The sequence below is a fragment of the Hibiscus syriacus genome, unplaced genomic scaffold (assembly GCF_006381635.1).
Source record: "Hibiscus syriacus cultivar Baekdansim isolate YM2019G1 unplaced genomic scaffold, ASM638163v2 tig00000218_pilon, whole genome shotgun sequence".
NCBI lineage: Eukaryota > Viridiplantae > Streptophyta > Magnoliopsida > Malvales > Malvaceae > Hibiscus > Hibiscus syriacus.
The window spans coordinates 1,300,524-1,372,612 of NW_024061774.1; the positions used below are offsets into that span (position 1 = coordinate 1,300,524).

At 34.7% G+C, this 72,089-nt stretch overlaps 6 protein-coding genes across 7 annotated transcripts in view; 4 read left to right on the forward strand and 2 right to left on the reverse strand.

Moving 5' to 3' along the window:
- The first annotated feature begins 1,889 nt into the window (after window positions 1-1,889).
- LOC120146591 lies at window positions 1,890-3,853 on the forward strand. The gene is made up of 4 exons (XM_039160135.1): window positions 1,890-2,126; window positions 2,298-2,813; window positions 2,898-3,123; window positions 3,432-3,853. Exons 1-4 carry the CDS (start codon window positions 1,890-1,892, stop codon window positions 3,851-3,853), a joined length of 1,401 nt encoding a protein of 466 aa, XP_039016066.1.
- A 3,042-nt stretch (window positions 3,854-6,895) lies between these two features.
- On the forward strand, window positions 6,896-9,887 carry LOC120150195. Its single transcript, XM_039162916.1, has 9 exons — window positions 6,896-7,165; window positions 7,260-7,342; window positions 8,212-8,384; window positions 8,503-8,596; window positions 8,739-8,849; window positions 8,953-9,042; window positions 9,170-9,255; window positions 9,384-9,448; window positions 9,686-9,887. Exons 1-9 carry the CDS (start codon window positions 6,988-6,990, stop codon window positions 9,793-9,795), a joined length of 990 nt encoding a protein of 329 aa, XP_039018847.1. The 5' UTR covers window positions 6,896-6,987; the 3' UTR covers window positions 9,796-9,887.
- A 23,924-nt stretch (window positions 9,888-33,811) lies between these two features.
- On the forward strand, window positions 33,812-35,346 carry LOC120150291 (vicilin-like seed storage protein At2g18540). Its single transcript, XM_039163014.1, has 4 exons — window positions 33,812-34,289; window positions 34,720-34,938; window positions 35,024-35,112; window positions 35,190-35,346. Exons 1-4 carry the CDS (start codon window positions 33,989-33,991, stop codon window positions 35,241-35,243), a joined length of 663 nt encoding a protein of 220 aa, XP_039018945.1. The 5' UTR covers window positions 33,812-33,988; the 3' UTR covers window positions 35,244-35,346.
- A 21,593-nt stretch (window positions 35,347-56,939) lies between these two features.
- LOC120150386 (monothiol glutaredoxin-S4-like) lies at window positions 56,940-57,348 on the forward strand. The gene has a single exon (XM_039163099.1). It carries the CDS (start codon window positions 57,024-57,026, stop codon window positions 57,330-57,332), a length of 309 nt encoding a protein of 102 aa, XP_039019030.1. The 5' UTR covers window positions 56,940-57,023; the 3' UTR covers window positions 57,333-57,348.
- Window positions 57,349-57,943: 595 nt separating this feature from the next.
- Window positions 57,944-59,179, reverse strand: LOC120146779 (bidirectional sugar transporter SWEET5-like). The gene is made up of 4 exons (XM_039160306.1): window positions 59,109-59,179; window positions 58,790-59,019; window positions 58,433-58,677; window positions 57,944-58,090 (listed from the first exon to the last, which is right to left on the reverse strand). The coding sequence occupies exons 1-4, from the start codon at window positions 59,177-59,179 to the stop codon at window positions 57,944-57,946; spliced, it is 693 nt and encodes a 230-aa protein (XP_039016237.1).
- Window positions 59,180-70,763: 11,584 nt separating this feature from the next.
- The window catches only part of LOC120155354 (probable polygalacturonase), a 3,052-nt gene continuing 1,726 nt past the window's right edge, over window positions 70,764-72,089 (reverse strand). The window contains exons 5-7 of one of the 2 annotated variants that reach the window (XM_039167003.1): window positions 72,054-72,089; window positions 71,028-71,735; window positions 70,764-70,993 (exon numbers count right to left, since the gene is read on the reverse strand). The exon at window positions 72,054-72,089 is cut by the window's right edge and continues 35 nt beyond it. In XM_039167003.1, the coding sequence (XP_039022934.1) occupies window positions 71,068-71,735; window positions 72,054-72,089 (704 nt within the window). In that variant the 3' untranslated portion in view covers window positions 70,764-70,993; window positions 71,028-71,067. Of the gene's footprint in view, window positions 71,736-72,053 lie in introns of both variants that reach the window. The other variant, XM_039166953.1, reaches the window with a different exon arrangement.

A 72,089-nucleotide genomic window follows, 5' to 3' on the forward strand; every position in this document is an offset into this window, starting at 1 on the left:
TAAAGTGAATCATGCCGGTATTGCTTTCCCAGGCTCTTTCATGATCATTGAGAAAGCCAGTGGAACTTTCAAGATATCCCCAATTACGAAAGAACTATTACCGAGTCATAAATATGATGAAAACAGGTGATCAAATTATGAAGTTGAATAAACAGCACGCTTAATTTTTCATGGAACTAGATGCAGCTGAACAATTAAGTCCTATACCAAAGGAGGTGATAAAGGCAGCTGGAAAATTAAAAAAGAAAAAGAAAAAGAAAAAGAGGAGGATCAAATATCATGGAGAACTAGGAAAAGACGACGTGAAAAGTACACTTTTTTGCTACTAAACTAAAATCTAGAGCAAAATCAATGTGCTAATTAGTGTATGCCTCTGCAAAGTAAAAAGCTACGATGATGTGCTTTGCAGGGAGGAATAGAATGGCACAAGGAGAATACATGTTCTTAGATTCAAGAAAGATAAGTTACCTCGGTACGACCAGGCATGAACAGCCTTCCAGCTAATAACTCGGCTAGAATGCAACCAGCACTCCAGAGATCCACACCAATGCCATAATCGGTGGCACCAATTCACATTCAGCTCACTTATGCCAAATTAAACCCATAACTCATTAAATCCATCACTACCCGGTTACAATCCCAAACCACATCTAATCCCAACCAAACAGTGACTCATTGCAGACCTATATGTCAACCAATAACTGAAATGCAAGTACAAAGGCCTGATTCACAATACTAAACGGTCCAAGGCCTACGTGAGATGAAGCCAACTTGGAACTAGGTTTTCTGAACTCACATTTGAGCCGTTGGACGTGCTTCGAATCCAACGGTTTGGATCGGAGGAATCCCTAATTTGAAATTATCAATTTCTATGATCATAGATCCCTGATTTGTGTGGATTGGTTTTTATTTCTTTACGCAGGTCTGCTACTAGTGGGTGCTTCTATTTGTCGAGGGGTTTTTCCAAATTGTCGGGCTGTTGATTTGGTTCCTTGTGGCACGGGGAGGGAACCCAATGTGGATTGTTATCGGGAGGTTAGTATTTTATTTATAGGTCTTTCTCCTAGATTGGGGTATAAATTTGTGAGTATTCAATTAAATCCAATATGGCGACCTATGGGGTTTTATAATTATAAGAAACAAAGATGTAAGCTTGGGTTCTACTAAAACTAGATTGAAGCCACAAAAGTTAAAGCTCAGACCAAGCTTAAGAGAAAAAGGGGTCGTCCGAGATTGCTTCCTAAGAAAGAGACACTAAGAATGGAATTGGAATGATATCAACCCTAAATCTATGGAATTTGGGGTGTTTTCTAGTTAAACGATCACCAAATTCACATTCAAAATGGTGAAACGCACTTAGTCAAAAATTTTGAGAGTTATTGACCTCTAGAGATGGTGACCGACTGTGGTTAGAATGACAGTCAATATGATTATCGAAATCTGAATATGTTCAAGTCGAGAATAGAAATAGAAAGAAAATAAGAGGAGGAAGATGAAAAAAGAATGAAAATGGGAGCAATTTTATTTTATTTTATCTTTTTTTAATGATTTAAAGGGTATCTATTTAATTCACATCATAACTGTGTTAGGAAGTTAATGGTAGAATCACTAAAAAAACAACTCAATGTATAAAGTGGAGTGAATTAATTAAAAAAATTAAAAATATAATAAACAAAATAAGAGAAAAAATAAAGTTCAATTACTATGCATATAATTTACTCTATAATGGCGCATGATAAAGTTTTTCTCTGGGTGCACGTTAGCAAGGCTAATGAAATCTAAAAACTCGATCGTGTCTCCGGCGTACAATCTTCCAGTCTTGGCGTTTTCTTTCAGTTTCCCTCAGCTCTGTTCGATTACTTGGTTTTTTCTTTTCTTGGTGTCCTTCGATGGATTGGAGAAAGCTTTTTGGATGCTCTGAAGGTCTCGATTTGGAATTCCATCCGCCTAGGGTTTGTGAAGGAATTACTTCTGTTCATCCGCCTCCTGAAGTTCTTGAAGCTGGGATTGAAGAGTGGAAGCTTTCACTCATTGGCCAATTCCTCGGTGCTGCCCCTAACTTTGCTGCAATGCAACGCATCGTTAATAATCTCTGGAGGAAGGCTCTTGATGGCAGTAAAGTCCAGGTAAGCTTTGCTGGGAATAATCTTTACGTTTTTTCATTTAAGTCAGAATCTATTAGGGATTGGATTCTTGAAAATGGCCCCTGACATATACTAAATAAGCCTCTAATCCTCAGACGATGGGAACCTAACTTGAATAGATTACAGTTTGATTTGTCCCGCATCCCCGTCTAGATTCACTTTTTCAACGTGCCCTTAGAACTCTTCTCTAGATCTAGTCTGAGTTACATAGCTAGTGCCATAGGCTCTCCCTTTACTATGGACTCTGTAACTGCTGCTAAAACTAACCTGGAATTCACGAAAGTCTATGTTGAGATTGGGGTTAAAGATATTATTCCCCAATACGTGGAAGTGGTCCTTAAAGATAGAAAAACTACTTATGTAGTTGTTGAGATACCCTGGCTTCCCTCTAACTGTAAAAATTATTGTGTATTTGGCCATAGTGATAAGAATTGTAATGTTCAGAAACTTAAAGCTCCTACTAAACAACAAGTCTGGAAAAAGAAAGAAACTATTCATCTTTCCCAAATTACTGAACCTGTTGTAGGAGGCATTGAATTATTGCAAGAGTCTGAGCCTTCTATTCCTATCTTAGAAGAAGACTCTTTTAAAGCTTCTACCGTCTTAGTATCTGAGCCTACTGTATCAAATATAGAGGTTTCGGTTGTCAATACGAATAATTCTGATGCTGTTAGTAATGCTTCTAAAAGTGAAAGCAACAAGTCATAATCTAAAATTGTTGCTGCTCCTTCTGTGAGTTTATCTTTATCTCAGCCTAAAAAAGAGATGGGTAGACCAGTCAAAAACAAATCTAAACTATCCCTATCTGTATCAAATAATATATTTGAGGTTCTAAGTGTTGAGGATGATTATTCAATAGTTCACGAAAGTAATCAAAGGAAAACTAGGCATGCTTCTTTAGGAGTTGCTAGAATTGTGAATGAATTGAAGATGAAAAAGAAAGATTCGTTAGTTAAAGCAAAAAATGTTGAGGTAGGAGGTAGTGTGAGTGCCCTTGATCACACCTCTCAATGATTTGTGCCTTCTGGAACATCAGAGGATTGAATTGTCCTAAAAAACAATCTTCTGTCATCAGAAGAGCTAATTTGAATAAAGTTGATATTCTCTATCTGCTTAAAACAAGAGTGAAAAATGCCAAACCTATGACTATTCTCAACAACAAATTTTATAATTGGGATGCATTTACCAATTATGATTTTACTCATAATGGCCGAATCTGGATCCTAAGTAGAAAAGAAATTCACCTCACCTTTTGTCATGCTTCTAAACAATGGTTATCCATTAAAGGTTTTCATTCTGGTTTTCCTTTTGTCATTACTACTGTATATGGTAGTAATTATGGTAGAGAAAGAAGGCTTCTTTGGCAGCAATTAAGGGATTTAGATAGGTACATTGGCCATTTACCTTGGGTCATAGGAGGTGATTTTAATATCATCCTGAACTCTAATGAATCTTCTGACTTTGATCTGTTGGGTCCTTCTTCTTCTTCTGATATGAGTGATTTCCAGGAAACTCTTTCTGACCTTGAACTTTTTAACCATCCATATGTTGGCCCATCTTTTACATGGAGTAATAAACAGAAGAATGCTTTCCTTGCAAGGAAACTTGATAGGGTCCTTGTTAATCAAACTTGGAGCAGTTCTTTCCATTCTTCCCATGTGGAGTTTCTGGCACCTGGCATTTCTGATTACTGCCTTGCTCTTCTTTGAACTCACAAAGAGATGGAAGCCAATAGGCCTAAGCCCTTTAAGTTTTTCAACTTTTGGACTCTTCACCCAAATTTCCTTGCTTTGGTTGAATAATCTTGGCTTTCACCTGTCACGAGCAGTCCAATGCAGATTCTCTTCTCCAAGCTTAAGCGTCTCAAATCTCATCTCAAAGCCCTCAATAATTCTTTCTTTAGTGAACTATCTTCTCGGGTTATTTCTAAAAGAGTTGAACTGGAACAACAACAACTTAAAACTCTTAAAAGAGAAGCTTGTTATGACTTAGAAATCCCTTTACATAAGGATCTTATTTTTTTGGAAGATGCTAAAGCTATGTTCTTGAAACAAAAGGCCAAAATTCAGTGGCTCAAAGAAGGGGATAAATGTTCTAATTTTTTTTTTCACTCAGCAGTTGCCCTAAAAAATAAAAGGGACACCATTAGGCTGTTGATTGATGACCAAGGAAACAAATTAGAATCTTTCGATGATATCTCATCTGAGATTATTAACTTCTTCTCTAATCTGCTTGGTTCTTCTGACCCAATGGTTAAAGGTATTGATCCAATCCTGCTAAGTGACCTGCTCCATACTACTATCCCTATTGATCTTGCTGCGGATCTTACCAAAAAAATTACCATGAATGAAATTAAAGATGGATTTTTCTCTCAAGGTAACGATAAAGCCCCTGGTCCTGATGGCTACACCCCTATCTTTTTTAAACATTCTTGGGCTATCATTGGTGAAGAGACCTCTGCTGCCATTAAACAATTTTTCCAGGAATCATTTATCCTTCCTGCTTTCAATGCTACTACAATAGCTTTGATTCCCAAGATTCCTAATCCAAGTAAGGTCAAAGATTTTAGACCAATATCTTGTTGTACTGTTGTTTATAAAGCAATTTCCAAAATTCTGGTCCATATACTCTCCAAAGTAATTCCAAATCTCATCACCCTCAATCAAACAACTTTTGTTAAGGGGCGATCCATTGTTGATAACACTATGCTGGCCCAGGAAATAGTGAGAGGGTATAACAGAAAACATTTATCTCCTCGTTCTTCTATTAATTGGGGATTTATTTCTACTGTTTTAAAGGCTATTGGTCTTCCTCCTATTTATATCTCTTGGATTGAAACTTGCTTCATGACTACTAGCTTTTCAGTTTCTTTAAATGGAAGTCTGATTGGGTGTAAGGCAAGGGGATCCTCTTTCCCCATACTTATTTCTCCTATCAATGAATGTTCTTTCAAATCTCTTGAACCTGGCAGCTTCAAAAGGTCTGTTTAGTTATCATCCCAAATGTAAGCGCATTGGCCTTACCCATCTCTCATTTGCTGATGATTTACTAATCTTCTGTAAGGGAACTATGGACTGTATCATTGGGGTTAAATCTGTTCTTGATACTTTTTATGAAATTTTTGGACTGAAATTAAATGTTTCGAAATGTGATCTGTTTTCTACTGGTATTCCTATCTCAACTCTTGAGGACATTAGTCTAATTACTGGATTCAAAATTGGCAGGCTGCCAATAAGGTATTTGGGTATTCCTCTGGTTACTAGGAAAATTACTGAAAATTATTGTTCTGCTCTTATTGATGCCATTAAATCTCGGTTACATCTTTGGTCTGGTAAGACTCTAAGTTATGCTGGAATATTAGAGCTTGTCTGAGCTGTTTTATATAGTATTACAAATTATTGGTGCATGCAACTTTTCCTCCCATTCTCTGTCTTGAAAAAAATAGATCAATTATGTTCTAGGTTCTTTTGGAAAGAGGCTGATAAACCAGCTGCTGGTGCAAGAGTGAGCTGGAAACAAATCTGCCGGCATAAAACAGAGGGTGGTCTGGGTCTCAAAGACTTGAAAATTTGGAATAAAGCTTGCATGATGAGCCTAATCAAGAATATCCTTGCTGGTGAAGGATCTCTGTGGGTCGCGTGGTTAAAGAGCTATATGTTCTGCTCCAACGATTTCTGGTCTATTCCTGTTAAATCTAATATGAGCTGGAGCTTAAAGTAAATTTTGAAGCTCAGGTCCGAAACTTCCTCTGCTATGCCTTTGGTTTCCAAGAAAGTTAAAGATTTATGGAATGATATTAGGGAGAAGAATCCTAAAATTCATTGGCATGCCCTGATCTGGTTTCCTCTTCTTATTCCCAAACACAGTCTCATTGCGTGGATGACTCTGCTTGATAGGCTCCCTACCAAAGAGAGGTTGCACCGTATGGGGATCACTAAAGACTGTACATGCTTATTTTGTGATGCTGGTATAGAAACCATGAATCATCTTTTTTTGGAATGTTCGATTGCTAAGACACTATGAACTTCTATCTTCTCCCTCAACGGTCTTCGATTTAGGCACTCTAATTGGGATCACCTAATCGAATGGACAGTAACTACCTGGAAGGGTAAATCACGTCTTACCTCCATCATGAAAATCTCTTCTGTTGCTTTGATTTACGTCATTTGGAAAGAAAGAAACATAAGGCTTTTTCAATCCCAAGCCACTATTGTTGAAGCCATGTTTAGGGAAATCAAAGAAATTGTTGGGTTCCAACTTAGGGGCAGGTTTATACATAGATTAAATAACGTTAACATTACTCTTTGTAACCAATGGGGTATAGTTTAATTTTGTTCTGATTGCCTTTTTAGGTGATCGTTGTAATTCTGAACATTGAATTTTTTTGTAGCAGTTCTTTGCTCTTTGGGTAATAAAAATCGAATTATCCAAAAAACAAACAAACTTATAAACGAGTCAATAAATGAACTTATTCATAAATATAACAAAAAATCATATTCTTTCGCTTATTAAAAATAAATATAAAAAATTTATTCAAATTTATTTATTTAATTTAGCAAACAAATACTATACCAACAATTCACCAACAATTCATTAATTGTTTGTTTATACTCTTATATCTACCAACGTCTCAAGAAATAAAAACCTAGAGAAACACATTATCCAACATACCACGTGTAATAAAATCATTGGTCTCAACGAAGAACAAAAGTCCTCTTTCTGCTACTGTTACTCGACATTTTCACTGTAGTCTTCGTTTCAAAAAGAAAACAAATTGATCAAAAATTGACACAGAGAAACACATAACTCGTTTTAATCTCTTTAATCTTTGTTTTTAAAGCAAATGGGAACCATTTCTTGCCTCATTAATTTCACGAATCTCTCGAGAAAGCCAATCTCATGCTCATCATCGGCCTCATCGCTATCCATTTTCAAAAACCCAATTCCAATCTTCCGAAGCTTCAACATCTCTTCTTCAATGGCCGCTGCTTCTCTTCAAGTCTCAGCTTCCTCCTCAACGGGTCTCTTTGATTTGTTTTTATTTCTTTTAAATAATGCTTTGGGATTTTTTGTAAATAATCTGTGGATTTTCTTTTTTTGTTTGAAATTAAGCAGGGAAAACAAGGGTGGGAGAAAATGATTTGCTAATTGTAGGACCAGGTGTTCTTGGTCGTTTGGTGGCTGAAAAATGGAGGGAGGTAAACCAATTATTTTATTGCTTGCTTTAGATTACTCATTGTTCTTTTCCCTTTCCTCTTTAGAAAATTCCAGCTTCGGTTTCATTCTATGCATTGGGCATAAAACATCATTCAATGTAGTTTTAGGGTTTGAAATTCAAATGGTTTTCTTGGATATTTATAAGAATTAGCTGATTGGTGGGTTTGGAAGTTTAGTATTAGTTGTCGAAGGAAGACAATATACATATGCATTAGGGCTGTAAATAAGCAGATCGCTTGATGGACTGTTGATTAATCATTTGTATAACAATCGCCTATATTCGTTTATTAAGCTAAATAAACGAGTACGAACATAATTTTATACACATTTAACAACAGAACGAATACAAACAAATATATGTCTGGATTATATATTTTCACGAATAAGCTCGTTTATCGGTTTGTTTATGAACTCTTTTATTGGTTTATTTATAAGCTTATCTTATTTACTCGGTTTTCTTTTTCATTTTATTTTATTTTTTTACTTTTAAATATTGTTGAAGATAGAAAATAAATTAAATATAAGGTGAACTTTTGATTTTAAACATAGAAGCCTAAGAAACTTAAGGATTAGTGGTGTAATTTAGTTTTCTTTCGCTTGCAAATTAAAACAGAAAAAACTATTGGTTGGCGAACGTTAAATGAACATGTTTGTGAATTTTAAACGAATAAACATGAACAACATCAAAAATAAATAAACGAACATGAACACGATACTAAAAATTTAAACGAACATGAATATCTTCAAAAACAAACAAATGAACACGAACACAGTTTTATTCTTTCGAATTCTGTTGATTTACACCCCTAGTGATATGCATACGCATATACAACATAATTTGTGGAAGCAGGAACATCCAGGATGTCAAATTCACGGGCAGACTGTGACAGCGGATCACCACGAAGAATTACTCTCACTGGGGATTAATCCACTTTTGAAAGAGACTATAACTGATCAAAAGTTCCCCTATGTGATTTTCTGTGCTCCTCCTTCGAAAACCCCGGATTACCCTGGTGATATCAGGTATCCAAGCATTTTCACGGCGTCTCTGTTGTTTTCTATTTGTGATTCGTCAATCACCCCTAGTAACCAGTCATCGACGTTGTATGATAGTTATCGATTTTGGCTTTGAATCGATCAGATTGGCTGCTTTAAGCTGGAATGGCGAAGGTTCGTTCGTATTCACATCAAGCTCTCTACTGTACGATTGCAATGACAATGGACCATGTGATGAGGTATTTAGAACTAACATAACACGTTTTGCTAGTAACACTTTCTTCTTGTCGATTTGTTTCTTGACATCGGTACGTATTAATATCCATCATCGCCGTCTGTTTTCTCAATTGTACGGTCACTGAGATCGAATAACCTTGTCAGGACACACCAAACGTGCCGATTGGGAGAATCCCTAGGACAGATAACCTTCTCAAGGCTGAAAAAGTGGTGCTGGACTTTGATGGTTGTGTCATTAGGTTGGCTGGACTATATATATCCTGTTTATCGGAATTCGATTATCGGATTAATATGTTTATATGTTTCTTGGACTTGATGTTACCAACGTTACATTCATGATCCCCTTAACCTTTCACACAAGATAGATAGAGGTGCACATTTCTATTGGTTGCGTAAGGGGACCGTTGATGCTCGTCCCGATCACATCTTGAATCTTATACACTATGAGGTTTTTCAACTTCTTTATTATGCTATCACGAAGCATTGCAAGTAGAGATGATTTCTCTTTTGAGATGAAGAATTCATTTAGGCAACTTGAATGGTGTTGATATCGATTTGTATGCTCCGTGTCGTAGGATGCGGCTTCCCTCTCTGTCGCTGTTCTGAAGACGAAACTTCGGGGTCGGATTTTCTTGGGGTGTGACAATCATCCTTTGTCCAGGTAATCTTCTTTTATGTTAAAGGACAGATGACAACTGGTGTTGATAAATTTCTTCCAATACTATTCATTGTCAAAATTGTTTGTTTTTCTGACCTGTTGAGTTCCTAACACTGTTACTTTCTCTGTAGGCAAGAAGTAATGGATTTGGTCGATATAAGCGGCAAATTTGACAAAAAGTTCGAAGGATTTACAGGTGGTTTCTTTGTTTGCACTTTTGGTACAGAAGTATAACATTGATTATGGATGAACCCTAGAATATTATTGGCTAAGGGTATGGGGTTTTGATTATTCAGATACACGAAGAACTCGCGTGAAACAGATTGAACCTACTTAGTCACTCGGACTTGGTCATCTAAATCCAAGTGATTAAGTAGTCTTAGTTATTTGATATGTGAAACCTGCATTAGCTGATGCATGTTGTATGTTGCAGGAACTAGTGATCCACTGGGAAAAATGTTGAACAACTCGAAAACTCGTAAGGAATTAGGATGGGAGCCAAAATATCCCAGCTTTGCCCACTTCGTCGGTGTTTCAGAGTAACTCGTACATTCTCTTCTTTGCCAAGATTAGGATCAGGATTAGGGTTGAGTATTTGATTTACTCGAGTAAAAAAAATTCATATTATTCAAGTTGACGAGTCATATTTTATGAATAAAATTTTATTTGAAATTTTTCGAGTTGAGTTTATAAAATTTAAATCAAGTCAAGTTGTTCGAGTTTCTATGCAAATTTAATTATAATTATTTATAATATTGTAGTACAAATTGATTCTAGTTTGTCGACTTTCTCTAATCACATAAGATATACAAATATATTTCATATTATTTTTCACATTGTAATGTTATTTAAATAACTCAGATACAATCTAAAATTATAAAATATATTTATAATATTATTTTTCGAAGAGTTTATTTTGAGGATAAAGTATTGATTAGAGTATAAAGTAGTTAATGAATTAATGTGAGGAAAGAATTTGTAAATAAAAAATACAATCAAAAGACTAAATTAAATAAAATATTATATCTTAATTCTTTATATCAGATTTAGTAGTACAATTTGTATTTATATATATAAGTTTAAAATTTGAGATAATGATAGAAGCTGAAGAATGTGATTACATGCATAATTATATTATTTCTCATTATCTCTTAAGATTTAAATAATATAATTGAGGGTTTTTAATTATGGTCAATTTAAACTTATAAATTATAATTATTATTCAAATACGTCATAACTATATAATAAAGTAGAGTTGCATTTAAGTCTAATTACCGTATGACTTTTTTGATGCAAATAAAAGTTAGTTTATTTTTAAAAAAAATCAAAACTACAATGAAAGACTTACGATTATAAGTGTTAGCTAAACGCATAATTAGTACTCATTTTCTATAACCATGACATAATAGACTAGTCACTTGAGATCATACAGAGAAAATGTTAAAATCTCATCAAAAAACTCGAACAAAGATCGATACGAACAAACTTGACTAGATTAGCAAATGAACAAAAACATGAGATGAAACTATTTGAAGACTACCGACAATCGCAAATCAGAGTTGACCGTCGTGAGGCAACTATCTCCGAACGCAAATGCATATTCAAATATAATTTAATGATCCAAAGCAGGAAAGATCAGTAGGATAATAAATAAGCGTCGTCTTGATCAATCGAGACAACGTCAAATCCAACCTTAAGAAAATTAAACGAAAAGAACGACCAAAAAATTAGTGACGGATCTAGAAATTTGAAAATAGGGGTCCAACATTTTAGTTTTTTTTTATAAAAATAAAGGGTATACAATTTTTTTTTATTTTTTTTCTTAACACATTAAACTAAATCTAACAATTTTTCCAAAATAATGAGATGCACTTGATCCCTATAGGGACTTAGTGCATCTGTCCCTTCAAACAATCGATAAAAAATAAAAGAAAACGTGTCAAAACAACGTATTATAAAAATAGAGAAATACATATTATAAAACATAGTTATTAAAAGCTAAAATATAATCAAAGATAAACAAACAATCTTAAAACTAGTGTCGTGGCCTATTACCGAAGATGAAAAATGAGGGAGTGAACGGTGCCAAAATATTTAATTACCATACGACTTTCTAATCGTGCTATAAATGTACATCTCTTTATCGGCGTTTTCCCCAAAAAATCACCAGTGACCGGTATATATACCGATCTAACACCGATCAAACTATATTTTCTGATCTAACACCCTTTGCAGTAAGGCGCACCCCCTGTAGTATGACGCGCCCCCTGTAGCGAGCTATACGCTGATTTGGCGCCACGTGGGGTAAGGCGTGCCCCTTGAGACACGCCTTATGCTGACATGGATACACGTGTGAACGGGCAGGGGTAATTTGGTAATTAAGGGTATAGCGCGGCGTAGGGGCCACGCCTTACCTGTGATTCTGACACGCGTCAGAAAGGCGCGGCCCCTGGCCCGTACTATACCCTTAATTACCAAATTACCCCCACCCGTTCACACCCACCATCCCTCCCTATAAATACCTCATTCTCAATCACTTTCATCACACCAAATCATCTCTCAATTTCTCTCAAATACTCTTATATTCTCTTATTAAGGTATAATTTATTATATTTAGTATTTTTATTAATTTATTTAATTTATTTAATTATTTTAATTGTTTAATATTTTATTTAAATAATTTTTTTGCAGATATAAAATGGAAGGCAGTCTACTTTGGTTGGATGGAAATCGTATATCTCGACACTTTGCTGATATGGTAACATTTTAACGTTTTAATTTAATTAATTAATTTATTTAATGCATGATTATTAGTTTAAAAATTAACTTGTGTAATTATTTATATTTTAGGAGAGAGACCGTATATTAGATCATTTTATTATGAACCTTAAGTTAGTTATACCTACTCGTGTAATGTCGTATTTAGTAGAGGCTGGATTCAGTCACCTAGGTAGATATTAGGGTCACTGTAAGATAGAACCAAACCTTATTTCTGCCTTAGTAGAGCGGTGGAGGCCGGAGACCCACACATTCCATCTTTCGTGCTGAGAGTGCACGATCACGCTTGAGGATGTTTCTATGCACCTGGGGCTTCCGGTGGATGGAGGTGTGATATCAGTGATAGCTTCCGGTTCTTGGACTACTTTGTGTTGGGTTAGTCTAGGATGTGTCCCAGAAAATTTTAACGGTGGACGGATACTGTTAAATTGGTTAGATGCCAATTTTCGGGAGTTGAGCGAGGACGCGTCTGACGATGAAGTTAAACAGTATGCACGAGCATGCATACTGTAGCTGATAGAGGTGATTTAGAAAAAATTAGGGTGTTAATCGATCAGAAGGCTGGCGCACAGGTATGAATTTTAATGTTTAAAAATCGATTTTAAATTATAGTTATATAATTAGATTATTATTTTGATAAAAATTATATATATTTGTTTTAGTTTGAATGGGTGCCATATTCTACTAATGATGTGAGGGCAGTGATCCCACCTGAGTTGAGGGGCCCATCAGATGTTTGGATGGCGATGGTCTCCTTGATCTGTTATGCGACCGTCGAGTGACACTCCACTGATCACGTGCTCCGGTAATTTGGTTGTTTTCAACCAATTCCGGAAGCACCTTGCAATATGGACGAGTTGTATAGCACAGATAGACGCGACAAGACAGATACAGATTGGCTGGTGAGGCATCATGCGTGGGTTGTGTTGTGGGAGGATCGACATCGGCACCTTCCCCTTAGAGAGCCCATTTTTTATGACCTCTTGATGGTTGCTGACGGTTGTTACGAGTGGTTCAACAGTAACGGGAAACCGTTTCTGCTTCCCGAGGATGCACGAGGGTAGACCTTTCCGCAACGTCGACAGAGACGTTCACCGACACAACACCATCGTCCCCCGACTCGTGGACGGAGAGCAGGTGCATCCGGTTCATCCTCAGCTGCACTAGCAGGACCTTCATAACAGACACCGTATCCAGCGACTTATATACCGCAACCATATATGATGCCGCCATCGCCTTTCCATTACCAGATGCCGTCGACGCCGCCTTCACCTGCTTTTATGACCCTGCCACTGCCACCGTCACAGATGACCCCTCCTGGAGGCTATTATGGGTCTATGTTTACAGATCTAACTTGGGGTTCATATGCTGGATATTTGGCGGGTTCAGCCTCATCACCCATGGCCGCAGCACAGACACCTCCTGTACAGTTTTCACACTCAGCGATGTCTGGGTTTTATGAGTTTTCCCAGTTTTCGCAGGCCGGTGGGATAGTCAGTCATTCACCTCCAGGGTCCTTATTCTATGGAGGTGCTTCATCGTCATCAGCTCCTCATCAACCTAATGTACCTACTCAGGACGACGACGGTGATGATGATGACAGCGATGAGTTACAACCAGTGATACGAAGAAATCCTCCTCAAGACCGACAACCACCGCCCTGCAGAACACAATCGCGTCGTAAGCATCGATAGATTTTGTTTTTTATTATATTTTTATTTAGTTTATTGGATTTTTTAATTGTATTTTTTTATTATTTTTCATTTAATACTTACTTTATTTTGTTAAATTTGTTTGATTTTTTAATGTATTTCAGTTAATTTTGTTTATTACCATTTAATATCGGTTATTGTAATTTGGTTATCATTTACCATTTAATACTTATTGTATTTGTTGTATTTAAAATTTTTTGAAATACCAAATTGTTCGATAACTTTCTTAAGTTTGTTACTTATTATCTCTTTTATTATAATCACATATAACACAAATGTCCAATCTCGTATTATTGTATCGTTTTTTTAATCTTCATCAGCGATTATCGAATGACATTAACTTAAGTAAATGCAAATCAAAGTACAAGAATTATTAAAAAACAAACATCATTTCCTCATCAATTTACTTGATGGCAACAAGTGGACATGTTTTTCTAGTGTGTCCTGGGTTTCTACAATGCCCACATCTTCTGTCTGTCTAGATCTTTCTCGAATATCCATATCGCAATGAATTCGATTGGATTTTTGGACGACCACGCTCCCAATAACTCGGATTTGGTACAATCGAAACCATCTTGAACCTTATCAGGGTTTTTTGTCATTACCTATGGGGAACTCAAATTCGTATACCTTAAAAACTTCAGATAGTAGGTATACGAGATCCACAAAATGGTTATAGTCTTGACGTGTATGTGAGCAAGCTGCTATCACATGAGAGCATGGATACTTAAGAGCTTGAAAAAACCCGCAGTCGCACGTTCTGTCCCTTAGATTTACTCTTAACGACACAACTTCAATCCCTTGAAGAGGTCGCCGAAACTCTGTGACACAAAACATTTCATGCCTTCTAGAGAAGCTTGTTACAAACATTCCATTTGATGCATAAATTTTTTTCTGTAGATCTGCAACTAATCTAGGGTGATAGATATGACCACCTTGCATCCATGTTTGAGCTTGTCCCCCAAGCTTCGTAAAAAGCGCCCTCAAACGAAAATATGTAATCTTTACCAAAGCCGCTACTGGTAAGTGACGTGCACCCTTTAAAGTTGAATTGATTACCTCTGCCAAGTTGGTCGTCATGTGTCCATATCGATATCCACCATCATATGCGTTCGTCCAAATTTCTTTATCGATGAGGCTGATGTAATCGTATCCTTCCTCGTTCTTCGCCCACAAATCTTGAAGCATTGATTCAAACGTTCAAGGAAGTAGTTCGTAACCTGATAAAAAATGTATAACTTACTAACTTACTTTCTTTGCAAAATTAAAACGATCGAAAGAAAACAAACTACATCAGTTGCACTTACCCATACGCATAATTAATTGATGCTCATCATTCTTCTTGTACCTTCCATGGTAGTTTGCAGTAATGTGTCGGAGACAATACCTATGTTGGACAAAGGGTGGTTGCCATATTGGACCCAAAGACTCCATTGCTGCTTTGATCCCAGCTCCGTGATCTGAAATGACACAGATGTTTTCCCTCGTGATAACACGTACACGTAAATTTCAGAGGAAAAAAGCCCAAGAATCTGTATCTTCTCCTTCGACAAGAGAAAAAGCAACTAGAAGAATGTTGCGATTGCCATCTTGGACAACTGCCAATAATAAAACTTGCTTGTATTTTCCATACAAGAAAGTCCCGTCGATCTGGACCACATGCTTGCAGTATTTGACAGTATTAACGCACTGTGGGTAAGTCCAAAAAACCCGGTAGAATTGGCATCGATCGCGGAGAACTCGATCATTATGGTATGCATGGGAGGTTTCTAAGTCCACAATTATCCCAGGATTCAACCTCCGCACTAGCCTAAACCAGCCTGAAAGTTCGTTGTAAGATGCATCCCATTCGCCATGAAGTTTGACAATGGCATTTTGTTTTGAAAACCAAGCTTTTTTATAGGAGACAATGTACCCATACTGCGATTGTATAGCTGAAATCAACACAACAACAACTATATGAGAGCTTGCTTTTACCGTGGGCATGATGGCTTGACATATCACTTCAGAGTCCAAGTTGGGATGATCTTGGTTAACTCCTCCAGCACAACATGTATGAGGACCGTTGTATATTGTTAGTTCCCATATGTTGTTTTTCCTCTTCCTCTTCGATACACGAACCATCTAATTGCATCCGTTTTCGCGTCGGGCACAGTAGCATACATATTTTTTTGTCGTGGAGCGGTCGACTTTAGACTGAATAGAATTACGAATATTATAATTTTTGATAGCCATCATCGATTCTTCCTTGCTTGAAAACTCAATGCCTAAAGATAACTCACCATTATTTTTTGATGAGTAATATCCATAGTCATCGAGATGAGGTATATCCGCAAATTCTGGCCCGTACATTGCATCATAATCAGCTTCATACATGTGTGCTGGAGGGTCAGTTTGTGCCACATTTGCTAGAACTTCATCTACATCATCTTCACCATCAGAGTTGAATTGCGGTGATTCTAGGTGAATGAATAGTCCAGTCTCAGCACCATCCATACCAAGCTCACGAAGCAGTTCTTCTGGTGGAGATGATGGTTCCTCCATGCTCTCCACATTTAGGTCGAAGAACCTACTACTTGCACATCAGAGTTGAATTGCGGTGATTCTAGGTGAATGAATAGTCCAGTCTCAGCACCATCCACCAAGCTCACGAAGCAGTTCTTCTGGTGGAGATGATGGTTCCTCCATGCTCTCCACATTTAGGTCGAAGAACCTACTACTTGCACGCCTTCCCCTTGAACTGGAAGGCATATCGACATTCAGATCGAAAAAGCTCGCAGTCAAATACCTCCCCCTGGAGCTTGAAGCCATCGTGTCAAATGGAAACTTCACAGATGGTTGCGTCGATGGCATCTCCATATTAAGGTCAAACGGATTTGCAGATGAATGCCTTCCCCTTGAACTAGACGCGATGTTGCCATACGGATTGTTCGTCGACCCATCTCGGTACATATCGTAAGGAGTTGCGGATGGATGTCTCCCTATTATGACATTAAAATTATTACACATTACTGTCGTCGGGATGTCAACTTGATCAACTTGTTCAGCCAGCCCATAGTGGGAGCTTAATGATTGACCCTGAACGACACGCACTTGAATAAAATTTGCATATATCTCAATATCGGCGTCTGAATAATTACTTTGAGCTTCAACCATCATTTCAACATCATCATTGTTCAAAAGTTCGAACGCTGTATAAGTTAATGGCAACAATGATGTTGGAAATCTATACTGCAACGACAACATTCTTCTACTACTTCCAACATGAATCTTCCTCGAAATCTTCGTTATCAGCTCCTCAAGAGTTATGTTTTTCTTCAATGATATTTTAACACGCTCATTTGATACGAAAACAAAGCCGGTTTCATTTTCTCGAATTTCACCATCATAATAAACAATAGCTGAAAGTCGCGTCATTCTTTGAGTTTAAAAGTGCGACAATATTATACCTGAAAAAAACAACTGAAACAATACTGATTAAATAAATAATATATGAACGAAAATATAACAGAATAAAATTTTTACACATAAACATAAATAATTTAAATAATATAATTTTATATTATTATTATTTGTACCGCAAAACTATTTTGACATATATTCTCTCTTTCTAATTTTTACAAACACAGAAATTAATTGACAACAATTAGTATAATATTTTTTCAAATACTCATAATAAACAATAAATATAATAAAAAAAATTATCACAAAATTACCTTATAACGAAAAATCGCACGAACTTCTGAATAAAATATGAGAAAATTGTCAGAATTATTGACTCGTTGACGAAATTATTGTATTAATTTATAAGTTGAGATGAGAGATGTGAGGAGATGTGAAGAACTTAACCCGGGGGAGAAGGGTATTTATAGTCGAGAAAAGTTGCAACAATTATACAAGGCGCGGTACCTGTCTCACGCTATATATAATTATAAATGTTAGACGCAGCCCTGACCCGCGCTATACCCTACGTGGCATAAGGTGCGCCCCGCGCTATACCCACGTGTATCCATGTCAGAATAAGGCGTGTCACAGGGGGCGCGCCTTACCCCACATGGCGTCAAATCATCGTATAGCGCACTGCAGGGGCGCGTCTTACTGCAAAGGGTGTTAGATCAGAAAATATAATCTGACCGGTATTAGATCGATATATATACCGATCACCGGTAATTGTTTTTGGAAAAACGCCCTCGTTATCTAGGAATATATATGAAACTTGCAAAAGTCTATGGGTAAAATAACATTTATCAATATTGATGGGGCAAATGAGCAATTCTACATGTTTTTTCAGCTGGCCATCGACAATATTATCCACCACCTATCATCAATATATTTCTTAAGCTTTTTATATTACGAGCTCTACTGACCATGAAAATGCCCAATCTTGATCATCACCAACCTCAAAAATTTTCCCTTATTTTCTTTTCCTTTCTTAAATTTTGATTGACAAAGACAAATATTCTGCAGAGTTCTCTTCTTTTCAAAACAGGTGAAGAAAGGAGAAAAAGATGCCACTCTGTTTATCTTTCAATGTCTTCAGTCTTCACTCCTCACTCCCAAACTTACAAAACACAGTTCAGTTCTCAGTTCATCAATCGGATCTAGGTAAAACCGCCTCCTTTTACTTAAAGATCAATACCCTTTAACACAGAAAGATTCAAACTTGTTAAAGCTTTAGCAACGAAGCCTGTTGAAACAGCAGTTTGCGCTTCATTTAGGACCAAAAACCCAAAAGACATCAACGTTTTGGTGGTGGGTTCGACCGGTTATATTGGGAAATATGTAGTAAAAGAGTTGGTTAAGTGAGGGTTTAATGTGATAGCCATTGCTAGGGAAAAAAGTGGGATTTGAGGCAAAAACTGCAAGGATGATACCTTGAGTGATTTAAACGGGGCTAAAGTATGTTTCTCTGATGTCACAAATTTAGATACTTTGGAACAATCTATGAAGAATTTAGGGTTTCCAATTGATGTCGTCGTGTCTTGAGGGTCTGCTAGGACTTCCTCGAGGATACTCTGACCCACTTTGGCTTTCCTCAAAGCTGGATTGATCTCCTCATTTTTTGCGTAAAGAGCTCCAAATTATCTGTTCTTTGGAATGGTGGAAAAAACGAATTACTTTAGCCCTTTTCGGGGTCTATGTCAAGGAGATCCGATCTCGTCATCTCTTTTTTCTTTGTATAGAAAGACTTGTGCACTTGATTTAGTCAGCTGTTGCAAATTACTCTTGGAAACCGACCAGACTTGGGAAAAATGGCCCACAAATTTCACACCTCTTTTTTGCGGATGATCTCTTTTTATTTGGAAGAGCTAATGAAGACCAAGCTTATATTATTAAAGGAATTCTTGATGCTTGTTGCACTGCATCTGGGGCAAAAGTAAATTATGAGTAATCAAAATTTTATTTATCTCCGTCTGCGAGATTGAGCAGTGGTAAACGTTTCGGCCAAATTCTAAATATGTGTCCGTCTCCTGACCTTGGCAAATACCTTGGCGTACCTTTAATTAATGGTCCAGTGTCAAAGGTTACGTATAGCGTACTGGTTGATAAAGTCAAAGCAAGACTAAGCAGCTAGAAGGCTAATACTCTAACGATTGCAGGCCGAGCCACTCTTGTTAGCTCTGTTACATCTGCAATTCTGACCTATACAATGATGACGTCTAAAATTACGGCTTCTGTTGTTCAAGAAATTGATAAGATTAATAGACGGTTCCTATGGGGAGGGAACACTGAAAAACGAGCGCCCTAATTTAGTTGCATGGGACGAGGTTTGCAAACCGAAAGAATTGGGGGCCTAGGACTTTGGTCTATGGCCAAGTATAACTATGTTCTTCTTCAAAAAACGGCATGGAGATTCCTTCACCAACCTGTCAGCCCCTGGGTTAAAGCCTTCAAAGCAGTTTATGGAGTTCATGGAGATGCTCTATCTTATGTCTCAAACTCTTCATTAAAGACGACATCATAGTCACATGATTGGAGAAGCCTTGTTTTTGGTTTGAAGGGATTGTTCTCGGGAATGATGCGCAGAATAGGCAACGGTGAGGACACCCTTTTCTGGAAGGATAACTGGATTGGAGAGCCGATTTTCAGAAGTCTGAACGGTGATCCAACATTGGTGGATGACTCAACTAGAGTTTGTGATTTTATTACAAGGAACTTTGATTGGGATGTTAGCAAGTTATTTGCCTTGCTTCCCATGGAGATTGCAGTTCAAATCATGGGTTATCCGCTTCCTAAGTTCTCTCCCATGCAAGATAAGAATGTTTGGAAATACTCTCAATGGTGTCTTTACAACTCAATCTGCATACCTTGCTCTCACGTCAGTGGCTTCTGATAATCACTCCAAATTTCCACTGGCTTTGGAGCCTGCCTATCCTCCCCAAATGGAAATTCTTCATATGGTTAGCTTGACATGATCGCTTATTCACTAACGCTAGGACCTCTCTTGGAATTTCCAATTTTCCCGGTTGCCCTGCCTGTGGCCATCACGTGGAAAATCTGATCCACATTTTACGAGACTGTTTCGTAGCCAAGAACTTTTGGAATGGTTGTATTGAAAGATCTCAAAGAGGGTCATTCTATACTATGGACATGCGTGAGTGCTTACAAGAGAATTTAGCGATGTCGAGGAATTCCCGCGCTTCGCTTATCCGCTTTGCTTGTGCAATTTGGAACTTTTGGAAAGAACGCTACCAAAGAATTTTCCAACCTGCAGATTGCGTTTATGATGAATCAAGATCTGCGGTTTGTTTCATCCACCAATGAAATGCTTCAACTGAACTCAAGTGCCCGAAGAATCCCACATCAATCTTGCTGGTGCATTGGTCATCACCTCTGAGCGGCTACTGATGGAGCGAGTCAAGGTAATCCGAGCGTTGCAAGAGATTGTGGCCTGCTTAGAAATGAAAGTGGTGCATGGGTTATGGGTTTTGCTGCTCATTTGGGGACTTGTACAAGCTTGGCAGCGGAACCTTTTGCCATTCGGACGGGTCTTTCTCTAGCATGGAAATATGGTTATTGCTGCGTTGTGTATGAAGTAGATGCACAAATTGTTCTGAACCTCATCGACAATTGTGACAGCTCCTCACACCCATTAGGTCCTTAATTAAGGATATCAGAAGCCTTAAAGCTCGAAATTGGATGTTAACATTCCAACATATCCAGCGCGAAGGCAACTTCTGCGCTGATATACTCTCCAAGCTTGGGTGTTCCCTGGAAGATGATCTTGTGATTTTCAGTTCACCGCCGGCTGAAGTGTTTCCCTTGTTAGAAACAGATACTATAGGAGTGTCTTTCCCAAAAGGCTTTTCTTTACAGTAATTTAATTTTCCTCTTTGTAACAAAAAAAAAAAAGAAGACAAACATTAACTTGTTAGGGACAACTTGTTTTTTTATTTGGATAAAATAAAGATTGTTTTTTAAACTTTTGATAATGTAATTGTTGTGTTTTGTTTTTCAGCTTTATCTATTTTTACTTTTAAAATTTATCGTAAATTACACTGATTCCATTAAACTTTAAATATTGTATTATTCATATCATTGAATTTTTGATTTCTTCAATTATAGCATTAAATTTTAGTTTTATGTTCAATGGTAAAGTACACAAATGATCCATCGACTATAAGACATTGTTTTGTTTGATCCCTCGACTATAAGACATTGCTTTGTTGAGTCTCTTGACTATTATAAGTTATAAAATGGTCATTTGACTATAAGACAATGATTTGTTGAGTTCTCTGATTATTAAAAGTTACAAAATGGTCATTCGACTATTCATATATTCCAAATTCGTTATTTCTTGTTAAAAATTTGATAACAATCTGAGTTAGATGTTAATTTGCTGATTGTGATATGATAAAATATGATCCTAAAATCTTAAACGACTATCATATGTTAATCAACAAATTGATGTCCAACTTAGACTGTCATCAAATTTTTAATATTAACATATGAATAATCATATGACCTTTTTATAACTTTTAATAGTTAAGGGACTCAACAAAGTAACGCCTTATAGTTAGGGGACCATTTTGTAACTTTTAATAATCGATCGATTCAATAAAGTATCACCATATAATCAGAGGATCATTTGTGTACTTTATCCTAGATTCAATTATACCATTCATTTATTAACTGCTTAATACGACGATGACATGAATATCAATTGCTGACTTAGGTGTTGCAATAAAATAACATCATTTTTGTGTGAATATTTTGATGTATAAATTTATCTGTTTGTATGAACAAGAAAGGTAATAGCCCCCATAATACGAACCTCAATCTTACTCTCTTTCCCCTAAAGATTAGCAAAAAGATTCTTGAAGACATTAAACTGTACAGGATTACTTAGAAATTTCACCACTATCGAATTGCTCTAGTAACAAACTCGTTCAGCAAAACCTCCGTCGGAGGGATGACTTGAACATCACCCTCCGTCGCTTGGGGAAAAAAGAATTGCAACCAGTGTTCTTATGAGGAAGAAAAAATGGCCTACAATCCAAATCAGGGCCCTTCATCCTCGCCTTTATAGCAGCGAAGCACTCATACCCTCCGACCCTTGCACCACTATCGAATTGCTCTAGTAGCGAGGTAACATCCTCAATACCGGGTTAGTGATTAAAGTGTAAGATTTTAAAATTTCAGTGATCAAATTAAATAAATTGAAAAGTGAAGGAATTAATTAAAAGATGTTGGTGTAGGATGAATTAATAAGTGAATGAGAATTAAAAGGGTAAAAGGGTTATTGAGCAAAAGTAATAATTAAATATTAGATATTGGGTATTATAATACCCAAGGGAAAGAAACAAGAGTTTCCAGATAACTCTTGATTCTTCTTTCTTCTTCATTTTCTTCTTCAACGTGAAGCACCCAAACCTAAGGTAAGTTTGATTTCTTTTGGTTAATCCTTCAAATTAAAGTATGGGTTTGATTTATGAAGCTTTAGGAAAGATTATAGAGATAAAAAATATTATAGAAACTCAAAGATTGGTGAGTTATTAAGGATTAAAGATAAGAAGTGGATAAGTGAAATCTTGAATAAGGATGTATAAATGGATTTAGAAGTTAAATCTGACTTGTCATGAGTGGAAGTAAATGATATGAAGTGCTAGAACTAGATTTAGAACATGTTGAAATTTGAGTAAGATTCTTGAATTCGGTATTAATGATTGGATTTGTAAGGTTAAGAGGTATTAAATGGATATTAATCAGTTTAAGTAGGTGTATAAGAGTTAGAAATATTAAAGGAGGTGAAAGATGAAGAGTTGAGATGAAAAGAGTGAATTTCGTGCTTGCAATGGGATTTTTGGGTTGTGTGCATCGATGCATCTTCAATGTGTATCGATGCACTCTCAAATAAACAAACATCGAATGCAATTAATGCATCGATGCATAAGGAGTGCATCGATGCATCCCCTTAAAATGCAAACATCGAATGTCATTTATACACCGATGTAAAAGTAGTGCATCGATGCATCGATAGGGAATGCATCGATACACTGTATAGTGCATTGATGCATACATTCATTAAAAGATGGAAATAACTTTTCTTTTAGCCTAAAAAATGATAGTTTAGAATATATTAATTAGTATACTAATAAGTATCAACGAATTACTATGTAGATACAGAGCTTAATCAAGTTCACGAACAATTACCCAGTAAGATCGATCGAGGAAAAAGCTAGGAAATATAGGTGAGTGCATATGTATAGTATGATTATAGAAATATACTCAATTCTAGACTTGTGATAAGTCTAGATTTTATATCTTGATACATGATCATATTTTGTATTATGAGATATGACATGAATTCATATAAAATGCATTATGTGACATGAATGTGCAGGAAAAGTTATATGAGCTATGTGAAAAGGTAAGAATTTACATGTCTACGCGATATAAACTACGTGAAATGTAAAAGCCCATGTTATGTAGATGAGAACTATAGGTATAGTTGGCATGCTAAGGGTAGAGGGTCTACGCGGTCCTTCGGGACAAAATTCGACGCGGTCTTTCGGGATCTATATATATTCTTCGGAACATGTGTGAAGTCTTGGGAGACACATACTTGATCCCTAGTATATGTATATGATTATTAAGGAATTCTATGTGGTCCTTATGGACATTATTATATGGCACTACGGTGCAATTCTACGCGGCACTTCGGTGCATTTATACTAGCTGTGGTGACAACATAGTGCACAACCTCACAATACTCACATACCTTAGGTTCTCAGTATGATATCATGGGCCAATAAATTTATTAATACAAATTCAGGAATGTTAAAGTTATATGCTTACAGGTAAGGATAATGGTGATGTAAACTACATGGATTAAGTATACGCTTTCATCCCATTTCATATCATTATGACATTTTCATTACATTTCCTTGTGATTATTATTATATTGCCTCACTAAGTCGATGACTTAGCGTGTGAGTGTTTCACACTTAGGATCCGAGAAAGTAGACGAGACAGGTTAAGCAGCTGGATAGTATTACTCCTGCAACCATCAGATCAGAAGCAACTTAATCAGTAGGTCATTTTGTTATGTTAATGGAAGTTGGCATGTAATTAAAGGGTTAAGTTGTGTATGCTCTGAATATTTTGGTAAACTTATAATACCATATATATATTATCGTATTTTCTTAATATAAGTTCAAGTATTTTGTTATTATTTGTTAAGAGTTGTGTTTTAAAAGTCAATGTAATATCTCTGACTCGTATCCGGGTCGAGTATGGGTTGGGGTGTTACATTTAATGGTATCAGAGCTATGGTTTAGCTGATTCTAGGCATAAACCAGAGTCTATAGAGTCTTTAGGTGGAATACATGCCAACTTATAGTGAGAAATTCTGATCTGGTATAGTATGAGTATGTTGTTTTGCTAATAGAACAATGTGTTTATTTTATTAGATGTCCGGACATAATAGCTCCCGAAGTGAAGCGGGAGAAGATAGGCCTGCTGAAAGCAGTAATTCACCTGTCCTGGCCAGGCAAGGTGAAGAACAGACATCTCAAGGAGTGCCTGTGCAAGATCAGGATACGTTCTTCAGAACGTTAGACGCTATTCTGATGCGTCTTCAACCTTCTGCTCCACTAACTCAAAGAATGAATGTAGCAAAAGAGTTGAGAGGTTTAGGAGCTCCCGAATTTAAGGGAGAAGCTGAGGAAGGTCCAGTGTCAGCGGATCTTTGGTTAAATGATTTGAAAATCATGCTAGATGGTCTCCACTGTTCCGAAGTGGAGAATTTAGATGGAGCTGTATCTTTATTGAGGGGTCAGGCGAGGATATAGTGGACGAACGTTACCATGAGGATGTCAAACGACCATTTAACTTGGTCTTTGTTTATAGAAGAATTTAAAAACAAGTATATTGGAGATCATTTTATTCGGCAAATGAAGCAGGAGTTTATGAATTTGAAGCAAATGAGTCGCTCTGTATATGAGTACGAATGTGATTTTAATAAGCTGAGCAGGTTTGCAGCTGAGCTTGTGCCTACTGACAAAGATGCATGTGAATGGTTCGTGAAGAGCTTGCGCCCTAGACTTAAAGAAATGTTGATAGTATTAAACTTGTCCTCGTTTTAAGAGGTGATTAATCGTGCAAAAGCTCTGGAAAGAGCTCAGAATGAAAGATTCGGGGACTCAAGGGTTCAGACATCAAAGAGGTCGGGTGCTTCTTCCAGCTCAGTACCACCAAAAAGAGGAAGAGATTCAGAATTTCGATCACAAGCTAGATCAGAATCATTTGCATCCTCTGCTAGAGGAGCAAGTCGTATGACTTCAGGGACTTGTTTCCGATGCGGAGAGGCTGAACATTTTATCCGGGACTGCCCGTTATTAGTTGGTGAGCCTGCATCATTTGAAAGAGTTGGTTCTGCCTCACAAAGAGGACGAGGAAGAGGTAGAGGAAGGAACCAGTCTGAATTCTTTGTGCAACCGGAAGTTCGATCCACTGCTCGGGTATACAATTTAAAGACAAGTGATAACCGTGATGATCCTGATATTATAGCATGTACTTTTCAGTTGTATGATAAATTAGTGATTATGCTGATTGATCCGGGTTCTAATTATTCTTATATTACCAGTAAATTAGTAAAAGAATTGAGAATTCCCTTAGAAGCTACGAGTAATGTAATGATAGTAACTAATCCGTTAGGGCATAGTGCTCGGGTGGACAAGGTTTGTAAGGGGTGTCCCATAAAGATTCAGGGAATTGAATTCCCTGCTAATCTGATAGAATTACCCTTTGACGAGTTTGAAGTGATTTTGGGAATGGATTGGTTGTTTCATTACTATGGGAATGTCGACTGTAGATTGAAAAAGGTAAACCTGAAGAGTCCAGAAGGAATAGAAGTAAATATGATCAGTGAAATGTGTAATCCCTTAGTAAATGTAATATCAGTGATGTCTGCCAAGAAATTACTGCTACAAGGATGTCAGGGTTTTCTTGCAAATGTGATAGATTCAAGAGCTCAAGAGAAAAGGTTAGAGGAGATTCCAATAGTTCGAGAGTTCCCTGATGTTTTCCCTGCTGAGTTGTCAGGATTACCTCCAAGTAGAGAGGTAGAGTTCTAAATTGAAATAATGCCGGGAACAACTCCGATTGCAATGACACCTTATCGAATGTCTCCAAAAGAACTGCAAGAGTTAAAGAATCAATTACAAGAGTTGCTAGAGAAGGGATTTATCCGGCCAAGTGTATCACATTGGGGAGCTCCAGTGTTATTTGTTAAAAACAAGGATGTAAATGCGTCTCTGCATTGACTATCAACAGCTCAATAAAGTGACAATCAAGAATAAGTATCCTCTCCCATGCATTAACGATTTATTTGATCAGTTAAAAGGAGCTTCGATATTCTCGAAGATTGACTTACATTCCGGTTATCACCAATTGAAGATTCAGGAGAAAGAAATTCCGAAGACAGCTTTTAGAATGATATATGGTCATTATGAATTCATTGTAATGTCATTTGGAGTAACGAATGCACTTGCTGCTTTCATGGATCTTATGAACATGATTTTTCAGCCCTACTTGGACCAGTTTGTTGTTGTCTTTATTGATGACATACTGGTGTACTCGAAATCCTATGAAGAGCATAGCGCACATCTGATGATCGTCTTGCAAATTTTAAGAGATAAGAAGTTGTATGCTAAATTGTCCAAATGTGAGTTTTGGTTAAATGAAGTAATTTTCTTGGGGCATGTGATCTCCGCAGATGGGATTAGGGTGTACCCTCAAAAGATTAAAGCTAAAATGGATTGGGAAGTTCCTAAGAATATGTCTGAGGTTCGGAGTTTCCTTGGACTTGCCGGTTATTATCGAAGATTCGTTAAGAATTTTTCGATGATTGTGCTGCCTCTAACAAAGCTAATGATAAAGAACGTACCGTTTAGTTGGACTCTTGAATGTCAAGAAAGTTTTGAAGTTTTAAAGGAAATTTTGACAGAAGCTCATGTTTTAGTTCAACCTGAAACTGGCAAGAATTTCATAGTGTTTAGTGATGCGTCCTATAATGGGTTAGGGTGTGTGTTAATGCAAGAAGGGAAAGTGGTAGCGTATGCATCGAGACAGTTAAAACCACATGAAAAGAATTACCCCACCCATGATTTAGAAATGGCTGCTGTAGTGTTCGCTCTCAAGATTTGGCGTCATTATCTGTATGGAGAACGATGTTACTTGTATGCGGATCATAAGAGCTTGAAATACCTGATGACTCAGAAAGAACTTAATTTGAGGCAAAGGAGATGGGTTGAATTCTTAAAAGATTATGATGTGATAATTGATTATCACCCCGGGAAGGCTAACGTGGTAGCTGATGCCTTGAGCAGGAAAACGTTTGCAGCCTTACGAGCTATGGACGTAAGATTATCTTTAACTGGAGACGGTGGTCTATGTGCGGAGCTAAAGTTTAAACCGGAATGGTTAGAACAAATTAGAGAATTACAAAGTAAAGATGAAATGTGTTTGAAAATAATAGAGCAAGTAAGGAATAAAGAAATTAAGGATTTTGAGGTTAAGTCAGATGGGAATTTGTTTTATAAAGGAAAAATTATGATACCGGACAATGAGGATTTGAAGAAAGAAATATTGACAGAGGCTCATTGTAGTCCATTGACGATGCATCCGGGTGGAATTAAGATGTACATGGATTTGAAGGATAGGTATTGGTGGTCAGGAATAAAAAGAAGTATCACTGAATTTGTGTCTAAGTGCTTGGTATGTCAACAAGTTAAAGCTGAGCACCAAGTTTCTTCTGGATTATTACAACCCCTTTCCATTCCTCAATAGAAGTGGGATAATGTGACGATGAATTTTGTTTTGGGGTTACCCTTGACTCCAAATAAAAGAGATTCAATTTGGGTCATCATTGATCGTTTGACCAAATCAGCGTATTTCATTCCCGTCAGAACTAATTTCTCTATGGAAAAATATGTGGAGTTGTACATTAGAGAAATTATTAGATTGCATGGAGTTCATGTTTCTATAGTTTCTGATCGAGACCCTCGATTTACTTCAAGATTTTGGAAATCCCTACATGGAGCGTTGGGAACTCGCCTTAACTTTAGTATGGCCTTTCACCCTCAGACAGATGGGCAATCAGAGAGAACTATTCAAATATTGGAAGATATGTTGCGAGCATGTGTTATTGAGTTTAAAGGGTCGTGGGAGAAATATTTACCATTGGCAGAGTTCACTTACAATAATAGTTATCAATCCAGTACTAAAATGACACCTTATGAGGCATTATATGAGAAGAAATATCGTACTCTAGTAAACTGGTATGAGCTCAAAGATCGAAGTGTACTTGGTCAAGATTTAATTCAAGATGTGGAGGAGAAAGTGCGTGAAGTTCAGCATAACCTCAAAGTGGCATCGGATTGGTAAAAGTCTTATTCTGATCTTAAAAGAAAAGAGATTGAATTTGAAGTTGGAGATAAAGTATTTCTAAAAGTATCTCCCTGGAAGAAAGTCTTACGATTTGGTCGGAAAGGAAAGTTAAGTCCTAGATTCATCGGGTCATATGAAGTTGTTAAGAGGATAGGACCAGTGGCATATCAGTTATCTTTTCCACCGGAGATGGAGAAAATTCATAATGTCTTTCATGTGTCCATGTTGTGAAGGTATAAGTCTGATCCCTCTCATATAGTTGCACCAGAGCAAGTAGAGGTTCAATCAGATCTGACCTATGAAGAAGAACCAGTAAGAATATTGGCTTATGAAGTTAAACAGTAGAGGAATAAATCAGTTTCGTTGGTCAAAGTTCTCTGGAGGAATCATAAAGTAGAGGAAGCAACGTGGGAGCATGAAGAGGATATGCGTTATCAATACCCCCATCTGTTCGTGTAATGAAAATTCGAGGATGAATTTTCTTAAGGAGGGAGATTTGTAACATCTTCAATACCGAGTTAGTGATTAAAGTGTAAGATTTTAAAATTTCAGTGATCAAATTAAATAAATTAAAAAGTGAAGTAATTAATTAAAAGATGTTGGTGTAGGATGAATTAATAAGTGAATGAGAATTAAAAGGGTAAAAGGGTCATTGAGCAAAAGTAATAATTAAATATTAGATATTGGGTATTATAATACCCAAGGGAAAGAAACAAGAGTTTCTAGATAACTCTTGATTCTTCTTTCTTCTTTATTTTCTTCTTCAACGTGAAGCACCCAAACCTAAGGTAAGTTTGATTTCTTTTGGTTAATCCTTCAAATTAAAGTATGGGTTTGATTTATGAAGCTTTAGGAAAGATTATGGAGATGAAAAATATTATAGAAACTCAAAGATTGGTGAGTTATGAAGGATTAAAAATAAGAAATGGATAAGTGAAATCTTGAATAAGGATGTATAAATGGATTTAGAAGTTAAATCTGACTTGTCATGAGTGGAAGTAAATGATATGAAGTGTTAGAACTAGATTTAGAACATGTTAAAATTTGAGTAAGATTCTTGAATTCGGTATTAATGATTGGATTTGTAAGGTTAAGAGGTATTAAATGGGCATTAATCAGTTTAAGTAGGTGTATAAGAGTTAGAAATATTAAAGGAGGTGAAAGATGAAGAGTTGAGATGAAAAGAGTGAATTTCGTGCTTGCAATGGGATTTCTGGGTTGTTTGCATCGATGCATCTTCAATGTGCATCGATGCACTCTCAAATAAACAAACATCAAATACAATTAATGCATCGATGCATAAGGAGTGCATCGATGCATCCCCTTAAAATGCAAACATCGAATGTCATTTATGCACCGATGCACAAGTAGTGCATCGATGCACCGATAGGGAATGCATCGATACACTGTGAGTGCATCGATGCATACCTTCATTAAAAGATGGAAATAGCTTTTCTTTTAGCCTAAGAAATGATAGTTTAGAATATATTAATTAGTATACTAATAAGTATCAACGAATTGCTATGTAGATACAGAGCTTAATCAAGTTCACGAACAATTGCCCAGTAAGATCGATCGAGGAAAAAGCAAGGAAATATAGGTAAGTGCATATGTATAGTATGATTATAGAAATATACTCAATTCTAGACTTGTGATAAGTCTAGATTTTATATCTTGATACATGATCATATTTTGTATTATGAGACATGACATGAATTCATATAAAATGCATTATGTGACATGAATGTGCAGGAAAAGTTATATGAGCTATGTGAAAAGGTAAGAATTTACATGTCTACGCGATATAAACTACGTGAAATGTAAAAGCCCATGTTATGTAGATGAGAACTATAGATATAGTTGGCATGCCAAGGGTAGAGGGTCTACGCGGTCTTTCGGGACAAAATTCTACGCGGTCCTTCGGGATCTATATATATTCTTTGGAACATGTGTGAAGTCTTGGGAGACACATACTTGATCCCTAGTATATGTATATGATTCTTAAGGAATTCTATGTGGTCCTTATGGACATTATTATATGGCACTACGGTACAATTCTACGCGGCACTTCGGTGCATTTATACGAGCTGTGGTGACAGTATAGTGAACAACCTCACAATACTCACATACCTTAGGTTCTCAATATGATATCATGGGCCAATAAATTTATTAATACAAATTCAGGAATGTTAAAGTTATATGCTTACAGGTAAGGATAATGGTGATATAAGCTACATGGATTAAGTATACGCTTTCATCTCATTTCATATCATTATGACATTTTCATTACATTTCCTTGTGATTATTATTACATTGCCTCACTAAGTCGATGACTTAGCGTGTGAGTGTTTCACATGTAGGATCCGAGAAAGTAGACGAGACAGGTTAAGCAGCTGGACAATATTACTCCTGAAACCATCAGATCAGAAGCAACTTAATCAGTAGGTCATTTTGTTATGTTAATGGAAGTTGGCATGTAATTAAAGGGTTAAGTTGTGTATGCTCTGAATATTTTGGTAAACTTATATTACCATATGTATAATATCATATTTTCTTAATATAAGTTCAATTATTTTTCTATTATTTGTTAAGAGTTGTGTTTTAAAAGTCAATGTAATATCTCGTATCCGGGTCGGGTACGAGTTGGGGGTGTTACAAGCGAACTCGTTTAGCAAACACCTTTGCCGGAAGGATGACTCAAACCTCACCCTCCATCACATTGGGAAGAAAGAATTGCAACGAGTGTTCTTCTGAGGAAGAAAAAATGACCTATAATCCAAATTAGGGCCCTCCATCCCCGCCTTCACAGCAGCGAAGCACTCAGACCCTCCGACCTTGCACCAATACCGAATTTCTCCAGTAGCGAGCTCGTTTAGTAAACACCTCTACCGGAGGGATGACTCGAACCTCACCCTACGTCGCATGAGGAGGAAAGAACTGCAACGAGTGTTCTTTTGAGGAAGAAAAAACGGCCTCCAATCCAAATTTGGCCATCCATCCCCACCTCCACAGCCAGCGAAGCAATCAGACCCTCCAACCCAACCTTCACAGCCATTCCTGTAGCCAATCACTATGTTGCACGATATGGATACGAGGACGTATACGCGGACAGGGACAGGAAATGGTAATTTTTAAAATTACAGGGTACGAGGACTGTAAGGGTATGACATATAAAATAATTTTAAAATTATAAATATATATAAAATATCATAAATAAAGTCAAATATCAAGATTCAAACCACAATATTAAGATTAGAACAGTAAAATCCATAAACAACCCATAATATTAAAATGTCAAATTTCAAGATTCAACCCACAATATTAACTCAAGAATAATAAAATCCATAATCAAATCATAATATTAAAGTGTCCAATCTTAAGACTTAAACTATAATATTAAATCCAAACCAAACATTGTTAACATCCTAATTTAACTCTAATTAAAATCCTAACATTTGAGCATTTTTTAAAATTATAAATAGATATAAAAATCATAAATAAAGTTAATACTTCATAGAAAAATTGGTGTAACAATCTATTTAACTATAATTAAAATCTAACATTTGAGATTTTTTTTCCAAACCCCTAAATTAATTTTAGTGTCCGATTTGAAAAATAATGAAAAAATTGTTTCCAAATTTGAAATCCCTAGGAAGATCAGGGATCAAATGGCAATTATACAAAATATCTATAATTCCTATTTTCTCCACCCTGCTGTCGCTTCTTCTTCCTTCTGTTTCTTTTCTTCATTTTCGGAATTAGGGGAGTTGAATCATCCCGTTGCCTGTCTCACCACTCCCGTTCTGCTTTTTGTTCGAACTCAAATGAGGGTTCCAACGACTCCTCCTTCGCCTTCAGCTAGTGGTTTCCTCTTCTCCGCTCGAGCATATCTTGTCAGTGGTAATTACCCCGGGGACGTCCCCAAAACATCCCCAGATAAACTTTGACCGTCCCTGAATTCAGTCAGCCATACCTATCACCGTGGCACATCCCCGTTACGTACCCCGGCCGTCTCCGTACCGTTCCTGTGCTCGAAACGTATCGAATTCTTGAAACGGAGCTCCTTTACCGTCCCTGTGCAATCAGAGAACCAAACAGCCAGATCACAAGAGAAAGAAAGAAAACCCCAAGAAAATCGATGAGAACGCCAGAAATCCTCGAATCATTTCAGTCCTGCTAAAAAGTGCGAATAGCATTTCTTAACCTTTATAAAATTTTATTCAACCAAGGATCAAGTATAATAATATATTTATGAAATCAATAAAGATTTTCAAATAAATTTACTATTATTGAGATAGCTCAACTATTATTTAATATTTTTCAAAAAAACACGTGTTTTTTTAGAATTTTCTCCTATGCTCACTTTGTCAATTCTGCATCATGTGGCAGTTGCTGAATATATTTAAATTTTCATTCTATAATTATCTATATCATTATTTTTATTAGAGGATAATTAAAATTGATATTAATATTTTAATATGAAATCTTTTAAAAAGAATTGTATTACCAATCAATTGAATTCAGACTATGTCGTTGGAATTTTTTTTTGAAGAAATGTCGTAGGATGATTTATTTAGGGTGATTATATTTTTATATAATTTATATATAATTCAGTATAATTATATATATATTAATAAAATGATAAGAATATAAACTAATAAGATATTATAAAATAAATACATTAAATTAAAAATTACATTTTATATATAATCAGATATAATTTATACACTTTTTATGGAATAATTCATATATAATTCATAAATGGGATTAATCCTAGCAAAATAAGTGATATATCCGATCCGAAATTCTGGATACCTGAAAAATCGGATATCCGATTTTTTTGAATCAGATTTGGATCTTGATTTTAGATATCCAACATTTTGAATCGGATCTGATATCCGATTTTGTACAACCCTAGTACCTGATCAATCGTTAACACCAATTAAAGTGTGTGTATATATATATATATGTTATGCATTCTATATTTAAACAATAAAATAGCATCTAATTATTGCTGTGAATGGCCAAGAATATGTGAGGGGAGGTTTCTTAGGCTGAAATAGGTGCAATATTTTAGCAAATCAAAGGAAGAGATCCAGTGGATGAAAAACAGATTATGGAATCCCAAATAGTTGATAAGAAATATTGTCCAATCATTGTTTTATGATAATCCAAACTCTTCGTGACAACTTGTTTCCATCTTGTTTAATAATTTAAAGCTGTTGTTCATTCTCATGTTCTTGCCAGTTTCCATAAATTCAGCCAATTTCCCCTCCATTGCAGGCCAACAAAACCTTGCTGGCCTGCAAATTTGACAGTTTCCATTCCATCTTCATTCTTCACAATTTGCAGAAATGGGGTGTGGTGGATCTAAACACTCTGTCGCCACCGACAACATCATTAGCCGGAAGAACTCGAAAGCTGGATCGAAGCGGGAGATGAGCTCGGACTCCGTCGAAGAGACGAGAAAAGTCGACCACAAGACAAGCTCGGAAGGCGGTTCCGATGCGATTGCGACGTCCATCAGCCGCAAGAACTCGAGCGTGAGGTCCAGGAAGGGGAAGAGCTCGGAAATCGTCGAAGAAACGAGGAAAGACGATGGCAAAACAAGCTCACCGGATCAACCAAAAGGCGAAAACGACAATTCCAGTGCGGGTAAGCCCGTAAATGAATGAACAAACATGGACTATAATATATTCATGTTCGTTCGTTCGTTTAGCTCTAACCCAACGAACGAACAAATACGATAATGTAGTTTGTTCATATTTATTGGTGTTCATTAAAATAATAAACGAATGCAGACGAATACAAACGAAATAACGTAAAATATAACTTTCTTTTAATTTAATTTTTTTTATTAAAATAATATAAATAAACGTAAATGAATATAAATATAAATATAAATTTAATTAAAAGAATAAATATAAATGAATAGATTATCGAATGCAAACAAACATAAACGAATGAATTATCAAATGAACGAATGCTCCATTTGTTCGTGTCGATTCGTTTTTGTTTAATAAATAAACGAACTTCCCGTCAAACTATTCACAATCGATTTGCTGAACGTTAGGTTCATTTACAGCCCAAGGTGCAGGTGTCGAGGGGAAGAAGATAGGTGAAAGCACGGAATTGAAGGAGAAGGATAATGTGAAGGATAAAACAATGGGTGAAGAGAGAAAAGAAGAAACTGTGGAGGTAATTAAGGCTGCTGCTGAAGAAACAAACAAGGATCAGAAACTGGATGAAGATTCAAAGACAGAAACCGTGAAGGATCAAAAAGCTGTTGAGGAAACTGCAAATGGTGTTTGACTGATAATGCATTTTTCAATGGCCGTAATTTGTACGTATTCGTAAAATTATTTGATGTTTTCATGCATGATTCTCAGGAAAACATGAAACCGTGAAGAAAGAGGAAGAATCAAAACCAGCCAACGGTACTACCAAAGCTGAAGTTTCCACAGCGGTTGAAAAACAGGTCAATTTATATGTCAAAGAATTATGATTTTGATATTAATCGTAAGTATTAATTAGGATTTTCTTTTCTTGTTGCAGGAAGAGAAATCTGATGGCTCATCAACAGCTGGGGATTTGAAGAAAGATCAGTGACAATCTTTCATGTGTATTTATCTGATTGATTTTACACTTGGGTTTTTATGTATTGTTTGTATTTACATGCTATTCTTCCTTAAACCCATATCCAAAGAAACATATTTGTTGTGCTTTAAGCTTCCCAAAAGGTCAAGAGACTATGAAGATTAAGAGTAAAAGGAAATTTATATTAATATTATTTACAACACTTCCTTTTGAATGTTCTATGCATTTCGTTAAAATATTATTCCAAAAAAATATGATGAAGAAAAGAGTATATCATATGCATATTATATTATTTCATTAAAATTTTACTACGAAAATTAAGTCGAACGAAATTTTAATCAATAGAAAAAGAGTACAACATATATTTATTCTTTCTCGTGATAACATCATAAATGATTCAGTAGTCTTCATAATTTAATTTTAAATACAAACTTCTTAAATATAGACCAATTTTGATCTATACGTAAATGATTTTGTAGCACTTAATTCTTTTAGATCAACTAAGATGGGAATTTTTGTATACCAATTACCAAGATATAATACTTTTTATTAGCTCCTTTACTCTTTTCTTGAAGACAAGATTTATCTTTTACGATCATCAAAGCACATAATAGATATGTTAAATTTATTCTAAATTTCTTTAAAATCTTTTGATGTGTTAAATTTTATAGACAAAATTTTATGTTTTTGTTCTCAATCTGTAAGTTAAAATAAAATTCAATTCTAATATTTTTGTTTAAAAAATTCATTAAATAATCAAATGCTTTTGAAGAGGTTTTTTGAATTTAAATTTCAAATCTTCAAGAGTCCCAATAATATTCATTAGAGTAACTATAATATACATTAATCATGGTCTCTTAATAAAAACATATGGGCATCTTATATAATTTTGTTAATCTTTATGTTAACGACTCTTTACTGATTATATACATCTTTAATTTTATATATATATATATTTAAGTAGAGCATAATGATAAAATTAGTTTGACAAATTTATTGTTTTTTTTGTTTTTTGTTTTTATAGTACTTTAACCTTTGATGTTTTATTTTTGTAGATATTTTTATTATTATTAGGGTTAACGGGGTAGGCTCGTACAGTCTTTGATCTCTGCTGATATGCTTCGATCCTTGGACGAGTCTGTTGGCAGCTAGTTTTCAGCAAGTGTGGTTCTCCATGACTTAGGGCTACTCTTTGTTCAAGCTCTGGTTGCGGGTGATATTGTGTTTGAGGTGTTGGCTCGTTACTTTGGATATGCAGTCGGTGTTCGATCTCGTTTTAGTTCTAAGTTCATTTTAGTAGTTTGTTTGTGTTGAATTTCTTGGAAGGGGTTTAAAGTAGGGTTGGGTTTGGATTTGTGTGTTGTTCAGCTTTGTGGGTTTTTTGAATCTTACCATCTCTACCAACTCAAGGCACACTCTTTGTCCCCATTCAGGATTAGAGTTTTTTTTAATGAGGTCATCGAGGTGGTTTATTTTGTAAACGTTCGTAATACAAAATACCATCTTTAAGAAAAAACGATAGCTGACCAAATGCATAGAAGCTTACCTGCTAATGCCCTCCCCAAACAAATCAACTATCCCTTTTCAATTCTTATTTCCTGAGTAGAAATGGATAAGCTTGAGAGAAAATGTTGCTCTTTCAAGGTACTGACCACCCTTTGAAATGAAACAAACATGGGTTTTTTTGCTACAATTTAGCAAAATGAAACGTATTTAGTACTCATTTCTTTTTTTGCAGGTTTCATCAGTCATTTGTTCCATCGACCGCGTTTGTCCGTTTTTCTCCCTCCAATTTTCACCCCATACTTTAGCCTCTGCAACAGCTCGTTCTCTATCGAGATTGCGATTTCGTGGTGTTTGCCTTGCTCTCGCAGGATTCAGAGGGCTATCCCTATGAGATTCTTGCGGCTCTGGATCAGCCAAACCACCCCATTTCTTCCCTGACCCTCCGCCGGATCCATTCCTACCCAACTCTGCACCGCTCAATTCCCGAACATGGTTCCTTTTCCTGTAATCAGGTGAATTTCTATTGCTGGATGGGGAACTATCCTGTTCACGCTCACCTGGGCTGTCCAGACCATCTGCCGTGCTCCTTCGATCATCCTTGAGTCTCGGAGTCGATGGACCGACCCTGTTGCTTTGATTGCTGGGTGCATTAGGGTCATAGGTTTGCGATGCTAAATACGCAAGCGCTGTCACAACATCTCCTATTAGAGGTCTTGTAGCAGCTTGTTCTTGCAAACATACTGCCTACGATTTTGAAATTTTATCCAGAAAAAGAAATATATACACACGCCTAAAATTTTATGTAAAGAAATGTGAACTTATAAAATCTTAAGGAGGTAAATTAATAAAATTTTAAGAGAGACTAAAACAGATTATCAATAAAATTATCTAAATTTTAAAAATTTTAAGGAGATAATTGTTTGAATACTAACCAGTGATTCATACAAAGAGATTATTTGAGATTTTCTCTACTTGCTAGAAGTTGTTTATACTGTGCATACGACTAAATCATGATTATGTGAACAAATGTTAAAAATTAGATGTATTCATGTTCAGATTAAATCAAATTATAAATACTTAAAGAATAAATTTAAGTTGAGTTGAGCTGAATTAAAAAAAAACTTTTTTACTTCAATCATGTATAATATGAGTAGAAAATCCAAAAAAAAGTTATTAAATGCAAAAAATATCTAATTTTTTTTACAATTTATGTTTAACCTTATATTGTTTCCAAAAATTATAATTTAAGTTTAATTTATTTAAAAAAAATAAAATCATTAAAATTTTACAAAATCATAAAGAATGGAAAAGACCTAGAAAATTTTGATTTTGTTTGTTTAAAAATTAGTTTATATTTTTAATATTTTGATTTTAAAAATATTTTTTATTTCCAATTATAGGTGACGTGTTTCTGTTAGTCAAAGTGACTTTTTTAATAGAAAATGTCATTGTCTAATGAAGATAAAAGAAACATACTGATAATACATTGGATAACTGAGAACAGAATGATAATACAGAGATAATTAAAAAATAAATTACTATGGACAAAGAGAAAACTACACAATAATACAGAAATAATATTATATTAAGCCATTAATTTATTTTGGATAAGTTTCATATTATTATCCAAGAAGCAATAGAAACTAACTGCTACAATCAATACAAGTCACAAAACAAGCAACACCTCCTAGGAGTTGCTAATCCCCCAAGCTAAACAAAGATTTCTATTGTTAACACTATTTTTTATGACAAAACGAGTTGACTTCAGCTTAACAATTTCTTTAATACCGTTAACCACACTATCAACATCTCTACTAATGCCCCTAAACTGCCTATGATTTCTTTCCTCCTATATACAATATACATATGCACACCAAGCTATTCTAAATATAGACACAAAGAGGGTTTGCCTTTAAACCGAGAGATGGCCCAATTCAGTTCCTCATCCCAACACCCCACCATTCTGTCAACATTATATAACCGGGTAATCACCTCCCAAACAGCCTTTGAGAAGGAGCATCCAAAAAAGATGTGGTTGCGGGTCTCAGCCTCAGTTCCACACAACCTGCATTTATCTTCCACCCCAATCCCCATTCGAGCAAGTCTATCAGCAGTAGGCAATCTGTCAAGAATAGCCATCCAGGCAATGAGGGAGTGTTTAGGATTATGCAAAGGAAACCAGACAACCTTATGTCATTCCACCTTCTCTTTCCTTCCCCTAATTTCCTGCCATAGGCAACGAGTTGTAACCTTGTCCCAGTCCATGATCACCGAGAACAAAGGTTGAATTTCCTCCCTTAACTTCAGAATTTTCTGTATACTCCAACTAAAGGAAAGCTTGCTTGTAACAGACCAGAAGTCAACTCTTTTAAAAATATATAACCTCACCCAGGTGACCCAAAGAGAACCTTCAGCCATGAGAAGTTCTTTAACCAATAACAGAATACAAGCTTTATTCCAGCAAGCTAAATGCTTAAGGCCTAAGCCCCCCTCAGACTTAGGGGTGCAAATGCACTCCCAGCTCACTCGGGCTCCCTTAGCTGGAATGTCACCCCCTTTCCAGAAAAACCTTGCACAAAGCTGGTTCACCCTTTTAATCATAGCAGTGGGCAGAACAAGCTGCTTACACTAGTAGTTGGCAGTGCTAAATAAGACTGACTTCACCAGTTGCAATCTGCCTACATAACTCAACCATCTATTAGACCAAAGTCCAAGTTTTGCTTTGATTTTCTCCACTAGACTGGCATAATCTTTCACTGTTAGTTTCCTAGGGACAAGAGGCACCCCTAGGTATCTCACAGGAAGGCAACCTAGTTTGAATCCAGTAAACTCATGGACCAATGTCCTAAGATCATCATTCACACCAACCATGAAAATTTCAGTCTTAGCAGCATTGAGCCTCAACCTTGACATCTCATATAACCTTTCCAAAACACAATTCACCCCTATAATAGAATCAAAGCTACCTTTGCAAAATATGAGTAAATCATCTGCAAAGCATAAGTGTGTTAGGTTTAGTTTCATGCACTTAGGATAAAATTGGAATATTTTTCCAGAAGCATCAACATCCAACATTTTTATAAGACATTCATAATAACCATAAACAGGTAAGGGGATAGGGGGTCCCCCTGCCTGACTCATCTTCTCCCTCTAAAAAACCCTACTAGATTGCCATTCAACACAATGGAGAATCTAGAGTCCATAACACAAGCTTCTATCCATCTCTTAAATAAATCAGGCAACCCTAATCCTTTCAAAACAAAAAGAAGAAACTTCCAGCTTAGTGAGTCAAAAGCCTTCTGTAGATCAGCCTTTATGGCACACCTAGGGGAGATAGAACCCCTTCCATATCCTATAACAAGCTCCTGAGCTAGGAGGGTGTTGCCTTCAATTTTCCTCCCCCTCATAAAGGTTGATTAGTTAGGGGCTATGATCATAGGTCGAAATTGAACCAATCTGCTCACTAAAATCTTGGTAACAGTCTTGTAAAAATCTGAGCAAAAGGATATGGGTCTAAAGTCCATGGCTTTACAAGAGTTAGGTAGCTTAAGAACTAAAGCAATATCAGTGGAGTTAAATGCATGCAACATTTTTGAGGATTCAAAAAAATACCTCACAGCAGCTATAAAGTCTGCTCCAACAATGTCCCAGGGAGAATGAAAAAATCCAGCTGTGTATCCATCAAGGCCAGGAGCCTTATCCTTACCTTGATTCCAAATGGCCACTTTGATTTCATCATTAGTAATATCTTTGATCAAATCAGCATTGGCACCTGCTGGCAGAGTGTAACCCAGCAGGTCCCTAAGAAAGCTGCCAGAACACCCTTGCACATTTGCATCTATAGTACCAATCTTCCTTGTGAAATGATCCACCAATTCTCCAGCTATTGAATCAAATGTGTCAAGCTTATTGCCTCTCTCATCCATCAACACTCTTATAGTATTTCTCTTCCTTTTGACAACAACTTGGGAGTGAAAAAATTTAGTGCACTGATCACCATCAAGCAACCAATCCACTTTAGCTTTATGCTGATAAAATAACCTTTCAGCTTTCTCTAATTCAGTAAGCTCCAAGAGTAATTTTTTCTCTTCTATCACAACATCCAAATTCCTTCCAGATAAGGTAAGAACATGTTGCTTCTCTAATTGTTCTCTTTTTTCAGCAACCTTCCCAGAGATATTAGAGAAACACCTTTTATTAAAAGCCTTTAACTCATGTTTCAATCTCTTTATTTTGCAAAACAAGACTTGCATGGGGTCTCCTTGCACAGACTCAGCCCAAGACTTCCCCACTACTTCCTTGAAATCATGGTGCAATGCCAAAAAATTGAAATATTTAAAGGGCTTAGGCCTTGAAGCAAGATTCTCATGGGAGTACCAGGCCACAGCCAGACTATGGTCAGATACTCCAGGGGCTTGAAATTCTACATGGGAGTTAGGAAACCCCTCACACCAATAATCATTCACTAAAATTCTATCCATCTTCCTAGCTAAGAACCCCACTTCATGCTTATTTGACCAGGTGAACACAGGTCCAAAAAAAGAGTGGTCCACCAGCCCCATATTTGTCATATAATTCTATAAATCCTCCATATCTGAAGATAAATGTCCATCCATACAGATAGAACTTTCTATAGCAGTAGCAGTAACATTGAAATCACCCCCACTATCCAAACATTATTGCCAACCAGAGCACTAACATCAGAAAGATGATTCCACAGTTCTTTCCTAGTAGCCCCACTTTACAGCCATAAACAACATAAATATAAACATTCCTACTCCCAAAACTGCCCTGAATAGTAATAGATTGGTCAGCCACTTGCAAAACAGAAAATTGCAGATTCTTCTTCAATAGAATCCAGATTCTACTATTTTCCACACAACTATAGTTTCAACAATAATTCCAGTCTTTTTCAAATAGAGCAATAATAGCCTGAGCCCTATTCTCTATGATTCTAGTTTCAAGCAGACAGAGAACCTCAACGTGCAACTTCTCAACACGAGCCATTACATTTTTCTGCTTGATGGGATGGTTAAATCCCCTAATATTCCAGAAAATCACAGTCATTAAGTAGGAAGAGTAATATAACCTCCCACATGCTCACCAGTTCTCTTAGTTTTATCCAGCAAATCTTTATTCTTAGTCTTCATTTCCAGCAGTAAATTAGCTACACCTTGAGAAGCAAGCCTAGGCTTCCTTCCCCCTCCCTCAGCCTCTTCCAACAAAGATCCCAACACCTTAAACTTGTTGGAAGAACCAACAACAGATGAAACCTTCCATTTCTCACCTTTTTCCCCCTTTCTTTTCGATGTGAAGCAGGGTCAAGAGGTAATGAGACATCAACCTTAGAGCTCACACAACTATTAACCTTGTCCTCAACAAAACTCATCTTTGACTTATGTTTATCTGCTAACTGCTCACTAGTCTCCACAACATCCATAACATTTCCAGCATTCTGGTGTAAAGCAAGATCAAAAGGCAAAGAACCAGCCTTAGAGGTCACACTGCCATTAACTCTATCCTCATCAACACTCAACTTCAAGGACTGCCTAATTGTTAACTGCTCCTTGGAAGTTGACACACTAGCCTCAACATTATTCACAACATTATCAATATTATTAAGCACAGAGCTTTGCTCAACATTGCCCTTTTCCTTGAAAGCCAACCCATCAACTCCAACCACTGGTAATCCTACCTCAGAACTCCCCCCAGATGTTTCAAGGACCTTTTCCTTGACTTTCCACATCTTCTGTCCATCACCACAAGCAACATTATAAAACTTATCCAATTGGCCAAAAATCCTACACTTGGAACAACAAGAGGGAAACCAGGGAATGACAACCTTCACAGAGCAAATAGATCCATCTTGCAGTTTAATTCCAATTATACGAGGCAATCGTGCACCAGCCTCTACCTCAATGCAAACCTTTGCAAATTCCAGCCGCTCCTTTGAAGCCGTGACCGAGTCCATATACAAAGGAACCCCAAGGGCACTAGCAATGTAGCTAAGCCATTTCCTAGAAAACATCTCTAAAGGTACATTGAATAACTGAACCCACACATGCATTCTCTCCAAATTAAAATCAAGGCGTTACAAGTTAGGTTCCCATTTCCTCAGCACCAAAGGTTTGTGTTGGAAATGCCAGGGACCATTCTCGAGGACCCAGTCCCGGCTAGCACCATTAGAGAAGGAAAAGACATAAAGATTAGAACCAGCGAGACTAACCTTGGCCGTTGATTTCCCCCACACAATATCCACCAACCTCTGCAACGAGCCAAAATTGGGCACCGACCCAATGAATTGTCCCTCGAGTGAGAACTTCCACTCCGAAATCCCTTCTTCAAAGACGTCATTCGGCGGAGTCACCGTCGCAGAACCCTTGCAACACTCCGAAGGGAAAAATCCATTAATTATTTGGGTTAATTCTTTCAAATATCATATCATTTTTTAAAAATAACCCGATATTTATACATATCTACACAGAAAGAATAGAATTAGACGGCGAAATCATGTGAACAATACAAGCGGGATAATTAATTACTGAAATAGGACACATATAAATATATTTTAGGATATATGGGTTTTAGAACTCTTCAATAAATACTATAGATCCAAAAATAAATTTTCATCAATAATACATTTGAAACTATTTTTAATACCAACATTATTACGCTAATTTTACCGAATTAGACAAAAAAAAACGACCCTAGAAATATATGGCTCTTGGCCTTTCAATAGGGTCGCTATTTTGAGAATGTTCCTTTATATCCTAAGTTCATACATGTATATATAATACAGCATCTATATATGTTTTTTAGGTCATGATTACCTGCAAGAAAAACATGAGCTCGACATGAAAATTACATATCATAAAAAGTATACACATAGTTGTATGAAATACGATCACTTTTACATTATAATAAAAGATTCCAATGAAAAAAAAATTATCTTTATCAGCCATATTGTTTAAACCTATCAAAGATGATTCTCTTTGGTTGAAGTGATCTGATCATTCAGAGATTTTGTTCCATATAGCTGAACTTTTATTTTACTATTATATGTGAAAAAAATAAAATTATATTTTAAAAAGAAGGAAAAGAAATGTATATATATATAGAACGAATTTTAAAAAGAATAAAAAGAAATGTATATATATAGAATGGATGACGTTGGGACCTCATGACCTTAACTACGGCATCTGTCCAATTTTCATCTCTTTGTATGTACGGCCACTTTTATTGGAAAACATAAAACTATGTGCTATTTATGTTTTGGGAAATAATAACGTGCGATAATTTTAATATACGATTAAAAAATTGTTAACGGTTTTGTTATTATTTAAATAATAAAATTGATAAAAAATTATCGAAAACATTATTATTTTTATCGGTTTTATTATTTGTCTACCAATTTTGTTATTGTTGAGCACTTTACTAGAAATGTTAAAAAATATTGATGTTTTAGATAAAAATAATAATGTTTTACGTAATTTTTTATCGATTTTATTATTTAAATAATAAAAATACCTGTAACAACTTTTTTAATTATATATTAAGAATGACGCACTGTAGAATTTCCCGTGTTTTAAATTCAATTCAAAACTGTCTAAAGTAGAAACTTATTTATACGCAAACCAAGAAGAGTTTAATTAATTCATATATATTTTCATCAGTCAACTATTTTATTCACTAATATTTAATTTAATTATTTTATTTTCAAATAACTCTTATTTTGATTAATCTTTGATATTATGGATTAGTTTGTTATTATTTTTAGCATGGCGTGGTAAATTTATTAACATTTAATACTAAATAAAATTTATTTCAAATCATGTGAGACATAGTAGTTTTCAACGGGGAAAGTTTATGGTCCGTTTGGTTCTAGAAAATATTTTTTATTTTCATTTTATGTTTTTGTTTTAGAAAATAGTTTTAATTTTCAAATTTTTGAAAATTAGAAAACATGTTTGGTTCATATAAATGAAAGATTTAATTCAAAACTAAAATAGTAAAAATGTATGTTGTATCTAATTTTTTAAAATAGAAATAAACAAATAGTTATTAAATAATTAAATTAAACTATAATTATTAAAAAATCATTACATAGATTTAACATGTGAATTATGTAAATATAAAACAATAAAATTGATAAGAACTTTCATAACACAAAATTTATTTTGTTTATAATAAAAATATAATGTTAATACATATTGGACATTAATTTAATTTAAAATATACACAAAATTTTTTTCATAAGCAATATCACAAAAAAATGTCATTAACATAAAAAATATATGTTTAGTGGTAATTGAAAACCTCAAACTTTTGGGAAAATAAATGGTGTAGTCCTTGAACGCTTTTTTTTTGCACCAAATATGATTCTTAAACTTAGAAAAAAATAATATAACCCTTTGAATATTAGAATCAAACGTTACACTTACATGATAATTCATAAACTTATATGATAATATATAATTTTGATGTGACATTTCACGATACTATTGTGGCAGTACTCGATTGATGATAATGTGATAGATGGATTTAATTGATTATTAAATATTTGAGGACTTATTTAATTTAAAAAATAAAAAATTATTTAGATTAAAAATATAAAATATAAACAATTATTAAGATACTCAATTTATTAAATATAAAATACTAAAAAATGAAATTATTAAAAAATATAATTTAATGACTAAATTGAGTGTAAAAAATATTAGGGGACATATTTATTTTTTATAAAATTTTGAGGATTTCAAATATCATTAAATCAAAAAATTATTGTTAGAATGATATAAGTTTGTGTAAGTTAAATTAAAAATCTAGATATCATGTTTCTTTATTTTTCAAATTTTCAAAACAATTTTAATGAAAATATTAAAAACATCTTTTTCTATGTTTTCATTTTTTCAGTTATTTTTGTTTTCATTTTTCATAAATCATTTTCTAATTTTACAACCAAACACGTTTTCTTCAACGTTTTCTATTTTATAAGAAAAATGAAAATAGCCAATATTTTTTGAAACCAAACGGAACCTTAGGTTTTTGGGTTTTATTTTGATTTTAGGTTTGGAAGGTTAATTTGGAGTTTAGGATTTGGATTTTAGGTATTTTAATTTTTGTGCAGTGAAAAATATTAATAAAATATGTTATTTCATAGTAAAATATAAATAAAATAAAGGGTAAATTATACTAGAGACCACCTAACTATAGCCCTTTTTCATTTTGACCACCATTTTTAAATTTTTGTCAATCAACTCAACTATTTAAATGCATTAAATCAGATCACTAGCCATTAACATTTAATGGAAGTGATGATGTGTCAGTTAATAAAACTGGTATAATTACCCATTTGATCCTCGATATTTATACATTCTTTCAGTTTGGTCATAATTTTAATTCAATTTGATAAATTTAACCTCAAATTTGGTACTGACATGTGTTACTGTTACATTGTAAGATATTTTATTAATTTTAATTATTTGATTTATTTTATTTTGTATCCAATCATGTGGTGACACATGTCATCACCTTATTGGATATAAAATATTGAAAATTTTCAACTTGCTCTTGGGGTCGATCGAACGCACCCCACAACCCCTTTAGGTGAATGCCAAAATCGTTGGGTTGAGCCCTTCAATTGGTATTGTATTCCAACATTTTATATATAATATGTTCTAACCAATGGTAAAGAAAAATAAGACACTCCTTGGAGCATTTAATCTCAACTTCCATGATCGGAGTAACCACTTGAGAGCACTGATGACACCAGTGGTTGCATCCATTGCTTCCTCCATTATCCTCCACGCATTTCCTTAGCACAATTTTTCCCCTCTTTTAACTATCTCTTTAGGGTTCTATCACAAGAAAGAGCACCAAATTAGCATCATCAAAACCAATTACAGTAAGGTAAAATGGAAAATAAATTTGCAATCGAATATGAACTTTATTTTTTGGGAATGATTTAACAGATCTAAATAAATAATTTCCTGAACAAAGTTTCCATATAAAATAAAAAGAATCCCAAACTAAAATATCCCAGAATTCAAAGTCTTCCTAAAGAAGACTATATTCCAACAGTAAACAATTTCTCAATGATTACATTTTTTAGCAAAATCAAACAACAGAGTAGAAGGATCTGCGATTATTGTAACACCCCCAACCCGTACCCGACCCGAATATGAGTCTGAGGTGTCACATTGACTTTTCAAACTTTGACTCTTGACAAAATTCAAAGAAAATTTAAAGCTTTCATTAAAATAAAAGCGATTTATTTACATAAATTGACCAAAATAATCAAAATCGATCAGAGCATATTCAACTAAATCAATTAGTACATGCCAACTATATTCAAATTAACCAAACACATTTAAATCATCTATTTTCTGATCTGAAATTTTGTAAGGGAGATGCTGACCTGTTTTGCTCTTCTTCGCTTCTCTTCTCGCTTCTTTAACCTACGTGTGAAATAATCACACGCTAAGTCTATGACTTAGTGAGGCATTAAATTTATAAAGGAAACTCTAAATGCTTAAACATGTATGAACATATTACTTCATGATGTCACACAATCATTATATATAATATAATGTACACATATACACATTACACATTATTTCCATCATTAATCTTATTTTATTATCCACATTATTATCATTTATATCCTTTAATCATACTTTTCATCAACATATGACTCATTCAAACCATACGCACATCATCATAACAATCATATAAAATAGTTCATATCACAAAAACATATACTTCACCAGTACCATCTTCATTGTTATCTCTTTGTTTAGCCCATGTACACTTTTGAGAACTATAGATATGTGAGTCTATTGAGGTTGTGCACTAATGATGTCACCACAGCTCGTATAAATGCATCGAAATGCCACGTAGAATTGCACTGAAGTGCCATATAAAATGTCCCTAAGGACCACGTAGAAAATTCCTTAAGAATCATATACATATACAAAGCATCAAGTATATGTCTCAAAATACATCACACATGTTCCAAGGAATACATATATGTTCCGAAGGACCGCGTAGACCCTCGACTCTTGGCATGCCAACTATCTCCCTAGCTCTCATGACACATAACATGGGCATTATTATTTATGTCATTTCACGTATTCACATAGACACATAATTCACTTTCACCTTTCACGTATCTTAGGTCACATAAATTGGATCACATATACATATAATCACGTAGATCACTTTTACACAACTTATATTAACTTTACACGTCATTTCACATTTCTTATCACCTTGCTTATATCTTATTTTTATGTCTTCTCATAGACATATATTCACATGTTCATATAGTTCACCATCTCATCATATAAATATGTACTCATTTCATTTCACATATATCATATTTAATAACTTATATAATCTCATATAGCTTAAGCTTCATTCTATTATATTTACCTATATCATGTAATCTATGACATAAGAAATGACCATCTAGCTCAGTTGGTAGAGTGCAAGGTTCTTAACCTTGAGGTCGTGGGATCGAGTCCCACAGAGGGCATTTCATAATTCGGAGGTCTCCCACGGAAGCTGCTCTTAACCTGGCGTTGGGGATAACCTACTATCCTACCTCCCTTTTACCCCATTACATATGGGAATAAGGGTCAGCTAATATATGTAATCTATGACATAAACATGTATCACTTCTATCATTTCACTTATATATATATTAATCTAATATATTTACTTAGTTCAATTTCATATACCTTATATGTCATAATTTTATTCAAGTACATGAGTTTTCCCCTTATAGTTTATCCTATATGTTCGTATTATCACTTATGTTCAAGCTTCCTAATTAATATACTATTCTCATTTCATTCTATGGTCAATCTTATTTAGCTTATCTCAATTCTTATTAAATCATATAATTCTAGTATACTAATGCATATAAATGATCACCTAACTATGTACTTACCCAGTTCATGTTTCTATTGTTCATATAACTTTTATACATGCTTACCCAATTCATATCACTTCTCATAAACTCACTTATATCATATTCTCCTATTTTTACCGAATCTATCTTATAGACATGTATTCACATAGTCTCATATTTCATTATTATATGAATTACAATTGATTCTCTTATTTCTCTCAATGTACATATATTTACACATCTCACCATTTATATGTAGTTTACATTACATTTTCATATATCACATAATAGTATTTTTACATAAATCATATAGCACGTACAAAAACATATCAATACATATAATCATGAATACATACAAATCAGGAAATTCACATACTTATATTCATGACTTAATGCACTACAACTATAGGAATTAGACTTATCGCAAGTCCAATTTCCACATATCCTATATTAAAATAAGATGCACTCATCTTGCCCTCACTTGCTATCAATTACTCCTATGACTTTCTTTCTCTTCTTGATCAATTCTAACCTTTCAATCATTACGGAACTTGCTCTCGATCGATATCTACACAATCATGTATTTATACCTTTCATAAACTGAAATAACGATTTATTCCATTTCCCATTAAAGTGCATCGATACATTCTACAGTGTATCGATGCATCCCTTAACATGTACATCGATACACTACCTATGCATCGATACACAAAGCACCTTCGATGTTTTAATCTTAAGGGGGTGTATCGATGCACTCCCTATGCATCGATGCACTAATTGTATTCGATATTTCCATTTTAAAGGGGTGCATCAATGCACTTCCTATGCATCGATACACACTAAACAATTTCTGGAAATTTACTCTTGATGCATCGGTACAGGTTGAATGTGTACCGATGCACACTAGCCCAGAATTCCATTTCGTGCACGAAAATCCACTCAAATCAACTCAAATACTTCATATTTCATCCCCTTTCATGTTCTTAACTCATATACACATGCTTAAACCAATTTATATCCATATAAATTATCTTTAACTTCAAAATTCTAGTCCTCATATGTAACTCAAGAATTATGCCAACTTTGCAACATGTTTTAATTCCAATTCTATGGCTTCTAACTTCTTAATTAGACCCTTGACAAGTAAAATTTAACTTCCAATTTAACTTATCAACTTTCATTCAAGATTTCCTTTAAAAACTTCTAATCTTTAATCTCTCTTGACTCCTTTATCTTATGGTTTTAAGATAAATTAAGCTTTCCTTAAGCTTAATTATCATCTAATGATTGAAACCCAATCTTAAATTCGGCTAAATATCAACCAACAAGAGATCTTACCTTTTCTTATGGCTTCACGTGAAGAAGAAGAAGAAGAAAGGAGAAGAAGAGAACTCTAGAGAAATCTCTCCTCTTCCACGTGGTTCCCTTATCTTATAAAAGGAAATAAAAATCTTACTTGTCAATTGACCATTTTACTTTTTAATTCATTCAATAATTACCAAACAACCTTCAAATATATTTCCAATAAGTCATTAAACTATTTAACTATTCTACTTTTATCACCAAATTTCAAAAATTCTCATTTTAATCACTGACCCGTATTTCAGGATGTTATAAATCTCCTCTTCTTTAAAAAAAATTCGTCCTCGAATTTTCACTGAACATATCAATAAGAACATATCTTCTAATGTTCTCATGTTGCCTCCTTTACTTAACATTTTTTTCAACTACTTTTTTCCTTTATACATTCATTTACTATCACTTATCATTTAAATAATAACCAATAACTTTAATCCATTTATGTCTTTCCTCTCCTTCCATTCTGTATTTTCCTTTGATCATTTCTAAAATTTCATATAATGTCACTAATCACCTAGATAGTAACATCAATTTCCATCACTTAACCTCATAAATCCATCTCTAATTACCTTATAACAATAACCAAACTCATTTTCCATCATCATTTGACCAAGAACACAACCTTAAATCTTCTTCAAATATGATTAAACATACACTTTAAAGAATCTTTTCACCTCACCTTGCACACTTTTCGTACTTCTATACCAAACTTATCATCTACACTTCCATATAACCTTCATCATATCTAATCCATTAAACTCAATCATTTTCATTTCTTTATTCCATTATTCCTTTATTCATTCCAAATTAAAATCTCCTTATATATAAATCATATCTTTCCTTTCATATTCATATACTCTTGTCCTATCACCTATACTCATCTCTGTGTACTAATCTTCATTGCATCCTCGTAACCTTGATAACCCAATTTACTTATACAGAACTTCATTCTTTACCATCTCTTATACTTGTATTTTCCTTCTTTAAAGCTCCATAAAATTACTTTTCTCCTTGTCTACATCATAGTTATTCGATCAGAATACACAACTATATTCAGATCCACATCATAATTAATTAATTCAACTTTATCCTTTCTTCCAATCTTATAACTCTATCACCTTTACTCTGACAGCTAGTCAATAAAATATGTCCAATCTAGGCACAAGCCCTAGTCAACCAATCATATACATCCTTTCGAATCGAAATTATTTAAAAATTAGTTTACTTAACTTATCAATTTCACCTCTATCCTCATACATCCGGTAATTTCCGTTGTTCAAAATCAACATTCTGACTTCCTTTATCTTATAAACTGATCATCGATATACACATTCTTAAACTCTTCTGATCAATCCTTAACTTGTATCCAGATCCACTTCATATCTTTTATATTAACCTAACAATATCTTATAATCTTATAATTCTGGTACATTTTCATCACATACTCTGGTTAGCCAATAGCTAACTCTTTCCATCTTAACTGTAAATCCTTATCATATACACACTCTTGCTTATACACAATACTATCCCTTCGTTTCAAACTCATAAGCTCTGACTTTATACATCTTATACGCTTGTCACTAATACACTTATTCTTGAACTCTTCTACCAATTCTCACTGTATCATTTGATCTTTTAACGCTCTTATGGTGACACTTGTTCACCATATTCTATCTTATCCAAGGAATAATAAGAATACTTCACATCACTTTTTTGATTCAAAACGAGGAAAATCTTCTATCATTATTCTAATATAATTTCGACTTCTGAAATCAACCTTTGATTTTATGAGGCACTTCCTGAGGTGTCCGCTCTTCATCCTGCCTGGCCAGGGCAAGTGACTAGCTACAACAATCAGGAATATCACCTTTCACTTTATTTCAGAATTATCATAATCATACTTCTATTATAACTTAGCAATCTAATTCTATTAGCAAGACAACACACTCCTTACACTATCAGATCAGAAATTTTTACTTTATGTTGGCATGTACACATTTTTAAAACTCATTTGACTTCTCTTTAAGCCTAGAATCGGCTAAACCTTAGCTATGATACCATTAACTGTAATACCCCCAACCCGTACCCGACCCAAATACGAGTTTGAGGTGTCACATTGACTTTTCAAACTTTGACTCTTGACAAAATTCAAAGAAAATTTAAAACTTTCATTAAAATAAAAGCGGTTTATTTACATAAATTGACCAAAATAATCAAAATCGATCAGAGCATATTCAACTCAATCAATTAGTACATGGCAATTATATTCAAATTAACCAAACACATTTAAATCATCTATTTTCTGATATGAACTTTTGTAAGGGAGATGCTGACTTGTCTTGCTCTTCTTCGCTTCTCTTCTCGCTTCTTTAACCTACATGTGAAACAATCACACGCCAAGTCTATGACTTAGTGAGGCATTAAATTTATACAGGAAACTCTAAATTATTAAACATGTATGAACATATTACTTCATGATGTCACACAATCATTATATATAATATAATGTACACATATACACATCACACATTATTTCAATCATTAATCTTATTCTATTATCCACATTATTATCATTTATATCCTTTAATCATACTTTTCATCAATATATGACTCATTCAAACCATACGCACATCATCATAACAATCATATAATACAGTTCATATCACAAAAACATATACTTCACCAGTACCACCTTCATTGTTATCTCTTTGTTTAGCCCATGTACACTTTTAAGAACTATAGATATGTGAGTCTATTGAGGTTGTGCACTAATTCTGTCACCACAACTCGTATAAATGCACCGAAGTGCCACGTAGAATTACACCGAAGTGCCGCATAGAATTACACCGAAGTGCCATATAAAATGTCCCTAAGGACCACATAGTAAATTCCTTAAGAATCATATACATATACAAAGGATCAATTATGTGTCTCAAAAGACATCATACATGTTCCAAGGAATACATATATGTCCCGAAGGACCGCGTAGACCCTCGACTCTTGGCATGCCAACTATATCCCTAGCTCTCATGACACATAACATGGTCATTATTATTTATGTCATTTCACGTATTCACATAGACACATAATTCACTTTCACCTTTCACGTATCTTAGGTCACATAACTTGGATCACATATACATATAATCACGTAGATCAATTTTACACAGCTTATATTAACTTTACACGTCATTTCACATTTCTTATCACCTTGTTTATATCTTATTCTTATGTCTTCTCATAGACATATATTCACATGTTCATATAGTTCATCATCTCATCATATAAATATGTACTCATTTTATTTCACATATAGTCTCATAATCACATATATCATATTTAATAACTTATATAATCTCATATAGCTTAAGCTTCATTTTATTATATTTACCTATATCATGTAATCTATGACATAAACATGTATCACTTCTATCATTTCACTTATATATATATATTAATCTAATCTATTTACTTAGTTCAATTTCATATACCTTATATGTCATAATTTTATTCAAGTACATGAGTTTTCCCCTTATAGCTTATCTTATATGTTCGTATTATTACTTATGTTCAAGCTTCCTAATTAATATACTATTCTCATTTCATTCTATGGTCAATCTTATTTAGCTTATCTCAATTCTTATTAAATCATATAATTCTAGTATACTAATGCATATAAATGATCACCTAACTATGTACTTACCCAGTTCATGTTTCTATTGTTCATATAACTTTTATACATGCTTACCCAATTCATATCGCTTCTCATAAACTCACTTATATCATATTCTCCTATTTTTACCGAATCTATCTTATAGACATATATTCACATAGTCTCATATTTCATTATTATATGAATTATATTTGATTCTCTTATTTCTCTCTATGTACATATATTTACACGTCTCACCATTTATATGTAGTTTACATTACATTTTCATATATCACATAATAGTATTTTTACATAAATCATATAGCACGTACAAAAACATATCAATACATATAATCATGAATACATACAAATCAGGAAATTCACATACTTATATTCATGACTTAATGCACTACAACTATAGGAATTAGACTTATCGCAAGTCCAATTTCCATATAATCCTATATTAAAATAAGATGCACTCATCTTGGCCTCACTTGCTATCAATTACTCCTATGGCTTTCTTTCTCTTCTTGATCAATTCTAACCTTTCAATCATTACGAAACTTGCTCTCGATCGATATCTACACAATCATGTATTTATACTATCAGTATCCCTTTTGATGTACTTAATATATCCTTTCATAAACTGAAATAACGATTTATTCCATTTCCCATTAAAATGCATCAATACATTCTACAGTGTATCGATGTATCCCTTAACATGTGCATCGATGCACTACCTATGCATCGATTCACAAAGCACCTTCGATGTTTTAATCTTAAGGGGGTGTATCGATGCACTCCCTATGCATCGATGCACTAATTGCATTCGATATTTCTATTTTAAAGGGGTGCATCAATGCACTTCCTGTGCATCGATACACACTGAACAATTTCTGGAAATTTACCCTTGATGCATCGGTACAGGTTGAATGTGTACCGATGCACACTAGCCCAGAATTCCATTTCGTGTACGAAAATCCACTCAAATCAACTCAAACACTTCATCTTTCATCCCCTTTCATGTTCTTAACTCATATACACATGCTTAAACCAATTTATATTCATATAAACCATATTTAACTTCAAAATTTTATTCCTCATATGTAACTCAAGAATTATACCAACTTTGCAACATGTTTTAATTCCAATTCTATGGCTTCTAACTTCTTAATTAGACCCTTGACAAGTCAAATTTAACTTCCAATTTAACTTATCAACTTTCATTCAAGATTTCCTTTAAAAACTTCTAATCTTTAATCTCTCTTGACTCCTTTATATTACGGTTTCAAGATAAATTAAGTTTTTCTTAAGCTTAATTATCATCTAATGATCAAAACACAATCTTAAATTCGGCTAAATATCAACCAACAAGAGATCTTACCTTTGCTTATGGCTTCACGTGAAGAAGAAGAAGAAGAAGAAAGGAGAAGAATAGAACTCTAGAGAAATCTCTCCTCTTCCACGTGGTTCCCTTATCTTATACAGGGAAATAAAAATCTTACTTGTCAATTGACCATTTTACCCTTTAATTCATTAAATAATTACCAAACAACCTTCAACTATATTTCCAATAAGTCATTAAATTATTTAACTATTCTACTTTTATCACCAAATTTCAAAAATTCTCATTTTAATCACTGACCCAGATTTCGGGATGTTACAATTATGGAAGCAAAAATTTTCAAATTCCAAACCAAAACATGAATTTCTTCCAATAATTATGAAAAAAATAAATCAGTGTAATAATTAAAATAAGCAAAAAAAAAGATTACAAATACATAAACATATAAAAGAGAAGTTTTTGAGCTTTTTTCTTCTTACCTTTAATTACAACAAGAACGAGAAAGAAACTAAAAGTGGAAAAAGCAAGCACAATAAGAAATGTGGGGGTTTTAATTGTGTCCAAAGCATAATTTGTTTTACCCAAGTACCCTTTTGCTTAATTAGTTAGTATTTGTCTAAAAAATGTTAGAACATATTATATATAAAATGTTGGAATACAATATCAATTGAGGGACTTAGCCCAGCGATTTTGGCATGCCCTTAAAGGGGTTGTGGGGGTGTTGGTTTGATCCACCCCAAGAGCAAGTTGAGAATTTTTAACATTTTATATCCAATAAGGTAGTGACATGTGTCACCACATGATTGGATACAAAATAAAATAAAATATATAATTAAAATTAATAAAATATCCTCCAATCTAGAAGTGGCACATGTCAACACCTAATTGGAGGTTAAATTTATCAAACTGAATTAAAATTATGACCAAACTGAAAGAATGTATAAATATCGAAGACCAAATGTGTAATTATACCAGCTTTATTAACTGACACACCATCACTTCCGTTAAATGTTAACGACTAATGATCTGGTTGAATGCATTTAAATAGTTGGATGGTCTGATTGACAAAAAATAAAAAATAGTGGTCAAAATGAAACAGGGCCATAATTGGGTGGTCTCTGGTATAGTTTACCAATAAATAAATCACATCAATAAAATAGGAGTAATACGAAAATAGAGCGATTAAATTAGAGAATTTAGAACTCTAATGACTAAAATAAAAGTGAGAGAATGATTGAATGATGAAAGGTGTTAAAAGATGATATCTAATAAACTCAAAGTTATATCTAAAAATTTATTCGATGCATTTTTGGGATTGTAGCAGCAAACAGAAAGAATTAAAAGATCCCAATGGGATAAATCCAACATCTTTCTCCAACTCATTAGATGCTTTCGTGATAGTAACAGCTCCAGATATGGTGATCCAATTCAAGCATTCCCATAAAAAAAAAATCAAATTTATGGATTGTTTAGAAAAAAATCAATATTTCCTTAATAGTCTGACGCACGAATCATTAAAATATGATCTATGATACAAGGCATAGAATGGTAATTCAAAATATTAATGTGTACCAAGAGAATACTTTTGTTTTTGATACAGATAAAGTAAAGATTTTGAAGATGAACGAGAATCAAACCCTGGAGTTGAAAAAAAAAAGTTAACGTTTCACAGTACAAACAACACGTAATCCGTATGGAAAGAGAGATTCGTGATGTTGCTCTTTCTTTTTCCATTTCAATGGTGAGAAAAAAGGGATTTGTTTGCTTTCATTTATGACCTAATCGAACAATTCTAAATTCCCCAGAAAAGAAGAGCTTTATTTTCTTGCCGACCAAACACCACGTACATTCCTCAAAAACCCTATAAAAACCAGTTCTTGTTGAGGATTCAAAGCATAGCACAATCACAGCTAACATCCTCAAGTAATATATACTTACCCTTCCACTTTAAAACCTTAGCTTTCATTTCTTCAACTCTTCCTTGCTATCTTTCGGCATTGTTTTCCACAATATCAAATGGAGAGAGTGACAAAGTTGGCTTCCGAGAAGCCCGTTGTGATCTTCAGCAAGAGTTCATGTTGCATGTCCTACACCATTAAAACCCTTTTTTACAACTTCGGGGTCGACCCTGCAGTTCACGAGCTCGATGAGATCCCTAGAGGACGCGAAATCGAACAAGCTCTCTCGAGACTCGGTTGTAATCCTTCCGTTCCGGCTGTCTTCATTGGTGGTGACCTTGTTGGTGGAGCCAATGAAGTCATGAGTCTTCATCTTAACAGATCCTTAGTCCCAATGCTTAAACGAGTGGGTGCCCTTTGGGTTTAACCCTAAGCTCCTCTAACTTGCACGATGAGGCACTAATAAAAATACGATCCCACTAATAGAATATGTATCGAGTACTAGTGTACTACTTTACATGACCCTACTAATTGAGGAAACTTCCTAGTGGGTATATATTATTTTTTTGGTAGTGTACTAATTATGGTTTTTTGAGTATAGTTATGAAGTTTATAATCGTCCTAATTAAGCATGATTATTGCTTTAAGTAATTTACTATTGTTGAGGAATCTGAGAGGTGGCCTTTGAGGCCTCCAACATGACCATACGGAAAAACCAATGTTTATTTTAGTGGAATCTGATCCAGTTATTCTATTTATGAGGATATGATCTTTCTATTGAGGATGTAATCTAGACAATTGGGATTGGAAGGTGAATTTTTGGGTAAATGTCGATTTAATCATAATCATTTACATTTTAATATATAAAAAATTAATTGGATTAAATTTTATTTGTGCAACAATAAACATGAAGAAGAGTAAAAGGAAATTAAAAAAGAGAAAATTTAGTAAAAAGAATATCCAAATAAAAATATCACAGCCTTAAACCTAAAACAAACCTAGCCTAAAAAAAGTAAAATAGAAAGAGGGTCTAAATATTCAGACTGTTCCACGAGGTTGATCAGAGAGCTGAAGCTCTGACGGCTTCTTCACTTGGTCTTTAGCTTTATCGTTTCCATTGAAGTAGAAGTAAGCATATAAACCCAATTGAATTGCCCCTAAGATGGATCCTAGCCCATTAGAAACCTGCAAAATGAGAGTTAATATTATAATAATTGTTAGAATATAATTATATAAATAATAATCGTTTAATAAAATAGATACCAAAATTTAACATGAAAAACTCTTTCAAAAAAATAACGGAAAAAATAGAATAAAATTAACTAATGTCGAAAAGAGAAGAATATAATTAAGAGGAGTTCTCATGGACAACCTAATATATAACTTTAATCAAACTAGATTTTTTAGTTTAATCAATTTTTTAATTTATATCCTTATTAATTGAGTTGAATTGAATTTGGATCAAATCTAACAATAATAATGATAAAATTATAATACTATCAGTTTAAATTAAGTTATATTTTTTACCAGGATGAAGATATCAAACTGGATGAGTGCATAAATGGTCCAACAGATGCCATTAGAGAAGCCAGCCAGCGAGAGCCAAAAAGGCATGTACTCCACACTCTTTGTATCGAAAACCTTTTTCCATATGGCCAAAGGTAAACCGTACATGATAATGTTGAAAACATCAGCTATAATTCCCACGAATAGAACTCTATGACTGTGCAGGCACAGCATAGCCACGGCCACAAGGATTCCTGTCAAAACTGCTTCACAAAAAGAGGGTACAGCCATCAAGAACCTACACAATTTATTCACACACAATGTAAGTCACCATAGGCATTCATTAAATATTAAAGAAAAGAAGGGTGTTTGATTCACATGTACGTACCCTTTTCTTGCGATCATTAGCATAAACGGCGTAGACGGATAAGTAGATAAGTTCAATGGCAAGGCCGACGCTATTGATGGTCAACACTAAAATGTTGTCATTTTTAACAATGGGGAGACCATAGAACATCCAGATGAGGCAGTTCATCACAGTGCCCAAGTAGGGATATGGCTGAAACTCCTCTACTGCCTTCTTCTTATATATTTGGTAAAACGTTGGCCTGCGTATATTCACAACAACTGTTAGCTAAAATTTCAAATTCAATAGAAAAAATACGACAAAGTGCTTGAAAAGGAATAGAGTGATTACACTGGCGAGAGGAAGAGACCGAAAGAGATGACATTCCCGATAATGCCGACAATGTTGTGAACAAGTCCCATCTTCAAACCTTAAGCTGTAACTAAAGAGGGAAGAGAGCAGAAAATTGTGAAGGAAGATGGCTGATTCCAAAGATTTCAAAGTTATATATAACGTTTGAGCAAGAGATTGACTAGGAATTTTAGTTGGAGTAGAAATTCAGTCTAAATAATTTTCATATTAAAAATTAAAACTATTATATAAGTAGAGGAATTGTAACCAATAATTGCATGTGTTTATGGCTACTACTATTAGAAGCTGAAACTATATATATTCAATTATTATATAATAAATAAGTTTCGACATCTCTGGTTCACGAGGATTTAGGATCTCAAGACTACGAGGGAAGTTAGCAGCATCCAATCAGCGACTTCAAAACCATGCAAAAACAATAATTTAAATGTAGTTAATTGAAAAGAAAAGTTGTAGGAGATAAAACTCTTGATTGTTTTAGATGATTTATGCGATGAGAATTAGACTCATTTTCCAACAAGGACTCAAGGAAAGCAAAATTATAATCGCAACAAGAGTCCTAATGGTTAATATACATAACGAGAACATCATGTGTTAATGAACGAAAATATTATGCGTTAATTATCCTTTGATTCTTGGATAATTGCCCTATAATTCGAACTTCTCATTTTTAGTGTGAATTGCTTATTTAAAATGTGTAAACATAAATGGTTAACACACATAAAAATATGTTTTCTACTTTCAAGCATTTTCGGTGACAGGAAAATGAGATGTTATTGTTCTTTGATCACTGTGTTACTATTTTAATCATATTGTTGTTGTATCCTGCTAGATGATCGACCAATGTTCTCCAACAATGTAGTAGCATACGAACACTTTCATTTGACTATTCAGTCATAATTTATTTTTGATTATTTTTGATTATTTGCTTTATGGGATCTTAACGTAGACTTATGGGATCTTAACGTTTTGTCTACGGGATATTACTTAAGGGATATAACTCCTCTGATAAACCAAATAGTAGTTGGTCATTAACATAATCTTTTACGTCAAACTACTGTATTTGCATGACCAAAAAAGATTGGTCCAAGTTGAAACTTGCAGTAGTAGTACTTGCAAACTATAAATTGATAAATTATGCATATGGGCATCTTAAAAGTATAAAAGGTATTTGGGTTTCAAATATTTTATACTACTAAACGGGACGGGATTATGACTTGGGATCAAATTAAGGTTCGTGAAGGAGCACGACTTTCGTTGCTTCTAGAATCGACGTTCATGGCTAACTTGATTCCTATATTGGATGGTCAAAGTTGATCTCGTACATGTGCTTCTTCCGCCGATGACGGTAAAACAAAGTGATCCAATGTAAGACTAAACTTTCGAGTATGTAATAATGGCTTTAGTGGCTCCTAGCCCTGGTATTAGGGTTAAAGTTTAGCCAAAGTGGTTCAAAGGATGTGGGCTTTGAGTTTTAATTTAGACCCAAGTAAAATGGGTTTGTAATTGGGTATGGGTTGCTGTTGAGTTATTTGTAATATTTGGGTCAATGTAAATAATAATAAAATTTTTATTTATTTATAATGATAATAATAACGAGTTAAATCGAATAAACTTTAGCTCGACTTGATAAGTTAGCGATCCCGAGCAGTTCGTTAATTTTTTTTATAATTTTTAATAGTTATCTATCAAAAAATTACTAATTTATTAATAGATAATAAAATGATGATAAATGGTTAATCTATTAATTTTTTAATAAATAATAAAAAAATACTAAATTATTAATTAATAATTATTATTCTATTACACCTAAAAATCAAATCCTAATTATTATTTTGTGGATTGTTATTTTAGAATTTAGACTTTGAATTTGTTACATATACTATTTTAATAATTTTTTTGACTATATTTATAAAATTTATAAATTTATGTTTATATTAATCTTTAAATAATATTAATAGATTTTACCTACAGTTAAAAAAATATGATAAAACTTTGATAGTTTAATGAGCAACGAGTTTAACTAACACGAGTCAAACAATAAGTTTTTTTAATGAGCTCGAATTAATTCAAACAATAATTTTTTTAAAACACGAAGTATTGTCTGACTCACGAATGAGTCGCTCGAAAACTCTATTCGCTTACTGCTAGCTTTCTGACCCATTTTTTATAATTTCTCATTTAAAAGGCCTAACTTCGTTTGTTTTAGAGTATTTATAATATGTATTTTAAAGACTTTTCAACAATCCATTAAGATTGAACAATTGTATGCGTTCTTTTTTATTATTTTGTCTTTAAATTGAGCCTATAAAATATGCATTTATCAGCTTTTAAAAAAAAAAGGTATACATTTATCATAATAATTTCTCTCTTACCTCCACTACACGAAATTATTTCTTTTGCTTCTACAGTATTTTTATCGCCAGATTATAACAAAAAAAAATCAGCTTCAATTCTATCTTTTTGGAAAAAAAAAGAAATACCAATAAATTTTTGTTTCGATATTCAAGTGTACAAATTTATTTGTACTATATTATCTAAAATGACGGTTTTCATCTTAAGATTTATACTAATCAAAATAGATTTATTTCTAAAATAATAGACCAGGTGATAACCCATTTAAATTTGATTTTAATTTCTTTCAAATCATATTTTACAACCTTTTTTTCAATACTTTGTAGTGTGAAGTGCAATTTACTTATATTCCAATTTGATTTTTTTCATACTCAAACTAAATATATCGATATAAATTATTATTTCATTCGATGCTAAATTAAACTTTAAAGTTGAAACGGTACTTTTTCTTCTTTAGCAAAACTCTTGGTTAATTACAGCAAAATTATCTAAAAAAATAATTACAACTTAGAACTTTTAAGTAAATATTATTCTCGTGTTAACTGATGCACAATAAGGATGCTTCTTTTGTTTTGAATAAAAGGAAAGAAAACTGCCAACAAGTGTTGGCACAAGTGGTTGAGATTTATGAATTTGAGCTTGTAAGGTCAAGTTTGAATCTCACCACCGTCACTCTTGGTGGACAATCTGTAAAGTCCTATATAAATTTCAATTGAGTCTTATGTATGCCCTGACCCTGGACTGAGAGAGCTACCCCTGACCTAAACTTTTATGTACCAAAAAAAAAGGAAAGAAAACTAACTTAGAATATTCCAATACTCATCAAGTTCCCCATTAGTTAGGCCTAACTAACTTTGTAACAGACCCGGTCTAGCTAATTAGAATATTCCCCCATTAGAATACTCTAATGTACACTAATATTCTTCTGGTTTCTTATCCTCCAAACATGCTTGAACTTCTTCAGGAGATCTAACTCCAAGTTGAGATATCAGATGAGGAAAATTTGCTCGAGCCACAGGTCTAGTTAAGATATCAACATTTTGTTCACTGCTGGGAACATAGTTAACCACAAGTTGTCCAACCAAAACTCTTCATGAACAAAATACATGTCAATCTCCACATGCTTTACACGAGCATGATGGGTAGGATTTGCAGCTAGAGAAACAGTAGAAGTGTTATCACACCAAGCAACTGGTTTACCAAGGATAGACACACCAATTTCCTTAAGCAACTGTTCTATCTAGATTAAATCAGATACAACATTTGCAAGTCTCCTGTACTCAACCTCACATGTGGATATTGCTACCACACTTTGTTTCCTGGAAATACAAGCAATAGGATTCCCCCAAGATAAATGCAATAGCCTGATGTGGATCGCCTATCCTCAACAGTGGCTGCATATTAGAGTATCTAGAATACACGATTGTATTCTAGAATATGCAATGTGTGCATATGCTCTTAATATGAGCATTGTGTGTGTGAGTGAGCTGTTAAAGTTTGTTATGAATGTTGGAGTCTGTTTTGAATCTGTTATAGAGGTAGAGTAAACTTGAAGGCACAGCTATTATATAAGCTGGTGTAATGCAGAGTATTAGTTGACTATCAATAAAAAGCTTCATTCGGTCATCTCTTCCATGGAAGCATTCTCACATAGTATCATTCGCCAAACGTCCTGACGTCATTTTTTTTCTTCCGCTGTTTCCATTCTTCATTCTGTCATCGTTTACTAAACGAGATCAGAGTCTCGCTCACTGCTATGCCTTCCGCTATCATCGTTGCGGTGTTCGGATATTCTGTCATCGTTGTTATGTTAAGTCATTTATGCCTAGTACTTCCTCTGATGTACCGTTATGAGGTTCTTCTACATTCTTGCTTGGTATGGTTTCCGTTCGTTATAGCTAGCAATATTGGAGTCGTGGAGATGTTTTTTCGGTATAATATTTTGGCTCTCGTTGGCGGTGCGCCAACTAGAGTTATGATCTGGGATGACCGCCAGAATCGATGCATCGGGGAGCTTTCGTTCCGTTCTGAAGTGAGATCAGTTCGACTCCGGAGAAATCGAATCGTAATCGTTTTGGAACAAAAGATATTCGACTATAATTTTGCTGATTTGAAGGTTTTGCACCAGATTGAGATTATCGCGAAACCAAAGGGACTCTGCGCTGCCTCTCAGGGGTCCGGGTCCTTGGTTTTGGTTTGTCCTGGATTATAGAAGGGACAAGTTAGAGTTGAGCATTTGCTGCTTGTAAGTTGTTTGACAAAATTTCTGAATGAGTTTTTATGTGTGCCAATGGATTTGTTTCAGGAGTTAATTTCTGCAAATATGTTTGAACCGAATTCTGCGACTCTTGTTAGTGTTCTTTCTGCCTGTGCACACTGAAAGGATCTCCAGGTTGGAAAAATAATCCACGGATATATTCTTCAGCATTCTTGCTTATATGCAATTACACCAGTGTCAAATGCCCTTGTTAGTTTTTATGCAAAATGCAATGACATAAGAGCCGCATATCAGACATTTCTGATGATTCCTTGGAGAGACTTGGTTTCAAGGAATTCTATTCTTGATGCATTTGCAGAGTGTGGATATGATGCTCAGTTTCAGGGACATTTAAATTGCATGTTGGGGGAAGGATTTAGGCCAGACTTCATCACTGTCTCAGCTATCATACAATTTGTGTCCGCGTTTCTAGTCGAACGGAAGGAAGCATCGGCACTTCCGATTCAAATCGAACGAAAGGAAGCATCGGCACTTCCGATTCAAATCGAACGGAAAGAAGCATCGCACTTCCGATTCAAGTCGAACGGAAAGAAGCATCGCACTTCCGATTCAACTAGAACGAATGGTTTACTAAATTATTGTCCAAATCTTCATTGCACAATTTCAACCCAAAGTGTAGGTTTTCTCATTTGCTCAAGGAGAAGGAAAAGAGTAGGGAGAATATTAGAGTATCTAGAATACACGATTGTATTCTAGAATATGCAATATGTGCATATGCTCCTAATATGAGCATTGTGTGTGTGAGTGAGCTATTAAAGTTTGTTATGAATGTTGGAGTCTGTTTTGAATCTGTTATAGAGGTAGAGTAAACTTGAAGGCACATCTATTATATAAGCTGGTGTAATACAGAGTATTAGTTGACTATCAATAAAAAGCTTCATTCAGTCATCTCCTCCATGGCAGCATTCTCACACTGCACAATCAGCATCAGAGTAGCAGACCAGAGAAAAAGGTGCATCAGCAGCAAGAAAAAGACCATAACGTATAGTACTCTTAAGGTATCGTAGGATCCGCTTAACAGCAACCCAGTATGTAGAGAAAGTTGTATTCATAAACTGGCTGACTTTATTCACAACATATGTTATGTCAGGGCGTGTGAGATACACATACTGAAGCCCTCCAATAACACTTCTATAGAGATGGATATTAGGAAATGGTTCACCTTCATTAGCAACCAATTTAGGAGAAACAACCATTGGAGTAGCAGTGGGAGCAAAATTCATCATATTTACCTTACTCAGAAGCTCATGTATATACTTCTTCTGACTAAGGAGAACACCCTCATGATATCTTTGGACCTCCATTCTAAGAAAATAATCAATCTATCCCAAATCATTTAGGCCAAACATTAAAGAAGGTATTATGGTCATGTTCTCTGAGTTCTTTAGTGGGAGGTTATGTCTAAAAAGTATAAACCAATCGTTCATTGCCTTGATCCCGAAGAAGTTGATTCCAAAAGAATTAGATGATTACAGACTAATTTCCTTTGTCGGAAGCTTATATAAAATTATTGACAGGGTGCTTTCTAGAAGAATGGAAATGTGTTTAAAAGAAGTGGTGAGTGAGAATCAGTTTGCTTTTGTGGCTGGAAAACAAATAACGAATTGTTCTTTGATAGCGAATGAAATTATAGATGACATTAGAAGAAGCAAAAGAGTAGTTGTATGCTTGAAAGTCGATTTCAAAAAAGGTTACAACTTGGTGGATTGGAAGTTTTTGGATCTGGTTTTACTACGCATGGGTTTTGGTCCTATGTGGCATAATTGGACGAGACTGTGTATCTCAACACCGTCTATCTCGATTTTAGTGAATGGATCTCCATCTAAAAGCTTCAAAATCAAAAGAGACCTCAGGCAAGGGTGTCCATTGTTACTGATATTGTTTAACCTGATTGGTGAGGCTCTTAGCGGTCTGTTGCGAAAAGCAGAGGAGATTGGACTATTTCTGGGTGTTTCAGTGGGGAAGTCAGGCCTTAAAGTGTCCCATATCCAATTTGCGGATGATCTAATAGTATTCTCTTAAGGTAATGGTGCCATGATTCAAAAGCTTAAGAGGTGCTTTCGAGTTTTTGAGCTTGCTTCTGATCTCAAGCTAAACTTGAGTAAAACGAAGTTATATGGTATTGGGGTTGATGTGGAGCAAGCAAAATTGTGGGTTGATGCGGCTAAGTGTAGCGTGGATTCTTTTCCGAAACACTACCTCAGATTACCGCTGGAGTATGCTAGGAACTCTATGTAAATTTGGAATCCTGTATTGGAGAAACTAAAGTCAAGGCTTGATGCGTTGAAAATGAAGATATTATCTTTCGCTGGGAGAATAACGCTGGTGAATTCAGTCATGGTCAACATTCCAGTTTACTACTTATCTTTGTTCCTTATGCTTGCGGGTGTGGCAAATAAGCTAAATAAAATGATTGCCAATTTTCTTTGGGGCACAAAAGAGGGTAGGGTAATCCAGTAGGTCAAATGGGACCAAGTCTGTTTGCCAAAGCAAGCGGGGGGTTTGGGAGTGGTTGATCTGAGGTGCAAGAATCATGTGTTGTTGTCAAAATGGGTTTGGAGATTTGAGAGTGAGTTGGAGGGCCTTTGGAGAAAAGTTGTGAATGCTAAATATGAGTGTGAGCAACATTCCTTGGTATTTAACCCGACTCGAAACATAAAAATGTCATGGATATGGAAGAACATTACTACCCCATTAAGATCAATGGAAGGTGTGGTTTTTGAGAATCTAAAGAGTGTTGTGGGTGATGGTTTATCGATTGAGTTTTGGGATGAGTGGTGGACTGAAGTTAGATCGCTCAAGATTGCTTTTCCTTGTTTGTTTATCATTGATGTTCGTAAGAATGAGAATGTAGCAGATTTCGGAGTTAAGTCCGACGGGATATGGACCTGGAATATTGAAATGTGAAGAGCATTATTTTCTTGTGAAAATGACCTATGGGAGGCCTTTGTGAGTATTTTAAATCGTGTTACAATTGGATGTGGCGAGGTTGATAAACTAGTCTGGATAGGTTCCCTCGATGGATCATTTTCACTGAAAAATTACTGCATACAAGTTATTGATGGGGTAAATTCTTATGCGTCACTCTAGAAGTTAGTTTGGGCTAACATTGCTCCGCCAAAGGTGGAGAGTTTTGTTTGGAGAGCTGTTAGACAGATAATACCTTCGTTTGTTGAACTCTCTAAGAGGGGTGTTCCAAATTTAAACTCAACATCTTGTGTGCTTTGTCATAATGGAGTAGAAATCGTAAATCATCTTTTCTGCCATTCCCCGATCATTTGGGGTATTTGGCAAAAGTGGTGTTGCGTCTAGAATATCTCGATGGTTATGCTTGGTAGTGTTAAGGAATGATTATTTCTTTGGGACTCATTGGTAAATAGGAAAACTATTAAATCTTTATGGAGGCTTCTTTTTTTCGGTTCCATTTGGACCATTTGGACGTGTAGGAATGATTCTGTTTTTAATGGCAAAGGTTGGAGTGAAGAGAAAATTTCAGAGTTGATTTTGTTGAGAGGAGGTTACTGGTTCAAGTGTAAATGGCCACTATATACTCCTCATCCTTCCGATTTTGCTAGAAATCCGGTTGCAATACTTAAGTCTTCATGTTAAGTTACGTCTCAGGCTTGATTGTGTAGCTATGTTAGTGTTTTTGGTTGCTGTTTTCGTTATGTAAGGTGGGGTTTATTGATTTTGTCAAGGGGTTTTATGTGGTGTGGATGTATTATGGCGACAGTGGAGTTCTACCACAGTGGGGTTGTGGATCTCGGATGGGGCTTAGACACTGCATGGGGTATCGGTAGGATAGTCTGGGTGGAGTCAGTGCCAACTTTTTCAGTCTCGTGTATATGTGCGTCTTATGGTTTTGTAGTCTTTATTTATCATTGGTTCGAAACTCTTTTTCCTCCACTTAGGATTAGGGAAGTTTTTTAATGAGGCCTAGCCGATGATCGTTTTGTATTAAATCCACTTCATTAATACAAAACAATCTTTTAAAAAAATTATCGAAGTTCGAATTTTTTGCCCCAATTTGCTTTCCTTTATTTTCTTTCAACTAGAGTGTGGCACATATCACTCTTTGATTGGTGGAAATAAATATATTAAATTAAAATAAAATTAGTCCCCAAATCCAATGGTGACACGTGGTATGACATATAGCATCATTCGATTGGAGGATTAAATTTATTTTAATTTATTAAAAGTATGACTAAATTGAGAAAATGTGAAAATAACAAAGACCAAATGTGTGATTATATCAAAATATTTAAATGTTGTTAATGGCAATTAACTCATGGTGACCACATCTTAATTAAATAAAAACGAAAATGATCATATATTATGTTTTTTAAAATCAGTGACAAAAAATGGACAAAACACGAACATAAGTGATCATCGTGTAATTAACCCTAATTCTAATTATGCAAAGAGGGGAAAAGGTTTTGAGAAGAAAGTGTGTACCCTTGTTAGAGTCATCTACAGGAATCATGGTTTGAATGAAGCTACATGGAACTAGAAGCCATGCGACAACAGCACCCTCGACTATTCAATCAGATAAATATTTAAGGATAATTTTTTTTAATGGGGGATAGTTGTTACACGGAAAAATTAAGATTGAAATTTTTTATTAAATTTAATTGGGTTCTAATTAGATTTAAAATGTAATTTTGGGGCTTAATTAGAAGAATTTGAGATTTTAGGGCTAAATTGTGAACTTATTAGAGTTTGGGTCAAAGAAGTTGGTAGCAAAAGCAAATGCGATTTACAATTCCAATAGACTTTTTGGAGGTCCCACTGGCTCAGTAAGAATTAAACTTATGAACTCGTCAATTATGAGTTCGACACTTTAATCATTTAATCGTGGATGCCTAGTGAAGTTCCTCGTACATGACAAATAACTAAATTTTAGGACTACAACAAGGGCTTAATACTTGTGTAAATCCTACAGTATATATATATATATATTGAATTAAAAAATAAAGAATATATCAATTTTGTTTTGATAAAGACTAAAATTGAAGCTTAAATATTAAATAATATTAATCATATGATGCTGGCGATTTAAAAACGTCTTCAAAAATCTTATATAGATCTATAAGAACAAACTGTGATCCTGGAAGTGTGGATTGTAAATCTTTTGTTAAATTAGATAACATTTTATTAAAGAATTGTGCCCTTTCATTGGGTGCTTCGTAGCACGTGTCATGTAAATTTAAATGTGGTTCACATCCTAATGAAAATTCATTATTCACCACAATTTTACGTGCACCAAGTTGATATAGTCGATGCATGCATGTCAAAATAAAAAAATATATTTAGATGGTGGATTATCTTATTATCTTAATTTGGAGTCATTAATGGGTGTGTTAGCTTTTCTCTTAACTTCGTTACCTGTAAATGTTCAGATAAGTCTTGTATAATAAATTGATAATGATAGTGATCATTATAGGCATAAGCCAGCCCCAACCACCTCATCCAAGTCGAAAGAAATCGTGTTAATAAAATATAAAGATCTTGGCATGCACTTGAAAAAACTTTCCTCGCTTTCAAATTGACTTCGTAACTTTTTTGTTGTATGCTCAAACAGTTTTACTTGCTCTTTCAAGGCCGGCATTGGCTCCTGGAGGATACAAATTCTAACTATAAATAATATTAATCAAAATAAATTTCTAAATTAATTGCATGCTTTTGTTTAATATTGTTCTATGTTGCAATATGTCCAAGATAAATAACAAATTAACATTATCTAGGTAAATACGTTAAGCAAAGATATATAGGTAAACTCGAACTCAAACTTGAACCTTGTGTACATGAAAGCCTTATATTGTATTTTCTTTAGAAAACATATAAATGTTAATATTATTAATAATTTAATTAAAAAAATCTAAAAATTTACTATATTATTTTTTGAGTTGTTCGCGAGCTTTGTGAGTTGTGTTTCAAGTAGCTAGTTTTAGCTCGTAAGAATTCGAGTTGAGATCAAACTCGAGTCGAGTCCATTTGATTCGATAGTTGACAGCTAAACTTTGACTTAGTCTCTCGAGCAGCTCACGATTTATCTCATCTCATTTACAATTCTAAACTTATGAAACTGAAAAATTCTAAAATTGACCCAATCTGAAACTATAAGTGTAAGGACATGAGTTATTAAGTCAACATATGAGAGCTAACCATATATCTATGGGCTGTTAAGAGAGTATAACTAGATTCGTTGGGCAATAAATGAGTTAAGGGGAGAGAATTGGATCCAATGGACACAGAAATGAGATTTTTGAGTTGAAATTAAAATGGAAAGGATTAAAAAGGTAATTATGACGTTGAGGAAAATCATTGCTTATTTCTCTTAATTTTCTCTCGTCTTACATGGAATTAGCTCATTCACCCTTTTTCATTCATCTTCCATCCTCATCTATTTTTCCTTCTTCATTTAGCATTCAAAAAAGTAAATTTTCTAGTGATTTTGAGTGATTCGGGATCTAAATTGGAAAAGATACATTCCTAAAATCTCAAGAGCTTCAAAATAAGCTCGTCATCTTCACGAGAGGTAGTCTAAAGCTCAAAAATTATCCTAGACTTCATTCACAGTAGTTATATGTTTCTAAATCCGCATTACTATTACTTCCCTTAATATTGAGTTTGTACCAAGTGAAAGAGGTTGGAGAGTTGTCTTGTGTCAAAAGAAAGAAATTTTCTTTTGTTGCTAAGCTTAAGGTAGTAAGTACACATTATATTCTGAAATACTTATTGAATTTTACAAACTTAATATTTTAGTTGTTGATGGTGGAACGAATGTTCGGATTTGAGACTATGTTTGAGTCCAGGGTTTGTCATCTCCATTGCTATATGCTTCAGCTGATGAGTTTCTGATACCTTTGCTTCTCTCTAATGTAATGACTAAAAGCAGTTTATTCAAACAAAACTAACCTCTTTTTTTTGGTGTCACCTCATCTATCATTTCCTTCAGCGATTCAAAGCAGTGATATAAAGATTTTACAATGAGAAATTTACCTGGAACAATACTATAATCATAAGAAAATAATTCAATCAACAGCAACGCTATGAAGTACCCCCGATAACCTTTTTTCCCTTTTTGTGCCAGTACTACCAAAAATTTGCTTACCCAAGAATGAAGAAATGGAGCTGTACAAACAATCTGCAGGCTTGCAACATGCCCAAAATGACAACATGAATCCACGAATAAACAGGTATTCTAGGCATGTGTTTTATTTGAAAGAATCTGAACTATTCTCGAGCCGGTACGGCATAGGAATCTCCGAGATTTATGTGTTTTTCTAGTACGGAAAGATGGAATCATAATATTGCAACTCTACCATTTGGCTTCAGGAGGGAAAAGCATGATGAAGATTCGTTGAAGTTCTTTAGTTCGGGACATGTTTTGGGGGAGACGGACTCCGAAAAGCCTGAAACGTATGAACATCGCCAAGAATCGGACGAGGCGGAATCGATTGATAAAGAGATATTTGAGAGGCATATAGAAGTAAATGGAGATTCTTGGATTCCGATGAAGATTCCAGCCATATTGATGTTCGTGCCAACGATATTCTGCAAGGTTATTTTCTCCAATACTGGAAGAGCATCGGGATCGAACTTGTCATCCGGATGGGATCCGCAATTGCCGATGGCACTAAAAGCTGTCCCAACATTTAGCACTTCGACATCTGATATGATAATCTCTTTAATATAACCACCCCTTCCCTTTGTTGTTCTAAACTCGATACCAGTTAATGAGTCATGGAGGTGAAGCTGCTGCACTTGGACATCCGAAATGCCACCAGACATTTCACTACCGAAAGCAAGAGAAGAACCTGAGGATGACTGAAGTTGGACCCTTCTGATATGAACATTTGTTGTAGGTCTGCCATAAGCAATGCCATACTCATCCCAGCCACTCTTGAGAGCAATTGCATCGTGACCCATTCTAATGCTGCAGTCCTCGATGCAAACCTTATCCGAAGAATCTAAATGCAGAATGTTAAGAGCAATTCAGAAATCTTTTTTCTGCACAACCATCTTTAAACGCAATGAAAGATAAAGATTGCAAAAACACTTGTATAAAACCAAGAATTCAATTCTAATAAGGTTATTAGATGCGAAAACATTAGCAAATTTTAACACGAAATATGTCCACTCACTGAGTACTTATTTTCCAGGAACCCAAGTAACAGTTAAACGTTCAAATTTTCACAGAAGGCCTGACCGGAAAATGAAACTAAACAACTCTTTTAGTTACCATTCTTTTCAAGAGAAATAGCTTGATAAAAGTAGTCGTCACAAACCTGGGACTATGCCAACGGTATATGGTGATCCTGGTG

What these genes read in the sequence shown, in the direction of transcription:
- LOC120146591 (XM_039160135.1), top strand. Translation starts at nt 1,890, where the DNA reads ATGGATTGGAGAAAGCTTTTTGGATGCTCTGAAGGTCTCGATTTGGAA. An exon ending in ATACGAATAATTCTGATGCT is followed by an intron (nt 2,814 to 2,897) that starts GTTAGTAATGCT and finishes TCTTTATCTCAG; the next exon opens with CCTAAAAAAGAGATGGGTAG. An exon ending in AAAAAATGTTGAGGTAGGAG is followed by an intron (nt 3,124 to 3,431) that starts GTAGTGTGAGTG and finishes TATCCATTAAAG; the next exon opens with GTTTTCATTCTGGTTTTCCT.
- LOC120150195 (XM_039162916.1), top strand. Translation starts at nt 6,988, where the DNA reads ATGGGAACCATTTCTTGCCTCATTAATTTCACGAATCTCTCGAGAAAG. An exon ending in TGAATCTTATACACTATGAG is followed by an intron (nt 9,043 to 9,169) that starts GTTTTTCAACTT and finishes TCCGTGTCGTAG; the next exon opens with GATGCGGCTTCCCTCTCTGT. An exon ending in AAAGTTCGAAGGATTTACAG is followed by an intron (nt 9,449 to 9,685) that starts GTGGTTTCTTTG and finishes TGTATGTTGCAG; the next exon opens with GAACTAGTGATCCACTGGGA.
- LOC120150291 (XM_039163014.1), top strand. Translation starts at nt 33,989, where the DNA reads ATGGGGTGTGGTGGATCTAAACACTCTGTCGCCACCGACAACATCATT. An exon ending in AAACGACAATTCCAGTGCGG is followed by an intron (nt 34,290 to 34,719) that starts GTAAGCCCGTAA and finishes GTTCATTTACAG; the next exon opens with CCCAAGGTGCAGGTGTCGAG. An exon ending in TGTTGAGGAAACTGCAAATG is followed by an intron (nt 34,939 to 35,023) that starts GTGTTTGACTGA and finishes CATGATTCTCAG; the next exon opens with GAAAACATGAAACCGTGAAG.
- LOC120150386 (XM_039163099.1), top strand. Translation starts at nt 57,024, where the DNA reads ATGGAGAGAGTGACAAAGTTGGCTTCCGAGAAGCCCGTTGTGATCTTC.
- LOC120146779 (XM_039160306.1), bottom strand. Translation starts at nt 59,179, where the DNA reads ATGGGACTTGTTCACAACATTGTCGGCATTATCGGGAATGTCATCTCT. An exon ending in CAAGAAAAGGGTACGTACAT is followed by an intron (nt 58,678 to 58,789) that starts GTGAATCAAACA and finishes CTTTTTGTGAAG; the next exon opens with CAGTTTTGACAGGAATCCTT. An exon ending in AGTTTGATATCTTCATCCTG is followed by an intron (nt 58,091 to 58,432) that starts GTAAAAAATATA and finishes CTCATTTTGCAG; the next exon opens with GTTTCTAATGGGCTAGGATC.